General features: G+C 34.6%; 3 protein-coding genes across 3 annotated transcripts; 2 read left to right on the plus strand and 1 right to left on the minus strand.

Moving 5' to 3' along the window:
* Positions 1-570: 570 nt before the first annotated feature.
* On the plus strand, positions 571-22,373 carry LOC129002755 (solute carrier family 2, facilitated glucose transporter member 1-like). The gene is made up of 12 exons (XM_054430791.1): positions 571-687; positions 5,121-5,220; positions 6,049-6,156; positions 6,534-6,685; positions 7,605-7,729; positions 8,053-8,193; positions 8,693-8,830; positions 9,079-9,260; positions 16,144-16,356; positions 17,649-17,751; positions 18,465-18,633; positions 19,348-22,373. The coding sequence occupies exons 2-12, from the start codon at positions 5,125-5,127 to the stop codon at positions 19,430-19,432; spliced, it is 1,512 nt and encodes a 503-aa protein (XP_054286766.1). The 5' UTR covers positions 571-687; positions 5,121-5,124; the 3' UTR covers positions 19,433-22,373.
* A 1,320-nt stretch (positions 22,374-23,693) lies between these two features.
* Positions 23,694-37,427, minus strand: LOC129002222 (uncharacterized). The gene is made up of 8 exons (XM_054429871.1): positions 37,259-37,427; positions 35,251-35,383; positions 33,643-33,853; positions 31,981-32,818; positions 31,205-31,271; positions 26,468-26,490; positions 25,384-25,498; positions 23,694-24,466 (listed from the first exon to the last, which is right to left on the minus strand). The coding sequence occupies exons 1-8, from the start codon at positions 37,314-37,316 to the stop codon at positions 23,857-23,859; spliced, it is 2,055 nt and encodes a 684-aa protein (XP_054285846.1). The 5' UTR covers positions 37,317-37,427; the 3' UTR covers positions 23,694-23,856.
* Positions 37,428-38,731: 1,304 nt separating this feature from the next.
* Positions 38,732-42,332, plus strand: LOC129002487 (protein D1-like). Its single transcript, XM_054430331.1, has 3 exons — positions 38,732-38,866; positions 40,264-40,384; positions 41,622-42,332. Exons 1-3 carry the CDS (start codon positions 38,806-38,808, stop codon positions 42,271-42,273), a joined length of 834 nt encoding a protein of 277 aa, XP_054286306.1. The 5' UTR covers positions 38,732-38,805; the 3' UTR covers positions 42,274-42,332.
* The last annotated feature ends 29,757 nt before the right edge of the window (positions 42,333-72,089 follow it).

The raw sequence follows: 72,089 nt of genomic DNA on the forward strand, positions 1-72,089 counted from the left end.
GAACGAACTTCAACCTGGAGGCGAGTTAGCGTAGCGAACGAGCTAACCTGAAGGCAAGTGAGCGCAGCGAACGAGCTCCAACCCAAAGGTGAGTGAGCGTAGCGAACGAACTTCAACCAGGACGTGATTGAGCGATGCGAACGAGATCATCTTGAAAATTAAACGTAACGGTACTTTCTTTCCATCGGTCTGTCTTAGGGGAAACCTATAACTTAGGCGATACGAAGTTCGCCGGGTCAGCTAGTATATATATATATATATATATAATTTAGCACAGAATAAAATTTTTTTGAATTTTCAAGATGTTGTGATTATATTTATGTCTCAGAACCAATGGCAGGAATCGAGTAAGTCAAGTCAAGCCTCTGAAGCTGCATGCTGTATTCACGAATCCAGTTTTGGTGGATTTAAAAAAGTGTTAAATCCTCCAAGTGTCGTGGACCGGGGTCGGGATCGGAATGACTTGAGTTGAGAAGATAATGTAAATAAATGTAAACAATATTCTAGGTTAGATCGAATTAATGTAAACTTTTCAATTTTTTATGATGTTGTGTTTTTCAAATATTAGTGCAACAACTTACCTACTATTTGAATAATTATATGACATTTATAACAAAATGTTATGGTAATTGATAGTTGATAATAATAAGGCATTTATTACGTTACGTAGTACTTTTTACCTAAAAGGTGAGTTAGAGTGTTTAATGTTCTACTGTAATTCTAGTCACAGTCACAGATAGATAACTCACAATTTACCGGTTTAATGGTTTAATAGTACATCAGTTACCAAGTTTAGCATAGGCATTATATTATAGTTGTTAAGTTATTATGTTTATTGAATTATTATGTTGTAACTTAAGTGAGTTTTTGTCTTTCAAACGTTTGCAAGGACTTGTTGGCCCTTTGGATTCTAGGGAATATTCTTTTATTCAAATATACTTATAAGTTTTTATCATGTTTCCCACTTTACGATCACAAAATATTGAAATTCTTTATAGAACAATCTTTTAGTGGTGCACACATAGGCCTGACCTTAGATAAGTTAAAAGTAAACAATTGCCTAATAGGTGCAACCCGCAAAGAATCCACCCTTGTCCACCACTTGTTTCAAATATTAATTCTTGATTTATGTGTTTGCGAACAGGTGTTACCCTACCTCTAATAGGCCTATTTTTATCAGTATAGCCTACTGGTAGTTTATTCTGGTACTGTAGGCCTTCTGGCTCATCTGTCGCTTTGCTTTATACGTTCCACGCATAGGCCAGACTCATCTGGTCAGGCAAACGTGGACTGGGAAATCTAAACGAGGCTGCCAATCTTTTTAAAAAAGAACAAAAGCATAATTCGGTACTTTCATATTATACGGCTCGGAGGTTACTTAACTTATTTTACAGCGCACTGTGGCTGTTAGGTTGTCATATATTTGTAGGCCTTTCCTTGTTTTGTTATGAATCGAACGGTACCAGATGAGTCATAAAACAATAATGATAACCCCACCTAACCTAACCGCTGTAGCACACTGTATTTTGGTGGCCCCCGTATAATACAAAAGTACCGTCTATTCTACTAATACATTCCTTGGTTAAAAGGTTGTTATGATTATTCATTGTTATCATATCATTAATTTGATAGGCCTAATTTATTTATTAAATAATTCATTCATTCATTTATGTGAATTATTAGTGAATAGTTGCTGAAATTTTAAGTAGCCTAATGGTGGTGATTGTACAATTAAGAGCCTGCCTGGTGCCTATTGTATACAGCATCTTCTCAGTTGCAATCTGTACTTTCAATACAGTGTATGAAATATTATTTTTTGTCTGTTTTTTTTTACGCCAGAGTTATTTTGTGAAAGAACATCAAACATTAAAGGAAAACAGTCAAAGCCCCAAAAACTTTTAGTGGATATGACTGGATCTGTTCCTTGCCACAGAAAAGTAAGATGTACGGTACAGAGGAAACATCAATGGCACACTTAAGTGGTGTTTAGCACTGGTTGCTGGTGTCTTGGAAAATCCAACCTTGCATCCTTCCCTGATGACCTACAAATGCTCATGGTTGTAGAAGACCCTGTGCGACGATAGTAATTTCTGAACAGGCTTGACATCCGGGCTGTCCTTGCTCATCAAGTCCAAAATACTTGTTCCTCTAAGCTAGTAAGACACCTAGTTCAATTCCATTCCTACAAAAACAAACTCCTGGAAAAATCATCTTGATTAGGAAAAAAACTCGTGCTCATGTCATAAAAAGATTCATCTATAGAATCGTAGGTAAACAGTTTTTTTTTTATCTTCAATATTGTCCTTTAATATTACAAGATTCTGCAACTTCTTATGTAACTTCTTATGGGTAGGCCTACTTATGTAATTATTCAACCTAATCTAATGTCTAAAAATTATTCAAGGTTTAAAGATTTAAAATTAACATTAACATTAATATTTAGAAAATTATAACAAACTAGCAGCCTGCGTCTTTTTGTGAATTCAAAATCTGTGATATTTTGATATATAGTTGATAAGGGTGATAACGATTATTTCTCATATTTCTATTATTTGCATTGCGTACCCTATTATTTTCATTGTGTGCACGATCTCTTTGAGTCATCTTAGTAAAATTACAAATGCTAATAAAACATACTATGAAAAACAAAAAACATTACAATATTTTACCTAAATGACCTATAACATCAATAAAACATACTATGAAAACACAAAATCCTATCACAACACAAAATCCAACGTAAGTCATTTTTTTCTTTATATTTTATACAAATTGCATTACAATATTTAACTTGAATCATTGACTATTTGATACTGAAGCTTAAATTCACTGAAACATCACCAACTACAGATAACCCCATTTTCGTATGGATGTAAGAACAATTGAGTTATGGCCATCTGTTTTGATTTAAACAAATGTAAACTTGAAACGGTTCAGATGATTGACAACTGAATTCAGCACAGACTCAGAAAATTTAAAAGCCTGTAGGATGAAGGGCTTTCACAAGATATCATCCAAACCCGCAAAAAGCACATCCAGAGGATAAGAGCTTTAAATTGATACCCAATATGCCTATAAAAATAAATATTTGGGGGTCGATTTTTTGCAAACAAAATTCCAACAAATTCTTTTATTAATATAGATTTCCAAAATATCCCTTGTAAAACACATATTTTTGCAAATAATAAGAGGGAGAGGGATTTTATTTGACAGTTGTAAGTCTGGAATCCAATCTCATCTCTGACTAGTCGAGATTGATCAAATTTTTATCTCAATCAATTTATCTAACTGATCAGGATTGATCAAAACAAGTGTCATTTTAGACCTCATTCTCGAGTTAAGCGTTATGGAGCTTGACAAACTTGGTATTTGGTAAGCATATGTGGTTTGAATAAGTTAAGCTGAAATTTGTCAATATAAAATGTCAAGTTAAATCAAACCGATTTTGTAATAATATAATGTTTTTTGTAAGAATTTTTTGAATCTTTTATTATGTCTCTGAAAATAATTTTATTGTTAAATAACAGTGAAAAGTTAATATAGGTGACATAATTGATTATCTTTGCTCAATCAACCAATTATTTTATTAATTAGTCATTAAATATTTTGATATTGTTTGCTAGAATATGCAATATTTGTAAGGTAGATAAATAAAAATGTTTCTAGTAGGTATTTTAATTTCAAAATAACCCACTAGTACATATGTCTATTTGAAAAATGCTTGTCAAATGAATTTCAGTTTTATCTTAGGTTTCATCGTTGATATACACAATAAGGAATCAAAATTGTGATTTCATATTTTTTAACAATCATTTATTTACAGTCTGTTGTATACAAGAACAATAAGTAAATTTCATGACAATTTAATAAGAGTAACACACTCCAACAAGTGCACTAACATACAAAACAAATAAAAGCTACAACAGTTACTGTACAACACTATAATTACATACTTATATTCATTTCACACTACACACTACAAAACATTTTGACAAATTTGTAGGGTGAAAGTAAGCTTCCTACTTGTTTCTCATGTGATAATTAATTCAGCTTTGTACTCAAAGACAATACAGTAGAATCATGACTGTGACATAAGCGGTTTGTCTCCAATCGAGTTTCATGCTTGAAGATAAAAATAGTTATGTCCCTCGAAAATGCACTGTAAGTAATTCAATGCGTTTTGTCAGTATTTTAGTTTACTTTATTATCATTAAATATTTAATATTACATCAGATATTACATCCCAAATAGATTTACCATTCAGTAAAATTTGTATATCAGGTTTTTAGTAATTTAAATAAAAACTGTTTAGTTTATAAATTGATATTATTTTTATTTACATTATACACTTTTTCAACATAACACTTTAGTTTACTACCTAGAAGGAGTCGTACAGAATTGAAAATTAGTACAGAATCCACAGGTTGAAACATTCCACTATTCAGTTCAGTGTGTGAAGTTTGTTTGGTTTGGCTGGACACATAAATTCAATGGTTTTTCTCTTTAAGAGGTTAGTGGCTTCTTTTAATAATTGTGAATTTGCTCGTCCATGTGAGCCTCAAAAACCTGTCGGTGGAACGTATAAAGGGCTGCCGGTAAAGTGTAAGAATGGACTGTACTCATAATTTTTAAGTAGAGGAACCAGGATGTAAGCCTTGGTTTCTCAGTCTGTTGCGCGTTGCGCTACCATTTCAGCCACCTACTAACATAATGTAACTAGGTAGGTCAACTGATTAATCTGTCCCTCGAATCACTGTTTAGTTAATTTTAAATGCTCTTTACGATAATTTATTTTTTACCGTAAGCTACATCAAAATCAACTTTAGAGTAATAATGCTTCAATATATTTTATCTTAGGCCTATTCAGTGCTGATTGAAAAAATGAGGTACCGGAACTGTTACCTATTTAATGTTATTAGTGTGATTTATGTACCTATTTATGCCAATATTTTTATCTTTCCAAAAGAGAGGTACCGGAACTCCGTTCCACCGCATTCCTGCAAATCGAGCATTGGTCCTATTTATAATTTGTGTTTGAGTGCAACAAAATGTGTGTGACCTTTATTATAGTCATTGTATTAATCTTGGGTGTGAAAACAAATTAATATTGTTCCTTGCAGTGAGATGGACTCGCCAAAAACAGAAGCTAGTCATTTGGTGGATTCGGACTCCCCATCCACTCTTTCCCCAGAGAAAGTTTCGTTGAGGACCAATACACAAGTAAGTATCAGTTGTAAAGAAATATATAATATACACTAGTCTTGACATAATTTTAGGTCAAACCATAGATTAAATATTGTTCTAGTAGATTCATCATTATTATGAAACAGCTGAAGACAATTTTAAGGTTATTTACATCCAAATTATGTTGTGTTTTGTTGTTTAAACAAAAAATGATCTGATTAAGGAACCCTCGTCTCCTGGCAAACATAAATAAATAAAGCACATTTAGTAAAATTTACTTAAAAATAAAAGAAGGATTTATTTGACATCAGCATCACACTCTAAACGCACAAACATAAAACAGTCATAAATACAGGGGGCTTCAAATTGTACAGTAGAATCAGAAGTCGATTTGCACTGCAGTAGAATTCATCTGATTCAATTGGGATAGTCAAACATTTTGATTGTAATTTTACCAAAATTCAGGGTATTTTATAGAAAATAGACGGAATTGAGATAAGCTTTTACCATCGTGAAAAATTCACCCTTTCGCCGTGTTTTCGGAGGACGATGATGATTTTATGTGACCAAGTGAGACGACGATGATGTCTTCAAGACCGTAGAAAATGTTTAAGATTTTGCCATGATCACCTCTTCTGCATTTCCTAACAATTCTTATCACTATATAAGTTCAATCAGCGATTCATACAGTTGTGTTCCCTGTTATGTTGATAGTTAAACTTAATCCTGTTATAGGGGCAAGATGGGTCAAATTGTTAAGGTTTACAAACATTACGCTCTCTCGTAAAACAATCCGAAACAAGTGAAATGCTACTTTATATGCTGAATAGTTTATTTTACACTGTCCTATAAATTATTTTGTAGGTGGATGATGGCTGGACACCGTTGTTGTTGGTGGCTGCTGTCTCAACTACCGTCGGTTCTGCGGTTCCTTTTGGATACAACATTGGTGTCATCAACACGCCAGCGCCAGTAAGTTGAAAACATTAATTGAGTTACCTCTTGCGCCAACCTTCCATCGTTCAAAAGAACCGTGCCTAAATATGTAAATTTTTCAACCAACTTAAGTGGGTTTCCTCCTGCTTTTAAAGATTGTTCCAACACCCTATCTCTTCCGATCACCATCACTTCTTTTCCGTACTTATTCTTAGTTCCCTCTCTCTCATAACCTCTGCCCATTTATCCAGTTGTCTTTGTAACCCTCCTTCATTTCTTCCCTACAACATTATATCATATTTGCATTCATATTCAGCTTAAAATACTTACCTAGGTGTGTGTTGCTGTCTTAAAGTAAAGGTAATAATGATTTAAATAAAATGTAAGTTGATTTGGGTGGTTTTGATTCTCAGGTGATACAGCAGTGGTGTAACCATTCATTGGCAGATTACCATCTAGACAACGTCCAGCTGGACATGGTATGGTCTGTGATAGTCAGTGTGTTCCTGGTGGGAGGTATGCTTGGATCGTTGGCAGGCTCGTGGTGCGCCGACTCCATTGGCAGGTGAATATGTGTTACGTTTACAGTAGAATTACATTCCGACCATCCACAATTAATTGGAGATTGGGCCGATTACGATTTGCATAAATTAGGATAGTCAAGTTAGTATACCTTGGGAATCAAGCAGAAAAGTATCACCATACCAGTGGCAGATGTAGAACAGTCACAAGATGGAGGGGCGAACCGGTGCCCCCCCCCCAAAAAATTGCTGTAAATAAAGTCTCCAAAATGGCAGTTTTATACCATTTCTTTGTCCAAAGTTAGCGTGACAAATTATTTTACGTAATGAGTATGCACCACTGTATTACATGCAGTAAAATTATATATATATATATATATGTATGCCCGAAGGGGGGGCGGTCGCCCCCTTCGCCCTTCCTCTGGATTCGCCACTCCACCATACATTTAAAGAACCTGAATTTGATTGAAGTTACTATAAATGTAATCAATAGAAAGTAAGCAAAATATGTTATCTACTTTTGTACAGAGTTAATGTCAGTGACAGAACAGTAGTAACTGACAATGAGCAGGGTGGGAAGAGGGTATCCCTCGTTGTTCCTCGATAAAATAACAACAGCAAAAATGTTCTGTCCGGGAAGATAACATTTGGCTTTAATTTCGGTACACTTGTTGCCAGAGTCATTATTGCTAAACAAGCTCCTGCTGTTTTTTCTTGATTCATATTTTTCACTCCAAATTAATTTGGTTGAATGGGGTGTGAACAATTGGATTAATATTGTTGATCCAATTTTTTTTTAAACTTTCGTAGAAACAGAACCGTGACTAGAAACAACATACTGTAACAATGATAATGGAAAAAATAGAGTTAGTGAGATCAAAAACAGAGGTTTTTCTATTCGAGATAGAAAATGTTTACAATAATTCCTAAAACTAAAAGTCAGTTGGTACCTTTGATTGACAGGAAGGGAGCGTTAGTTGTGTCAGCCATCTTAGGATGTCTCTCAGCTGTTATGTTCTTCTACTGCAAATCTTTCTACTCCATCTCCCTAATCATGCTTGCCAGATTCATCATCGGCCTTTCGTCAGGTAAACATTTTGCATTGGGTTACTGTATGTAGCTGGGTGTTTTAAGTTGTTTATACCTTGCTTTGTTGGATATGTTCCTCACAAAGGACTGAGGTCTACGTAGACGAACAAATACAAGGATACAAAACCACCAACCTAAAAAAAAATGTAAAAGGAAAAAATCCATGGAGGAAAAAGAATAAACGTACATTTTCAGGTACTCAAATACAACAATATATTTCAACCTTTTGCCTTACAATAAATATAAACAATTATTAAATTTTGCTAACTAGAGAGGCCAATCAATTATGAAATGTTGACCATTGCTGACAACTCTGTTCCAGGCCTTACATTGAGTGTGATGCCTATGTATCTATTGGAGCTGGCCCCTGTTAGTGTGCGAGGAGCCATGGGTGTTTTTACCTCTGTCGGTGTCAATTTTGGTGTCTTTTTTGGCCAATTTATGGGTCTGGACTGGATTCTCGGTGAGTGTAATGTTTTTGGAATACCTCTTTGTTATCGTATGGGATACAGTAAAATCTACAAGTTTTCTATTAGTCGAAAAATGATCAACATTTTCGTTTGGTTTATTTCTCCATTTTAAAACCAGGAATAAGCTACCGTAGTCTCTAGTCTAGTCAACTAGGCGTGTTACCCCCATGTTAAAGTTGTACCACTTTTAGAATAATGGGCAAAGTTGAATTGCGCCGACAAGTCCAAAGTTCAATCATGTTCAACGGAACAAAACTGAAAGGACAATTTATTGTAAACTAAAGGATCGTTTGTGATGCATAACAACAATAAAAAACACAGTAACAAAATCTAAGGAATGAAATAGAATTTTATTCTTTGGTACAATCTGAGAGTGGCTCGTTCAACTATGTTCTTTTAGAACAAAAAAATGGCCATGCTGGTTTATAATGGATATGGTGTCTAGCCTACTTCTGTCTAGCCAAAAATAAATTGCCTTGATGTTTGTCTCAGGTAATCAAAACCAGTGGCACTTCCTGCTCAGCCTGTACGTAGTGCCTATCTTGGCTCTGGTTTTGACACTGCCTGTACTGCCTGAGAGTCCCAAGTACCTGTATAGTGTGAGGGGAGCCAAGCAGTTTGCTTTACAAGGTATCAATCAGTATAACATAACATAGGGTCTAGATGTATTTAAGAATGTTCATTAGAGTCTTGATTGTCAAACAAGGACCAAGCTTTGATTTTATGGTTACCTGTCACTGCCAGTAAGTGATTTTTCTTAATTAATTTTAAATACCAGTTTTTGAGACTATAAACAAAGCTGTAAACTAAAATTTGCTTTGAAATTTTTCCAATTTTTAAAAAATACAGTTATATTTAACACAGTTGTGTTATGGCAGAACTGTCAAGGCTGCGTGGCCAACCTCTGTCTAAGATAAGGTGGGAGCTGGAAGTGGAGGAGAGCGAGGGGGGAGCCGAGCCGTGGACTGTCATGTCACTGCTGACCGAGCCTTCGCTGCGCCTCCCGCTAGCACTGACCTGCGCGCTGCAGGCCGGCCAACAGTGCAGCGGCATCAACGCGGTGAGTCGTAATTAGGCTGAACTCTTCTAATTCACCACCTAATTGAGACTGGATTCTGTTCAGATTAGTCTGTTTGTAGCCAGAATAGCAGCAAAGTTGTATAAAATTAAAACTAAGTATTTTATGACTGTAAATCACACAGTGACATAGTGTCAAAAATCTGAATCATAAAATGTGTTAGGTCTATAGCTTACAAGACTACACAAGATATCATACTTCATTCTACACTCCATAAGTCTTATTTGGGTTAAAATACACCCATTATCACTTACAAAAGATTGATGGATAGATTGGGCGTCCATATCTACATTGGTATTGTAATGCATAAAAGTATTTACGAAAACAGCCAAGAATGTTTGTTGTAAACTGTCTAATAGAAAAATTCAATAAAAACTGTTAACTCAATAATCAGTTTTCCTCTTGATGGGTTAAAGTAAGAAATTTTGAAAAAACTATCCGGTAAAGTATTATTGTATTTTATAACTGTAGGAAAATTTCCAAATTTATGTGCAAAGTATCTTTGCTGCTGTTATGTTAGTTAAAGGTTTAATTATATTGAACTTTGTCTTTCTTTAAACAGATGATTACAAAAAATATGCTTCTATTCCAATTTGTAAATAAATAAAGATTTTCAGTGTTGCTTAAATGTTCACCAAGGAACATCAGTTTTTCATTTACAGATATAATAAATAATTTAAACTATTCATTTTGAACATTGGTGCCGAAACTTTTGCGAATCAACTAAATGTCGACTACTGGAGCATTTACAAGGTCCAAAGTTAAGAAGTCTGCTATAAAATCTCAGGATTTTGATGGTAAAAATAATGAAGCAGTAAGTGATAAGCATATTCCTTTGTCGGTAAGATCTCATAAAACTAGCTCAAGTAGGAGTAGGAATGAAAGTGTTTTAGAGGTTATGGACGAATTGATTAAGATACAGGAAGAAGAAACGTCCCTTGTTGTATCATGTGCTAAAGCAAAGGCGGCGGCAGAGAAAGCAGAGGCAGAGGCAGCAGTAAAAATAGCAGCAGCTGATGAAAGACTTGCCCGAGTGGAGGAAGAAGCCAAGCGGAAGGAAATAGAAATGAAGAAGAAGCTACTTGAAGACAGACTGTCATCGCTTAGCAGGGGATCGTCAAGAGTCAGTAGCAGATCATCTAGGACTTCAATTTCTTCTCTTCCACGACCGTTGCCCACAAAGGAAGCTGTTGAAAAGTGGATGCAGACAAAGGATCAAGCTGAAGACATTAATAAAAATAACGTTTTGAAGCCTTGTACTAATGTTCCAGTAAATATTATGAAGAGTGTACAGCAGGAGGTATCCTTGCCGCATCACGAAGTACAGTCTAGTTTCCAGCCTCGAGAAGAAAACTGTGAAAATCCTCGAGAAGCAAGGACTGTATCTTTCAGCGAAGGAAGGAGAATTCCTCGAGATGTTTCGTGTTTCCCTCGAGATTGTCAACCTGATAGAATGATATTTAGAGAGAAGATGCCGGCGAGAATATTGTCAGCTCTACCTAATTTCAGCGGAGATCTAGACCAATGGCCCGCTTGGATAGCTGAATACAGGCGATCTACTGAAATTAATGACTACACTGAATTGGAGAATCTTCAAAGACTTCAGAAGTGTATTACTGGAAAAGCTAAAGAAATGATATCAGCACTGTTGATATATCCTGAGAACGTACCAGAAATTGTTAATTTGTTGGAACGGCGTTTCGGAAGACCTGATATAATTATTAAAAATCTCATAGCAAGCGTGAAAGGTCGACCACCAACTAAGGACTACAAGCCTGACACTTTGGTTGCCTTTAGTGACATGGTAAGGAATTTAGTAGTTACGGTAAAATCCTTGAAGCAGGACCACTACTTGTTTAACCCACAACTTATGGAAGAGCTCACAGAAAAACTGTCCACCAACATGAAGCTCAACTGGGGAATGTTTGTCACTTCACCACAGTCTCAATTGAAACAACCAATTGGCCTCGACAGCTTTTCGACGTGGCTCTCTTCTGTGGCGGATGCAGCAATTATATGTGCTCCCAGTACATCTACTAGTGGAAACTTTAAAAACATGTCATCAAGAAATGAATCAAACTCCAAGAACTTTGTATTAGTACAACATGAAGATGACAAGAAGTTTAAAAAACGTATATGTGTTTGCTGTAAAAAACAAGACCATACATTGACAGAATGCAAGCAATTCCTAAAGTACGATGTAAATAAAAGATGGGAGACAGTCAAGAGTAACAGTCTGTGTTTCAATTGCTTGAAGACGAAACACCGAGCGATGACTTGTCGTAACAAACTTGCTTGTGGAGTTAATGGCTGCACCTATTTCCATAATAAACTGTTACACGTGACCTCAAAAGAAGAAGGTGCTAATAAAGAGACACCTAAATTGGAAATTCACAGTGAACATATGGGATTTCAAGAAGAACCTGTTGCAAGAGTGTTGTTGAGGGTTCTCTCAGTAACATTGGTAGGAAAGAATGGCAAGCAAATTGAAACATTTGCTTTAATTGATGACGGTTCAACTATTTCTGTCATCGAAAAGGGATTGGTTGAAGAACTCGAAATTGATGGACCTACTAAACCTGTATCTTTCTCCTGGACAGATGGATCTGTTTATACAGAAAAAGAATCTCAGACTGTAACACTGACAGTTATAGGAGATACAGGCGAACACTTGACTCTAAACAACGTGAAGACTTTGACAGCCTTGCAGTTACCAATACAGTCTATGAATTCAGAACAAATGAAAAATAAATGGTCTTATTTACAGGAAATCCCTGAAGAAGTGTTTCAGCGTGGTCGTCCACGACTACTGATTGGACATGAACATGTACATTTGACAGTGCCTCTGAAAGTAATCATTGGACCTACAAATGCACCGATTGCTTTGAAGTCGAAACTAGGTTGGACAATAAATGGTCCTACTGGAAATGTAAACTATCAAACTCGTATAGACAACGACTTTGTTATGTTTAAACATGAAACAAATTCAGATATGTTGGAGCTTAACACACTAGTTAAAGAAAGTTTTGAGAGGGATTTTATCGACTGCCCGATTAAGGAATCCAATAAAAGTGATGAAGAAGTTAGAGCAGAAAAAATATTGGAAAATACCTGTTCACAAACAGAAGATGGTTGTTGGCAAACTGGTTTGTTATGGAAAGAAGACAAACCATGGTTACCAGAAAGTCGTTCCGTTGCATTGAAGAGACTTAACTACGTTGAAAATAAAATGAAAGAGGACCCAAAACTATGTCAACAATATCATCAGAAAATAGCAAGTTATGCTGAAAAGGGATATGCAAAAAAGTTAAATTTGGATGAGGTAAAGAACAAAAGTGAGAAAACCTGGTACCTTCCTCACTTTCCTGTCTACAATCCCAGAAAACCGGACAAGTTCCGTTTTGTGTTTGATGCTGCGTCAAAATCACATGGAAAGAGCCTGAACAGTTGTCTACTACCTGGACCAAATTTATTCAATAGCCTGATAAGCATTCTGTTCCAGTTCAGAAAACATGAAATCGCATACGCAGCAGATATTGAAGAGATGTTTTTGAGAATAAAGATTATTCCAGAAGATCAAGACTCACTACGTTTTTTATGGAGGGAAGAAACTGACGGAAAATTACAGGAGTGGTGTATGACATCAATGATCTTTGGGGCAGTTTGCTCACCAACCAGTGCCATTTACATAACTAGAAAAAATAGTGAAAAACATGGAGAGGAACATCCAGATGCAAAGCTAGCTGTAAATCAACAATTCTACATGGATGATTATCTTGATAGCAACCAATCTGTGGAAGAAGCTAAGAGCTTAATAGAAGGAGTTGTAAACATATGTAAAAAAGGTGGTTTCAATTTGAGGAACTTTATTAGCAATTCACCAGAGTTAATGAGCTGTCTGCCAAAGAAAAGTTGGTCAAAAAACTACTTGAAAGAAGAAGATGTTGGAATAACAACTGATGACACAGAGCGAGTACTCGGGATACACTGGAATTTCCATGAGGATTTCTTCCTTTTCAAAATCAACTTTGTAAAAGTGAAGAAAGAAGTCGTTGATCTAAAAGAGCCACCAACCAAACGACAGGTGCTCCAGGCTGTGATGTCCATTTATGATCCAATAGGCTTTATCACTCCAATCACAATGAAGGGCAAAATTCTGGTACAAAATCTGTGGAAAATGAATGTCCAGTGGGATGAAAGAATTCCAGCGCAGTTGGAAAAGGCATGGAAAAATTGGATGAAAGATGTGAAGATTTCGGAAAATCTGAAAATACCTCGATGCTACAACTTGACTGCAAACTGCACTGTATCATTACATATTTTCTGTGACGCAAGTGAGAAAGGATTTTGTTCGGTTGCTTATTTTAGGACTGAAAAACCAGAGGATAGCGTAGAAGTTGTTTTTGTACTGGCAAGATCACGTGTTGCTCCCCTAAAGTTGTCCACCATCCCTAGACTTGAACTGCAAGCAGCTGTATTAGGCAGTCAAATTGCATCTTTGATCTATCAGTTTCACAAAATGGAAATAGACCAAACATACTTTTGGACGGACTCAAGAATTGTGTGGTGCTGGATTCAAGCAACTCAAAAGCAAAAGTCAGCCTATGTTGCTAATCGTGTTGATAAAATACTGAGCAACTCAGACAGAAATCAATGGAGGTGGTTACCTACGACAGAAAATGTAGCTGATGAAGCTACACGGGAATCATCAACTCCATTAACGAACGATTGCCGTTGGCTCCAAGGTCCAGCCTTCTTACTTAAAAAAGAAAAAGAATGGCCAAAAATTGAAAGCATTCCGAGAAAAGAAGACTGCAATGAAGTAGCCTTAGCAATTTTACCTGAAAACAAAGAAAATGTTATCGATATGGAGAGATTTTCAAAATACTCCAGACTCATAAGAGCAGTAGCATGGATGCAACGATTCATTTCTAATACGAGATGTAAATCTGAGAGAAATACAAATGTGAGTCTTGGTGTTGAAGAGCTTCAACGAGCTGAAGAAACCTGCTTCAGACTTTCACAACTAGAATCTTTTCCTAAAGAAATGAAGAATCTTGAGGAGAACAAGCCAGTTCCTCGAGAAAGTCGACTTCATAAGCTAAGCCCTATTTTGACAGGGAACTTATTGAAAATGAGAGGAAGGACTGAATATGGGAACCAAATCAGTCAAGACCTGAAAAATCCCATAATTTTAGATCCTAAACATCGACTTACAGTCCTATTGATCCAACATGAACATGAACAGGCAGCTCATCAAGGTCAAGAAACCGTGGCAAATAATTTGAGACAACGATTTTGGGTAATCCGTTTGAAGCGAGCAATTAAGAGCTGTTGGGCAAATTGTAAGAATTGTCAGCTGCGCAGAAACACACCTAAAAATCCTGAGATGGCTCCTCTTCCGGCAAACAGATTAGAACCTTATGGACGTCCATTCACCTGTGTGGCTGTGGATTATTTTGGGCCTCTGGAAGTCACTATAGGTCGCAGAAGAGAAAAGCGATATGGAGTGTTGTTCACATGTCTGTCAGTGCGAGCGGTACACTTGGAGATTGCAGCTTCTCTCAATACAGACTCGGCAATTCTTGCAATCAGGAGATTTGCAGCAAGACGGGGTTGTCCTTCGGAATTGATATCAGACAATGGTACCAACTTTAAGGGCGCAGAGAAGGAATTAAGAAAAGGACTTGAGTCTTTTGATAACGAACAAATTAAAACGTTCTGCGTGGGGAAGATGATGAAGTGGACTTTTCTACCACCGGCGAGCCCTCACATGGGTGGTGCGCATGAACGTCTTATACAATCGGTGAAGAAATGTTTAAGAGTGATTTTAAACACCCAAGCTCCTAAAGAAGAAACGTTGACTACTCTATTATGTGAAGTAGAATACATAATCAACAACAGACCCTTATTTCCTGTATCAGACGACCCTAATGATGAGCTCCCTTTGACACCAAACCACTTTCTCCAGGGAGGAGCAGATAGAGTCACACCAGCTGTCATTATAACGGAGAAGCACCTGCATAGACAATGGAAGATCGCACAGGACATGGCAGACAAATTCTGGAAACGTTGGCTGAAAGAATATGTGCCTTTACTAAACAAACGCTCCAAGTGGCACACAAAACAAGTAAACCTGCAAGTCGGTAACCTGGTCTTAATAACTGATGAAAACCAAGCCAGAGGAAGGTGGACAAAGGGTGTAGTCGAAGCTGTTTACCCTGGACGAGATGGCCAAGTGAGGGTGGCAGACATCAAAACGTCCACCGGCACCTGGAGAAGACCGACTGCTAAACTAGTCAAGCTGATGACTTAAACTCGCCCCGGAGAAAATGTTATGTTAGTTAAAGGTTTAATTATATTGAACTTTGTCTTTCTTTAAACAGATGATTACAAAAAATATGCTTCTATTCCAATTTGTAAATAAATAAAGATTTTCAGTGTTGCTTAAATGTTCACCAAGGAACATCAGTTTTTCATTTACAGATATAATAAATAATTTAAACTATTCATTTTGAACAGCTGCACTTGCAAACGTTTATCTTACATTGCTCACTAAGATTAAGATACATAACTATCAGTTATATAGAAGTTGTTTTGAAAGGTAGGAATATAAGTGGAAACAGTGTTGAAAGCAGATTTTGACTGGAAACAAGAAAAACCAAAGTGGTGATTGACTAAGCACAAAGTAGATTGAGAACCAGTTTTTTCTATGAGCTGTAGACAAGCCAAATTTTCACGGCCTTTGCATCAAGTTATTTATACAATTTTGTAAGATTTTGTGATTTTATCAAATAAATAAATAAAATAAAAAATAACCATTTTCTTTTATTTATTAGTTAAATATAAGGATTTACAAATGCAGGTGTTTTTCTACTCTACACGTATCTTCAAGTCGGCCGGGCTGAGTCAAGAACAGAGCCAGTATGCCAATATGGGTGCCGGGCTGGTCAACTTTTTCTGCGCCATCGTGATGGTGTCCGTGGTGAACCGTTGTCGGCGCAGGACTCTGCTACACATCAGCTGTTTGTCAGCCACTGCCACATTGATCTTGCTCACCATCTCTATCACATACATGGTACGTTTCTTGGTTGGGACCGTATGTTTTTTTGCCGAGTATACATTGTGGTTGATGTTTATTACATTTGCTAGTAGCCTAGTACGTCTTTTAGTTAGCCTCTTCAGATTTTGTACCATAATAGTTCCTAATCATTGTAATCATGATTTGAGACTACCGAACTAGACATTACATATACCCATATAAAAATTGTAAATGTTAAAATGTTAAAAAAACCTGCACCTCGGCAAAAATATCACAACAAAATTGAAAAAAAATTAGGTTAGATGCGTATTCTAAAAAGTTATGTGTAACTGAATTTTGAATATTACGTTGTATGTACTTATTGAACAAATAACTTACATATTATTTGACACCAATCACTATTTATATTTGCAACGTTTTCCCAAATTAAATATTTTATGAAAATGGAGTAGCTGGTATATTTGCTTGTATACTAATTTTAGTTTAGTAATCATAGCCTGATATTGAACCCCACTGTGGAGTTGAAGGCCCTGTCCCAACTTAATCATCTTAATATGAGCCAATATTGCAATGTTTTATTTCACCCGACCGGCCGACGGCTGACCTTAGGACTCTGATGATGACTCATGGTAGAGACAATGACTTCAAATATGCACATGTTGACGTGTCACCCCTCCCCCACTTTCCACCCACCCCTGCCCCAATCACTTCTTTCTCCTACGGCAGTTTCAGTCTCAGCTCAGCTGTCAGCTTAGTTTGATTAGTGATTACGAATTATTTACGTGAATATTGTATCAGTGTACATTTAATTTGCACTGTATTTATATTAATTAATAACATATAGCACTTTTTATAGGTTTTAATATTTTCTTACACTTTCATCTAAAATATAAGTAATTTAATCCCTGATTACTGACTCTATTTTTGTAAGGTAATTATCCTTTAGGTGTCTGTTGTTGGGAATTAAAACACAGATAGCGACGCAACCTGCCTCGCAACTTTGTATAACGACTATCACTCATTATTTGTTTGGGGGAGGGGGGGGGCAGACAACATCCAGCCCCGGGCGCCAATAAACCACGCAACAGCCCTGACTTTCTCTGACAGTATTTGTAACTGGAGAAGATTTTAGTTGAGTTGGGGGCTTCTCTTTCTTTGTATAAAAAAATATACACTCTTGTACGCAATTGTAAAGATTGCGCTAATATAGAGTGCAATCTTTTCTGTTTAAGCCTGCTGTCCTCACAACAATCTTTAAAACTTTTGTGTACATTTCTTTAACCACAATACAGGTTAAATTGTTGCAACAACACTTTTTTTGTTAACAGGATGCAATTAGTTGGCTGCCGAAATTCTCCATCTTTTGTGTGATTTTCTATGTCCTTGTATATGGGATTGGGCTGGGACCAATACCGTTCTTCATTGGATCTGGTATGTATTTCTATATTAATTAGACTTACAATAGTTTACAAATGTAATATCCTCTTAATCAGCATTGTATTTGTTAAATTTACTCAAAGTACATAATAATACGTCTAATAACACTTGAAACTATATTTACACTTACTGTTGATGGTAAAAGGTGGTCAATTTTAATTGGACACTCCAATCATCATCAGACCTAATATTAGGGGTTGACGTATACTTAATACTTTTAATTGAAACAGCGACCATACGAAGGTAGGTATTTTAAGCCAAGTATGAATATGAATGGAGATTAGTGTAGGATTAGTGGCACGATATTTTAGTCTTGTTACTTTTAGTCTTGACTAAGACCAACGTGTTCCTAAGGTAGGACTATTTTAATAGCCCAACCAAACAGCTAATGACAACTTAGGGACCTACAGTTTATAGTGGAATCCGAACCACATTTATCCTTGTAATTTACGAAAATTGGTCTAACTATCGGGATAATACTGTGGGTACTACTCACTAGTGCGGACGTTAATCCACACAGGGAGTATCGCATCCACAGATCATGCCTAATATCCACAATTAGTGAGCTCCAAGCAGCTGGATTACAGGACGCCACGGTCCCAGTATAGATGAAGGCTGCCATGTTGAACAAAAGCAGTGTTGTTGAAGACTACAACAAAAGCAGTCTTGGAAGTTGTTTTGACAAGCAGTTTTGTCTGGTGTTGCAGAGTTGTTTGATGTGGGTCCTCGGCCGGCAGCCATGGCTCTAGGCAGTGCTGCCAACTGGTCAGGAAACCTCCTGGTCGGTCTCACATTTCCCTCCCTGCAGCTGGTCATCGGACAATACTCCTTCCTCTTGTTTGCTTCCAGCACTGCGGCGCTGGTCGCCTTCTTCCAGTGAGTATTCTATTTACAATTGACCTATGGATGCTTAAGTATACATCCGCTCAAGTGTCCGTTCATTTGGACATGGTTAGGCGTAGTAGAAGAAATTTGAATTTACTTCAGTTATTAGCTGGGAGTTAGAGTGTTTACTAGACATTTCCGTTTTTAATTCATTTAAGTTTTAATGCATTAATTATTTTGGGTAGCTGCCGTGATGGATAGCGAATTAACGTTTAGTTTGATATAGAAGAGTTTGATTCCCAAAAAAAATCCTGTGATTGCACTAAATTAGTCTGGTGTTGCCATGATCACGGTGACGAAACACCATTAATGACTGCCATTGATGTTTTGCCATAGGCTATTAACAACATTTTCCAAATTTTCTTGTTCCTTATGAATTTGATAGACTTTTTACCAATCATCAAAATTCTTGTACAATGTTTGACCGTCCTGGTTTCCTAGTGGCTGGAAACCCTAGAAGTAATTCAGAACAAATGTAGGTTTATTTTTAATTGAAATGTAATATCTTTTTAACTTGTTTTGTACAGTAACCAACCAATGGTTCCGATCAGCCGAGTGTTCGGATTAGCGGGGCCGAGATTAGCGGAACTCTCTTGTAGGACTAGCCAATTGAACGCACTTAAATAATCTTGAATGATGTAATTTTTCCTATATACTTCTTAGTTCCATGATTCTCCAGTTAAGTAAACAATTTTCCTATTTCAGTTACAACCTACCGGAGACGTTGCCCCCTAGTAGGACTCTCAACTCTAGGGCGACGTCTCTCTCTCTTCGAGATACAGCTGCGTGATAAGACTGCCTTCTTGACCATATGTTAACAATTTATAACCGATAGTTGACTGTCGTAATCTTAAACAAGTTGGCCACTGACTGTAAATAGTGATTAACACAATTTGAGATTTGTGACCTGTATATGCACTGCAGAGGTATAGTCAATAATGACTTTTTTAATACCCTGAAATGTTGAAAAAGCATTGTTTCTGACTTGTGGGAAAACAAAATTTATGTACTAATATTTACTTTTAATCGGCATGATTGTTATAAGCTTGTTTAAAACAAGGGTTTTAAACTCCGGTGTAAATGCGGCTCAAGAAGTAGTTACTTGTATTGTTAAGTTTTATCTCAAGCAAAATTGTCTTTAAAAACTCGTTTTTAGTGTGGAATCCGATATAAATTCTACAGTTTAGCTTCTGTAGTTAATCTGCCTTAGTAATTTAGCGAATAAGGACTTTAATACTTACTTTACTATACTTATTTGGGTAAGTCTTCCAATGGTTAAAATCAACGTTTTATAGAATATTTAACACTTATATTTGTACTTATCTAGTTATTTTAAGGGTCTATACGTAGCAGTAAATATTTGTGATGTTGTTGGTTTTTAATATTTACTTGTATTTACTTAGACGTTTACCTAAATTTATCTTCTAAATATGTAGTAATAAGTTACTGAACAGTTTAAGCTGTTAATATCTTTGTAAGATTATTGCTTTTCAATTTCTACTATTAACGTAGGGCTGGCACGCATTAGCCCGACCATGACTCCGAGCGATTGGATACGGCCAGTTTTACAGTAGGCCGATTGGTCGGACCTTAGTCGGACAACCATACTCCTAGGACTTTGGACGAGCCTGACTCACTGGCAGTTGCAGCCAAAAATTGAACTTATTGAATGCGCAACGCACACTGCCTCCAACCCGACCAGTAGGTAGTCCTAGATCAAGCGAACGGTTAGCACTTGTTTTTCTGTGGTGTGCGAAGTACCTTTTTTTTATGTCACAGTTATATTTTGACACTGAGGGTTTTGTCATGGCTGTTAAGGAAATGCCTTCTATCGTCAGAAAATTGTGCCAAAAGAGGGACGAAGAAGTCAATTTGGGAGGATGATTAACATCGGATGCACCCAGTACAGTTTTTCTTCTGCACTAATGCAACAAGGTCTTCATCTTGTCATTGAAGTTTGGTTGGTTTGGTATACATTTGTTGTTTTTGTTATGGGCTGGTCGTGTTCGGGTTGTGCTCTGGCCGCATGGTGAATGACAACGACCAGTCGGGCGTATAGTCGTGGTCTGGCTAGTGTAGGTCTGCCCTTATCACCCCCCTATATATTTATTTACACTCAAGTGTGTTTATTTTTTAATCTGTGGATATTACTTGTAAAGTATTGTTTATTTTAAATACTAAATCAGCTATTATATTTTTGCACATAATCTTTTTTTTACATAATCTAGTTAATGTTATTTTTTTCAAAGAAAAATAACTCACAAAAACAATAGTCTTAACCAACACTCAACAAAATATAAAAAAGGATTGAACAATAGTTTTTCTTCTTCAGATATATGTCAAAAAGATTAATAACTTACATCCACCAACATTCCTATACAAAACAATTTCATGCTTTCCCAAATTTTCTGGCATAACTTCCCACAAACTTTTATTTATTGTAATTATTTTAAAAAATAACTAGAATACATTTCCTATCGGTTGACTTAAGTAGGAATTGAATTTTAAAACTTTGGTCTGTTGTTTTAGGGTAAGATCTAGCGGGTAAGACTATTCATTGATTCATTTGATTCATTGATCAAATTAACTGAACTTTTTATTATTTAGATTGTGTTTGTAGCTAATCATCTCAATTTAGCCATAATTTTACACCACAGATATGATATACAGTGTGAATGAAAAGTCCCGGAACGGTGTATTATGTTTTTTACCATTAAAGTTGAAGTAATGAGAACTTGGTATATTAATAATAACCATAAATGTCTACTCTTTTAAGCTATTATCACTTTTTTATTCCTTAGCAGCCGTTCGAAGATTCAAAATGGCAGATTTAATATCTAAACGGCTGCTATTTTTGACTCGGTTGTCCGTTTGAGTTCGGAATTGCGGCAATGTGTTTTCCTAGCTAAGACCATTCAATAATGTGATACCAAACTCCACCTACGCTGCTATTTAAGAATTTTTTCTGACTCCTCGTATGCCGTCCCCCTTAAGGGATAAAAAAGTGATAATAGCTTAAAAGAGTAGACATTTATTGTTATTATTCATATACCAAGTCTAATTACTGTATCTATAATGGTAAAAAATATATCACACTGAATAGTTTCTTTATGAACGAGTTTACATGTGTGTGTCCTATTTTATACCAAATTTGCTTTATTTTATTGTAAATAATTTGTATATTTAAGTTTGCTTATATAGTATATACCAAAGGATGATTTTGTGCTTAAAGTTTGAGAGTTTACTAAACTTAAGATGGACTGAAACAAATTTTTGAGCAATGCTCGGCCATCAGATGTAGATAGTAAATATTTAAATTATGACTGCGATTTGGTGCCTGTACAGAAGTAGTATAACATTTTATTCACTAAACATAATATTGTAATTGAAGTCTTTCAAATAAGTTGATTATGATTCATTGTAAAATAGAGATAGTAATTCTACACTAAAATAATTATGCTAGACATAAGGTATGTCTAATCTATAGTTGGTGCTATGTTATGTAAAAAGTCTCTTCAGGTTGATCAAATAACATAAATAGATTGAAAACATGGTTTAACATAATCACTATGTTAAAAATATATTACTGTTACGAATGTTAATTTATTGCTGTTCTAAAATTGTAAATTTTATAATTGGTGATGTTAAATTAGATTTTGGATAATGTCCTTTTTTACAAAAGTTTTATCACTCTTTTTATAAGGGGTTTTATTTTAACAAATTTTTTATATTGTAAAGCTAAATAAATTAATTTAGTATCTTTCCGATGTAATTTTTTACATACTCACCCTTTGAACTTCATGATTTGAACTAAGTTTATTTTAGGCTTAACATAATTTTTGTTTAACTTTTTTCTTAAAATTTTTAAGGGATTATTGAATAAATTCATCACTTTGCCACAATGTCAACTGTTAACAAATATTTCACTACATCAACGTTGTAAATTTAGTGTTACCGTTGTCTTTGACCCAATGGAGACAAAAATTGTAAACATTACAGACTAGAAAGAGCACTAAAATTGTTAAACCTTTAGGGATGGACAAGATTGGATTTTTAGTTCGAGACGAGACGAGACGAGATTTTTCATTTCTCAAAAACTTTCGAGACGAGATCGAGACGGGATTTCCCTTCTCATACACAACGGGAAATGCACGTTCGGAATTTTTACCTGATTTTGTAACATTGTTAGATGACTGTTTAAATACAAAAATAATGATAATAGGCAAGAATATTTACAATCTTTTATTAAAAAACATCAGCATAACATTTTTTTATTAATCACGCCTAAATTATTAAAAATGCCTACGATTAGGAAACAGTGATATCAGTTAGGATAGAGTTCAACTTATCCTAAAATAAAATAAATCATAAAATAAAATATTAATTTTTATAAAATAGTTACTTGTTTTGAATTTTTTTATAGTAATAAAACATTCCTCACACTGCTAACACTTAACAAAACTTCTCAAATGTTATTAAAATAATTAAAGTAATATTTACATTTTAAGAATTAATTAAATAAGAACGCCTTCGCAAAGGAAACGCAACTACAACACGCTCCTGTATTGCGGGTATTGCATTGACTTTCTGCAGGCGTTTTTAATTTTTTTTTTTTTTAATTCTCGTCTCGATAAAAATCTCGGCTAAAAAGAAATCTCGTCTCGTGTAACGAGATTTAAAATTTCCCGAAAATTTCCCGAAATTTCGAGACTTGACCATCCCTACCTGAAATTTAAACTACACTCAAGGAACAGAAAAATCACAAACAAAAGGACTGACGAAAACAATAATAACAAAAATCTCACACCTGTATTGTTTAGCTAGAATCTTTAAGTTTTAGATACCAAAGTCCAGTTTCTAGTCAAAGCGATCTACGGACGTTTAAAACAAAGACTTCAATACTCCTTAAAAAACAACACCTCCAAGCAAATAAAATTTTACCATTACTAACAATATAACGTTAAAACCAAATCAACACAATGTTGTCTAAATAAACATCAAGTAACATAATATTGTTTAATGGATTTGTATTTAACGATAAAAATGTATACAAAATAAACTACAATTAATCAGTAAAATATTTTATTTTATAAATACATTGCTGCTTTGGTAAATACCAGATTAGAGTAGCAGGTTAAAAACCATATTTGCCAACACCTTTTTTTATTCTAAACAAATAAATTTTACTAAATCTAAATCCTCGACAAAATTTAATCAATCAACTGAAGTTATTCCAAGCTGCTTGTGAACTTCGGGGACGTAATCATCATACTGGGCGACAAAAAAATTCAGACTGATAGGATCGCTAAGGTTGTATTTTCGGGAAAACTTCTCAACCGAAAAGTTTCGTCTTCCTTGGTAACTCGTGTCCAAAAGAGGTTCGTCAAATGTGATATTTCCGCTCTGTTTGTATAGAAGGAATACATATCGGTGTAGACCCGTTCCTTTAGGAGGTCCAGAGCCGACATACTCTGCTAGATTATCTCCGCTCGCTACGTCGTTCCCCGCGATGTTTCCTACGAGCCAGTGAAGGAACTGGGTGGAAGCATCAGGGTCGACCATGGATAGCAAGAACCAAGAGTCACGGTCCGCCCAGTAGTCGACAACTGGTGGAAGTTTCACCTGCGTCGGTGTCAGCTCATTGCCGTAGTCCACGGTGTTGTTAGCGTAGGTTAGTTTCAACGCAAGGCTCCATCGCAGCCCCGTCACGACATCAGGAATGATGTTCAGAAGAGGCGCAGCTCTCCCGCAACACTCTGGGTACATCTTTGACACATCCTCGGGGGTAACGATCCATCCTGGAGCTAGCCCGATGGACGCACACCTAAAGACAAATGGTAAAATACACTAATCTGTAGCTCTATCTTTGGTATTAGTAATCTTGATCAACTGCGGCAAGGTTGGATTACAGAACAACAAAAACCCACAGAAAACATGTTGAAAATCAATTATTAAAGTTTGTCCACTGCCAAACATACTCATATTCATGGATTTGACCTACAAATAACCTAGCAAAAACATAAAATAACTAGTAAAAACACCATTGGTGTAAGCGCAAAACATTACAGATAAAGCGATACTCAACCAATCAGCCAAAGTTGTATGTTCACAGTCACACAGCAATCAGATGTTTAGGGTAGCATGATGTATCGATGTATGCTTGTATGAGGAGTTCACCAAGTGTGTTGTAAGGAGTGCACTCAAAAAGAAAAAGTACGGTTAAGTGTAGGTGCCGCCAAATACATATCGTCCAGTACAATCAGTGGCAGCAAAATAGGTTTTTACAATACACCTGCTGCGGTGTATAGTCATACATGTAATAAGAATGCGATTACTATGTACTTGATTGTCCAAAGGGAGGATTAGATAATGGAAGATCGGAAAGGAATTTACTGTAGCATTGACTAAAATTATTGCCTTTTAAGTTTAAACACTAAAGTTAATACCAAAAGTTAATTATCTAAAGTTATGTGAACCAGCGGTAGAGTGTAGTGTTTTTGGCTTCTTGGGACATCAAAATGAAAAACTTAAACCAATCCTGGCTCTTAGTCTACCATACTACCTACAGTCTTATCTATTTTCTATGGGAAATTCACTAAAACTACTACGTCCTGTATTCCGATTGTCAAATATTTTTCTGGTCATCTCAAAGCCAATATTAGGGGTTCTACTGTGCACTGTCTAATTAAACAATCCTGCAAAAATTAGTTCAATTTCATCAATTGGCTGCCAATCACTTACGCCTTCATGATCCATTGGTCAGTGCCAGCGCAGGCTCGGTAGACACACTTGCCAGGAACGTCGACTTTCTCCCCTACTTTGACTACGTGGTCGTCCACCATGCAGTCACCTGAAACTGTACATAACGTTTGTAGAGGGTGATTCAGTTTCAAGGTTAAAATTGGAAATGAAGGTAATATTTAGCAAGAAAGCCAAGTGGTTTGTTGAGAATTATTTTGAGAAAGGATAGATTTCAGTTAGCTTACCAGAGATAATTTTAAATATTTTTGAATATTGCGACTCTGTCACACTGATTTTATTTGATTTATTGCGTTTATTGATTATTGGCAAAATAATTGACAATATTGAATGAATGAGATCACACCTTAGTTTCTGACTTGAGTTGGTTGGTTTTTTCCATGATCATTTATTGCCCAATGATCTAGGAAAACTGAGTCCAGTTTCGAACCGTTAAAATTATTTTGTGTTTTCTCAGGATCGAATCGGCAACTATCTGATACAGCTTTTCAGCTGTATCTAAAAGAGCTTAACCTTATCGTTATCTTTTTTCCCATACATTCTTTAATGGGATATCTACTTTAGTTCTGGAGTATCTAAAAGTTGATTTTCTTACACTAAGTGTATACTATTATACAGACACTATAAACTATAAATTATGCAGAGTGTCCGGTCTAGAGGTATCAAGAAAATAATAATTCTGTTAGTGGTTTTAATTTGGTAATTTAAACTAAAAACCATAGTACATAAATCTCAACCTAATGATTATTTTTACTAAGGTGTAAAGTAATTAAAACACAATTGTTGGCTTTGAATCCGTAAGATTGCCTGTCTAAGTCATCCTGCTGTCACAGTTTTCATTTAGATGTACGTTTATTATATTAATGAGTATTTTAAAACTTAAAATATGGAATGGTAGCGTTTAATTTTGACCATATTGATGTTTACTAAATAATAGTGCACTCTTGGTTGTTTTCATATATTAGCATAGTTATTTTAAAATAAAAATACATCGTTATATCACACAAGTTAGTTGTTTCTTGATACAAATAGCCCAGAAACTCTGTTCTATGCAATAAATTATTACCTGAATGTGCAGTCAAGCAAACACTGAGCAGAGGAAACAATGATGGAAGTATCCAAACCATTTTGAGTCATCAGCTGACATAAAACTGGTGGGAAGACTTGAAACTCACACCAACACAAGTGTAAGATATGTGATGTTCTAGCTAAAGATTTAAATATTCACACGGCCTACGCATAACAAATGAAGGTTTTTTGTTAATGTGTTGAAAGTTTGAAGTCATCTGGTGGCCTTGAGGAATATGTTTGCATCTTTGTGCTGCACACTTGCCTCAAGGAAAACCGAGTAATTTATGGAGATGATGTCATAGGAATTTCCATTGAGATTTATTAGTGAATTTTACGCTTTCGGTTGATATGACTCTGTTGTTAGTCAATCATACCACTGAATAGTATTTTGGTACTTTTAAAATACATACAAATAAATATATAAAATGACTCTTATTAATACTTACTTACTTTCCAGGTCCGGAAATCAGACTTCGCTTTTCCAAAAATTAGCTACCGATATGGCTTTGTCATTTGCATGTAAAAGATCATCTAATGTGCAAGACCGGTCTAGGCGTGGGCAGATCAGCAGATGGCCAGGATCCTGAATAGCACCACACGCGCACAAGATGTTTTCTTCGTCTGGTAAGAGACCCCATTTCAACATGTTTGTCTTGCATTTTGGTACCTCGACCCTAATTCGATTTATGGTCTTCCACACCGTGTAATGAAAGCCTCCACCAGGAGCCAGTTCCTCCCTGGCTGGTATGGGAGGGTTAGTCAACTTGGCCTCCCACCTTGCCACCCGATTGCTTGAGAGTGATCCATCCAGGACTCGTGTCCGTGATAAAAAGTCTTTCTGGTCCGAAGCCGTCGCTCTGCAGGTTGGTGGTCGTGTAATGGGTGACGAGGGTCTTTCTCTTGCTTGGTCCTTTCTGCGTCGGCAGCGACATCACGTCGGATTGATGGAGGGGCGATCCCTATGATAGGATAGAGTCTGTTTACTGGGGTTAAATCTACAAAAGCGACACCTGTGATCTGTTTTCTCTCAAACCCATCCTCAATGTGCTGGGTCAGGTTTAAAACTTGGCCACAACAAGACTTGCCTGATCGAAAGCCTGCCTGTTGTGGAATGATTTTTTGTTCCAGAAAATCGCCGATTCGATTGAGTATCAGACGTTCTAATATTTATTTTATATGTGTGCATAAGAGAGAAACAGGTTGAAAGTTCTTAGGATCGTTTGGATCTTTCCCAGGTTTGATCTTTCCCAGGTTTGGGGTGCACAGAAGGAGCCTCCCCGAAGATTGTGACCATTACTTGCTATGAACGACATCACATTCGGGCGCGACCCGGGCAATGCTAACATGAATGTGAAAATGAATCTGCCTAAACGGTCTTTTTCAAGGCCATTAGTAACGATCTTGATTAATATCGAGGGAATATCGAGAGACAAAGAAGTATTACTGTCTGATATGTGCAAAACTCTTATTAATTACAAAATGCATAAGCAAGCAATATTACAACAGTTTATTTATCCTACTAATATTTTAAGTACGAAAGTTTGGATGTATGGACGTGTGGATGTATGAATGTATGTATGTATGTATGGATGGATGTATGTGACAAGTAAACGCAAAAAATACTAAACCGACAAGGTTGAAATTTGGTATGATGATAGCTCACATTCTCGATTAACATATAGAAATATTCTTACCTCAAAAATCCTTTCTGGTTCCACCCCATTGGCTCTGGAGTTTCTCATGTTAACCTTATGAGTATTTAAAGGAATTAAAGAATTTTGTCAGCCGTTTCAGCTGCACAAGTTGGTTCTATGATATTAAATAGCATTAAAAAGTTACAAGCCTTACCAACAAGGTGCAGCACTATTATGTTGTTTGCATTTTATGACAACAGCTAATTTGAACCAACTAGCAACAAAAAGTAGTGGTACACAATGAGAACTTTACTTTTTTCTATGGTTTAGGTGCAGTGGTAGAACATTAGGGCTATGGTAGATGTGTGCTACACTCTACACTATATTTATGTTGTGGATATTTATTGGCATGCGCTGTGGATGCGATACTCTCTGGTGTGGATTAACGTCTGCACGAGTGAGTACTACGACTATCCGCAGTACTATTGTGATAATTAGACCAATTCGTGTATACCAAGGCAAAAATGTGGTTCAGATTCCACTATAAACTGTAGGTCCCTTAGTTGCCATTAGCTGTTATTAATTAACAGCTGTGTCTAAGGAATATGTCGTCCTTAGTCACTAACAAGACTACAAGATCGCGCCACTCATCCTACACTCATCTCCATTCATACTTGGCTTAAAATACCTACTTTGTATGGTTGCCATTTCATAGAACAGTATTAAAAGTATTAAAGTATAGGATACCGTATAAATTAAAAGACCAAATTTTCTTAAACCCTGTCCTCTCTCATAACTGAAATAAACATTTTATACTTATATGCCAACCCCGTACGAAGGACGGGTACTCTGCTAGTCTTACTAATATTATAAATCTGAAAGTTTGTGAGTTTGTGTGTGTGTGTGTGTGTGTGTGTGTGTTGCTCAATCACGCATAAACTACTGGACGGATTGGGCTGAAATTTGGCATGATGATAGCTCACATTCCCGATTAACATTAAAGCATATTATTATCCCAAAAATCCTTTCGGTCTCCGCCCCAGTGGCTCTGTAGTTCCCCATGTTAACCTTATGGTTTTTCATATTTAAAAGGAATTAATGAATCTTAACAGCTGTTTCAATTAAACAAGTTGGTTCTGTTCTATGATGTTCAATAGCATAAAAGTTACAAGGATTACCAACAGGGTGCAGCACTATTATTTTTTTTTTTAATTTATGACAACAGCTAATTTCCAACCAATACCCCCGCCGCAGCAAACCTGCAGACTTAGCGAATTTCCATTTGCCTGATTGGATTTAAACTAAAATGTCTCCTTAAAAATATCACATTTAGCCTATTCCAAGTTTAAACAGAATTACTGTAGTTCAATGAGTACTTAGGTTTGCTGCAACAGGGAGGGTAAAATGTTTTTTTTTATGTAAAATGTTAAAAGGTACTGTGGTTTAGTAAGAAATTAATGTATTTTCCAAATTTGATCAAAATATGTTCATAAACAAGCAAACTACAACAGTTGACTTATTCTCCATAAGAATAACATGAGAATTTTAAAATTACAATTTTTTTGAATTTTCTCCGTAACAATTAGGCGCATAATAACGCTTCAATATACTAAATTATTTGTTTTTTTAAGCTCTACAAAATGATTTAAAAATAAATTGTGAAATTTTGTGTTTTTAGGGTCAAAAAAGGGAAAAACCTATTTTTACCCCATAAAACCCCCCATAAACCCCCGTTCCCATAGTCCGATCATGCTGGTTCGCGAACTCATTCAAGTTTATCCCGCCTTACACCTTCAAACCAAATTTCATCAAAATCGGACAAAAATTACTCAAGTTATCGTGCGGATGGACACATATATATATATATATATATCTCTATATATAGATATATAAAAATTTGAACGAATGGTGTTTTTGGCCTCTGGGGACATCAAAATGAAAAAGTAAATCGGTCCCGGGCTTAGGTCTTACCATGAGACCTACGGTAATAGCTACTTCCCTATAGGGAAATTCGCTAAAAGGTGAGTGAGCGTAGCGAACAAACTTCAACCTGGAGGCGAGTTAGCGTAGCGAACGAGCTAACCTGAAGGCAAGTGAGCGCAGCGAACGAGCTCCAACCTAAAGGTGAGTGAGCGTAGCGAACGAACTTCAACCAGGACGTGAATGAGCCATGCGAATACTTATGAGATTAAACGGGGCAAAGCCTGCGGATACAGCTAGTAATTAATAAATGCACGCATCTTAACTCAACACAAAATCTAATTCATGAATGTTTACAAGACAAAAACAATAGAAAACATATGATAGTAAAAATAGGTATAAATGAATTATTAACAGTCTTAGAGAAGACATAACAATATATATACTTTAGTACTGTACTTCTAACTTTCCCATTAAGTCACAATTTGGTAGTTTGAAAAAATAGGTTCAATATGATTTAAATTTTAGCTTATTTAGTACCTCGACTAAATCATGTGTAAAGAAGAATAACTGGTTCCCTAGATCATGTATATAAAGCCGAGTTCAAGGATAAGCTGGACCCAATTTTAAACCACCGAACATTCTAAGGGTTGAACCGGTAACAAAACAATCTCTGCCAAGATTTCAACTAAACGTTCGACAGTGTAGCTTGAAATGATTATCACTCAAAATACTTTGTTTCTCAAAACTGGCCTACTCCGACCCGCGTTTTGCATGTGATGCGATAGGGGTCTGAGAGATAACTGTACCCTCTCCACCCATCATACGGGGAAATTTTCTTCCTTGCGCCCCCAACAAACCCAAACCTTCTTGCATCCTTGGGCCTGGCCCTGAATCTACTGCTTAGACACAGCGATTAACCTTCCTTAGCAGCTTTCTTGAAGACATTTTTGCTCTATACCTAACACACTTGAAACACGTCTTGACTCACAAGGGGAGTTTTAACATTTGACTATTCATTTAATACTATGCTTCCATAAAATAGATAATTCATTTCAAAAGTTGTCTCTTTTAATTTAGAGGTCGTACGGAACGAGGTGAAGCTTGGAGGGGAATAGTGGTGTGGCGGGAGAAGTGTCGCTATGCGAGGCGACGATCGGCTCGTCTCCTACCCCCACCATGGATTTCCCCGCTTTAGACCGTTCCCGCCGAAAATCTCAGGCTTCACCTCGTTCCGCACGACCTCTACTCAGTTGCAATAAGTTAAGTGTCCTTTTAAAGTTCAATTTTGGTGCTTGAAGGATTGTTGCAGACCTTTCATTCTAACCTATCATATGTTTCAGGTTTCATTTTGTATTTTGTATTTTCATTTTGTTCTGAGTACTTTACAGTTTCCTGTGTTATTAGGTCTATTCTTTGTGATTTTCCAGGTTTTTGAAACTGTGGTTTTTAAATCTTGTTATGTTTTAGGTACTTTCTTAGCTGGAAACAGGATCAGATCCTTGATTGTAATGAAAACTAGTTTTTTACTAATTGTGATGGGAAGTCTGTAATAATCGCTCAAGCACCAAATATAGCCGAGTTTAGAATTACACATCTTTTGTCACAAACCGTCTCAAATGGTAACACATTCTACCTTTTTGTTAATAGTTCTAAGCTTTAGCATGCAAATAACAACGATTATTATAGTCACACAAAGAAATAGGTTTTCACGCTATAAAATAGGAATAGAAAACACTCTGATTATACAAAAGTTTTAAATATTTAATCTCAGTTCAATAATACACAACAACACAGTCACCACAGTTCAACATACACAATCATTCGTCTTTGAATAAACAATATTTACATTTCATTTTGAGGAGCTGCTCCAAGCTGCCTTGCAGGGGTACAAGGAATTCACAGGGACTCAAGCTATTCTCCCTCACCGAGCCGATGGTTCAATGTTTTTAACCTTGTTGTTGTTTTCTTTTCTCGAACCAGTAGTTACCGGAAGAAGTAGCGCTGGGTTGTGAGTTGTAACCGTTTTGTGGTTGTTGATAGTTGTTGGGGCCAGATGGCTGGTTGGAGTAGTTAGGTTGTTGTGGTTGTTGATAGTTGTTGGAGCCAGATGGCTGGTTGGAGTAGTTAGGTTGTTGTGGTTGTTGATAGTTGTTGGGGCCGAATTGTTGACCTGGCTGGTTGGGGTAGGAAGGTCGTTCAGTTTGTTGCCAGTTGACATTAGGTTGTTGTGGTTGTTGAGTTTGTACCCAAGGTCCGAGGCCAGGTTGTTGTGGATTTGGATTTTGACCAGGTTGTTGACCAGAAGCTCCCCATGGGTTGTTACCGTAGTTTTGTTGACCCAACACATTTCCAGATGGTGAGCTAGTCCCTGAGAGCTGTTTTTGAATTTCCGGTACATAACTGTCATACATGGCCTGAAATACATTAACACTTTCAGGACGACCGAGACGATAATTTTTGGCAAACTTCTTAATGGAAAATTTTGGTCTCCACCCAACAGAGTTCTTGTTCATCCTTTGCTGATTGATATTTATTCTTCCTGGTTGCTTGTAAAGCAAGAAGAAGTATCTGTGTAGCCCAGTCCCTTGCGGGGGTCCTGCTCCAACATATTCCACGATCGTTTCTCCGGACTTGATGTTGTCTCCGGGAATGTTCGCTACCAACCAGTGCAGGAACTCTCTGTTTTGCGGATTCTGTCTGCTCGGTGCATCCGGATCTACCATGGCAAGGAGGTAGTAGGACTTGGGATCCGCCCAGAATGTGTAGTTTACTTCTGGTTCTCCTTTAACCTGAACAGAAAAAATCAAAATTCTCAATGATTATATAGATATGTATTTGACGGAACATATTTTTATTTGTTATTTGACTATTTGACTATTTGTTTATTTGACTATTGGATAGTCAAAGATTATAGTCTACACCTGTGGCATCATAAGTTAGAGAGCCACAAATTCTTAAGGAAAGTAGTTTAAATCAGCAGTTTAAGCAGGAGACGGAAGTTCATATTCATAAATATGCAACCGTAATATTTTACTCTAAAATGATCAAGCAAAACATAATATCAATTAATCATATACATTCTACTACTTATTGGACAACTACACTAATAACTAGTTCTATTCCAAGCAAGAATTTTTTTGACCTAGATGACATTTGTCATTGGGCAGCTATCTATCAAAGGGACCGGTTCGACATTAACCGGACCATGGTTTTAGACCGTTCACTCAAGTTTACTTAGAAAAAAACGGCTAGAAATACCAATGTTATTGAAGCAGAAACACACAAAAAAGACATTATTGTTTGTGTATTTCATGCTGACTACAATAAATGAAGGGTATGTGTAAAAGGGGCTTAGATTACTTGCGATTGTTTTACTGACCACAACAACCTTACTTGTTTGACAAGGATTAGGGGCAGAGTAATGGGGGAGGGGCATGGAGGTAACACCCCACCAAACAATTGATTCGGTTATTTAATTCAGTCGCGTTTCAATAGCTACTAAAAGCAAACAGGGTCATTTTCCAGGATTGTTAATGCTTTTTTGAAGAAAGCTAAATTATCAGCAATCTGTTAAATTTTATTTAACTTTTTGTTTGTGAGCTAGATTGTTTACCTGAGTAGGTGTCAAGGTAGTGCCAACATCAACTGTCACACCTGGACCGTAGTTGATGGTCATATACTCAGTTCCAGGTTGTGAGTCGAGCACATCCGGAACTATATCCAGTGGAGGAATCAAGTGAGCGCAACACTCTGGATACTTGGCTGTATTAGAGGTATCCTCGGTCGTTGAACCCCAGCCTGCTGGAACTCCTAGATATCCACATCTGAAAAGTAAATAGCAGACTAAATAATTACTAAAATCGATCACTGGTAAAAATGGCTGTTTTGGTACCCCAAGCATCAATTTGTATGCTTTCCACTAGATCAACCTTATTGGGGATCTCCTGAATGGCAATAGTCACAGAGGGTACGGCACAGAGGAAACACGCTTATTGGACTCTGGTATGTCTTGCGGGAAATATACTTGTGATGAGCATGGAAGAGTGCGAATGGCGAGCACTGTGCAGAAGTTCTTATTGTACAGAGGACAGGGTCTTCCTTCACTGTGAGCGTTGTAGTACATGAGGGCAAGGGGGGGTTGTTGGACTTAGCTCTAGACACCAGTACTAGTGCTAGACACCACGTGTACCATGGAGTGTATCCTCTGTTCCTTACTCATCTGTGCCATAGTTTTTTTTTCCTAGGACGCTACGCTAGGTACAAGCCCGTAGTTGTTTTTCACATTGTTAATCATCATGCTAGATCTAGGAGTTGCGACATTATCATTTAGATGAAATCCATTGATGATTTGGCTGGATTTGAACCCGGGACCTCAGGGAGCAAAGTCCTGCGCTCTAACCACTACACCAGTTCGTTCTCCATTGGCGCCATAGAGATAGAAGTGGGAAGGAGCCAAAGAAAGAGTGTTTCGAAAGCTGAGTAAAAGCAGTTAGGGAAAATAACTCGTCGAAACTCAGTGGCAATGGAGTGAGTAGTTAAAACACATTAATAATAATGTACCTTCTCTCTCTTCAGCCTTTTGAGTGTGCAGTAAATTACTTGTTTCAAGTCTAGTGACACATTATCAAATCCGACACCAAATTCAGATTGTGTAGTGTCAGCTGTACAACCTCCGTCTGTCTGTTCCAAAAGTGTAGCACGCCTTTCGTTTTAATCTTTTTATTGTTCATTTTGTGTTGGTACGTGTGCAATGATGAAGATGTTTGTGGGATCAGTCTAATTTGATGTCAGATTGACCAATGGGACACTCGATTTATAAAGGATTGTTAAATCTATGATCAATAATCTATGATAAATTTAAGTAGCAATTGTACTTTCTTCCTATTACTAGGTATGTTCCTGTATAAAACAGTGAATTTACAAGATCGAAGATATTCTATTCTGCATTCTTACAAGCAACAAATTAATTTCATACCACAATAGTTTTACACGATGTGTCATCATTTGGTTGCAAATATGCAATTGTTAAGTAAGAATCTAGAAATTCACTGTTAAACCGTTATAAATGAATAATTAAATTAACAAAATAACATTACTCAATATCAAGAGAAAGGCTAGTAGCTTTTTGATGGTTCAGAACTGGGCTTCGATCATCTCAGTCAGTAACAAAGCCCAACCATCTTGTCCATATGTCAAAGAAATCTTTAAGTGTTCAACTTACGGTCCCGTGGTCCATTCCCCGTTGCCGATACATTTGTGCAATCTGCATTTGCCTGGTACGTCCACTTGCTGGCCTAGTTTTATTTTTTCTCCACTGTCTAACGTGCAGCCTTTTGGGCGGTTCTGTTTTTGTCCTAAAGGAGAAAATAAAACAAATAGAATCTCTTTCCATTTTTTGGATTGCTGTTATTTTATAGCCTCTCCCTTTCTCATACTACATATAATATGATGATATCCATCAGGAACATAAAAAAAGAACATCATAAAGACACATAGGTAGAAAATGGATATCAAATAAACTTCTCTTATTGATTTTGATTGTAACCTAATTGAGTGGGGCAACTTACTCTTTATGATAGATATACAATCTGCATATTCAAAATTTTGTGAATTATTAACTTTTTTCGTCTAATCCTAATCATATTATTATTCTTTATGCCTCAGAAATGAGTTTTGAACTTTGAACAGAAAGAAAAGGCAAAGAGAAAACCGAGCAGATGAGATTAAGGAAAACCAGCTGTAATCAAACATAACAAAAATAATAGAACAAAGAACTCTCAACGGTCAAAGACTGACAAATCAGCACAAGGACATTACACTTTATTCTACCTTATTCTTGCAGAGACTTAAACACTTTGTCAGAGCGTGAATATGTTAAGAAAAACCAACCTTCTGTAAAGCAATATTGTTTCCAGAAAACGATAAAATTCATATACATTTAGTATTGAGGCATGTACCGTCAAATGCATGGTGTTATGGTCCGTTTTTCCAGTACCGGTACAAAAGTATTTTTTAAAAATAAATTTAACATCTACATTTTACCACAGATGAGGAAATAGACAAGGGAATTGCATATTTCCTTATCTGTGATTTTACGTCAAAATGTTAGCTTTATTACAATTGTTGATCTTTTTTAGGGTAGTTTAATTTCTTACAATTATTAAGTTTCTCACAAACATAGCAATTAATATCATCATCATTAATATTCAAAGTTGCATACTGGCCAAAAGCATTGAATAAGTATACTAGTACAGTCAATGCTCCTAGTAGGACCTATGTAATGGTAGCCAAAACCTGCTTAACATTTTGGACAAATTATCCTCAAACATAAGTTAAAAGTATATCATTTTGAAAGTTACATCCTTAATTTTCTCAAACAGTTTAAAGTTATCAAATAAAACTCAGTTAAGTCTAAGTTTTTGTTGTTTGTAAGCAACATTTGTATTACATTTTTAAAGACAATAACTCTATCTTATGAAATTGCCTTTTTCAATACATCTGTAATTTAAATACCAGTTGAAAAGGAAGGTAATAAAGAAGAAAATTGTAAAAGACATATTCAAATTACCGAAATGTATTTAAAAATTGTAAAATCATCACATCAGAATGTTTTATCATAGTAACACAAAAGTGAATAGTTAAAAATAAACTATAGAATTGAAGAAAAACAAATTTTACACTATGGGGATATCCATACTATAGTCTATGACTCATAATATTTATCTGTTATTTCTTTAAATTTGTTTTTCTTTATTTATCACCCTTTATTAATAATAACTTGTATACAATATTTTGCCAATATATCACAAATATTAATTTCCAACTTGTGATATGTTCATCCAAAATTTATTGTTTTTTTCGTAACTATTCTTTTTTAGAATAAAACTCAATCAACATAATCCAGAAAAGGAAGGAAACCTAACTTTAAGCACCTTAAACAAATCCGCCTACGCAAAGTTATAAGGAAAACTGTGATTCCACATTTTTGGGACCGGTTTTGCAAAGAAGGAAAACTCCTAAAAAAATCCAAAAAATGTTCATATTGAACAATTTTAGGATAAAATCAATAAGTTCTCAAACATTACATAATTTATTACAAAAAATCACTTAAAAACCTATTTATTTATTTTAAAACCATTAAAATTTTTATTGATCGACTCACGATTTTATTGATTTGACCAACTAATCGTAATATTACAACAAATAATAACAAAATCTTCACCACTCACCTCTTCCACTCACTATAACAGCACAAATAACTAACACAATACACTTATCTAAATACATTGTTGAGTCTTTCACTAATAATGTCCAGAGGCTAACTGACCGGGATGTCCAACTGAGAAGATATAAACTGGTTCGGTTGGCAACTCTGTGACTGACCTAAACGTTGGCACCACTTGTGGTGGGGGCAGGAAATAAACAGTTAATATAAAATGCAAACCAATCATATAAAACATATCAAGCTTAATGGACTGTTGAAGATAATTTCTCTTCAAGTTTAGATCAATTATAAGAATTGATAGCTGATATCCAAGTAAAACTTCTAGCCAAACCAAACCAGGAAATTTACTTGGTAAAATAGAATGGTTTTCCCAAGCATCACTATTTTCCCTATCAAGATAACTGACCAGGTCACTAACCTTGACCTCTAGTTGTTTTTGATTAAGTGTTTCGTTGGTGGATTCAAGCTATTTCAATAATTATCAATTAAAAGTTCAAGTATTCCTTAGTGCCAAGTGTTATGTCTGGTTGTTTTTGACCAGATTAATCCAGGGCAGTGGGGCTCCCACAAAGTTGTTTGATTTCAACTTTTCTGTGCAGCTTTTTTTACAAGTTATCATTTGCTTTGGTATTTGATCTTGTCAAAGCTTTGTAATTTATAAGTACAAACCCAAGAGAATTGTTTTACAAGCGACCCTGGAATATTATTATTTTTAAGAGGGGGGACTATATAAGCATTCAATAGAGGTATCTCTGTATTAGGTGATGTGTGGTTGTACTGTTAATTGGTGTTTATTAATTTATTTCCAAACTGATTATTTAATAATATAGCTAACAAATATTTATGAAACTGTGTAATTAGACTATTCTAAAGCTGAAAGTGTGTGTCTTAGTTTGTTAGACATAATGCAATTGCATATAATTGTAAAGGAAATAAATAAAAAAGGAAAAATCAAGATACACTCTACCAAACGAAACATAACTTAAAATTTCCTCAGTCCATCCGGATGTCAAATTTAAAAGGGTTTTATGTACCCAAAACAGATATATTTCCTCCTAAAAATCAAGCTTGAAAATTGTTATGAAAACAGTATGTACAGAAGAAGAAACTAAAATTATACCTACTTGAAAAAGTATTTTTATATTGAAGGTAAAGTACTTGTTTAACATAATGTTATTTAAATAGAGAATGGATCTAGATATGACATGTTTAAGAAAACGTCCATAAAAGTCCAATCAGGAAAATATAAATTTATATAGTCTGCACGTTTGCAGCAACAGGGGAGAAGAAGCAAAGTACCCTACTTAGGAGGAAAAGACGGAAAACATGTGACACTCTTGAATATTTAAAGTAAATCAATTCAGATGGAAACTTGTTTGGAAGATGTAAATTACAATTGGTTTTCCCTAATCTTTCAACAGCTGGGATCAGTGTACAGTCAGTGCAAGCCTGCAGAACCGGTTTTAAGCATATTGACCTTGTTATAACACAGCCTACACATAGGAAAGCTTGAACTGAAACTCATAACACTGAACAGGACTGTAGTGAGAGATGTTTACAAGGTATTTTATAGTGGTACTGTGTGTGGCATCTATCTTTGCAGAGGTACAAGGTAGGTATTGAAGTTCAAAGTTAGTCTGGGTAAAAACATATTGGAAACTTTCTATCACACTCTCTAATCCAGATTATAAGTTTCAAGTTACAGGATATAGGAAACTGGTTCTATGATGCATACTACTAAAAACGTAAAATGCTTTCAAATGATTATTAAAACTATTGTTGTTCATGTAATAATGTTTATGATTAACTGACAAACAGATTACAGTACTGTATTGTACTTCAAATCAAATCAAACGATCTTTATTCATTTCTAAATACATATTTTGTTTACTTTAATTCTATGGTAGAAGAGTAACAATATTATTGTGATGATTAACTTTATCTCTAGAATTTTCAGAAGCCAAAGGGTCACTCTGGTTTTCCCCCAGATTTTCCTCTTACATAGAAATATTCTAACTATAATCAATTAATAGTTAAACATATAAACACAAAATATTTTACACTCTAAAAATTTGAGTAATGTTTGAATTTCCATTTTATACGGGAAGAATTTAGGGCCCACGTTAAATTTTTGATCAGAGAATTACTAAATGCATTTAATCATGGAAGTACTCAGTATTTAGTCAGGGAATACTCATTTTATAATTAGGGAATATCCTGTTTTCTCAGTTAATACTCAGTTTTTTTTTACTCAGGGAAAACACAGTATTTTCTCAGGAATATTCCTGTGACATCCTACCACGTGAGAGTTTTGAGCTCAATGTGATTTTGACTGGTTTTCTTGATACAAAATTATCAATAGATGTTGCTATAATGCACAGTCTTTCAACTTTGATTCAAGCTTTATATCATTCTTGATTATACAGGGTGTGGCAAAACAGATTGAATAGTTTGAACCATGTAGACGTTCCGATAGAAGGCATTTGATTGCGTTATGAATTTCTCGTTGAGTTTGAGAAGAATCCTAAAATCATGATTGCGTTTTCATCCTTAAAAATGTTTGGTTGGCTGAGAATAAAAAGAATTAGATGATGAAAAATGCAGAGACTGTGTAAACACCTAGGAAACTACTCTGCTAGGAAAATACTCTGCTAGGAAACTACTCTGCTAGGAAACTACTATAAGCTGCTCTGACCAACTAAACGCCCTAGGAGCTATAAATAGCAATAGCCTCGTTGACCAAAGTCAAAACCTACCAGCAAATAGCTCTTTGCGCTACAATCACTTGTTGTTTTAGATTACACACATACAGCATAATCTCAATGGTGTTCGAACCAAACTATGATGGTGACTGATTCGGTGTGAGTGGCTGATGACAAAAGGGCCAATAGAGAATAAAGGCCTTTCTCATTCACATTCGGATTACACCTGGGCCAAACTGCTCAGTCTGTTTTGCCACACCCTATACATCCTTTAAAACGTTCACCCTCAAGAGTTAACTGTTTTCAGATGAGAAGACCGCTTGCAAGACAGACGATGGGAAGGAACTGAAAGTCAACGAGCAATATGATAAACCAGGAGCGTGTTATGCAAACATCTGCAAAGAAGACGGGACTTTCGCGGTTGGAGCGTAAGCATGACATAAATAACCATTAAGCATTGACATTTAAGCCGCAAAGTCAGATATGCTCACGAATATCTCATGAATACATTCACTTGCAAGTATTGAGTATTCATACAATTACAACTTAACAGATATTGTTTTTCCTGACCGATGCTGCAACATCTTCCTCCTTGAAGACAAGTTTTAGATCTATATCAGTTCGGTTTACCAGCAGTAGTATGGTGCAGTATCTGGGGTTGGTTTCCATGGTTAATGAAAATCATTGTCTAAGGTTTGAACCTATCTTGTTCCAGTATAGTGAGGGATTTATAAGGATTTCACCTGTCTGAAGTATAGGCTTGTCTAAAATAAATTTTGGACGACTTGGATGGCTGATTGTTTGGAGGACAGATTATTTTTGTCGCTTACAGGATGAACGGGCAATAGTACAAGTATATTTCATTTGTACTTACCTACACCTCTTGCAAGAATCGTTTTGTGAGTTGTATTTATAGTTCTGTTCAGTATTCAGACCTATAACTTAAATGAGTCATTGGCAATGAGACATTTACTTTACTATTTTGAGAACCCCAATTCATTTTTGTCTCAATGGTCAAAAGTAGAAGTACTTACACAGTAACTAAATCAATAATCTATATTATTAATACGCTACATGAAACTTATGAACAATAAGGCTTTTTTGTTTTAAGATTGAACCCCACATATTATATACCAAAATATTCGTCTAGGTGTGTAGATTTGCAAACTGACCTTACATTTTTGAAAAAGTCCCTTGGGCTCTGCCCCAGTTTTTTAATTTTATTTATTTATTTTAGTTGTAATTTAAGGAAACGTGTGCAAGAACATTGAACAGATTACTAGATTTAATAATACCAAGATATGTGTACATCTATGAAAACAGAAAAAAAATAATTCTATTACCACTTATTGTACATATAATTTTACCCGGGCAAAGCCGGGTTTTGCTGCTAGTACTTGATTATTATTGTTCCGGTTTTCCTCCAAGGACTTTTTCACAAGCAATATCATTAAACGTTCCATTCCCACACACTAGATTGAACGTTATTCAAAACCAGTGGTATAGTGTGGTGGGAATGTTTGGGAACAGCGTTCCCACTCTGCTCTTTCCAAAAATGCTCTATGTTAGTTTGTCAGTTTTTCCCCCAAGACGATGATGAGCGCTCATGCTTTGAAAAAGGTTTACCACTACATCATTGTTGAAAACCCTCATTTTTTGTTTTAGGTGTGGGATCATAGGGCTACCTCAAGGTTGGGCCACTACACCAGTAGACCCGACTAAAGGATTTCCTGCATGTTGCGCCACACCTGTCCCACCCCTGGAAATCATACCTGATGTCTTAGACAAGTTTGATCTTGCCAACCAGATGAACCAATTGGAGATCTCCTATGGAGACAACGTCACCGTCAACATGGGCAACAAGCTGACCCCGACCCAGGTCAAGGGTCAACCCTCGGTCAACTACACTTCCTGGGCTGACCCTCAGGGGTTCTACCTCCTGGCCATGGTCGACCCTGACGCGCCCAGCGTGATTAACCCTGAAGCACGAGAGTTCCTGCACTGGCTGGTCGGTAACATCCAGGGAACCGACTTATCCTCAGGAGATGTCATTGCCGAATACATCGGTTCTGGTCCTCCCAAAGACTCGGGATTCCACAGATACGTCTTCCTTGTATACCAGCAGCCTGAGAAGATCACCTTCGAGGAGCCGAGAGTCAACAAAACCACGGTTATGTTCAGAAGGAAGTTCTCCATCCGCAAGTTTGCTGAGAAGTACACACTGGGCGATCCGAAGGCTCTGAATGTTTACCAAGCTGAATATGACGATTATGTTCCCATTCTTCACGCACAGTTTGGACTGAAGAAAGACAACTAGTCTAGGTTAATTTGGATTGTTAGTTGTAGTGGTTAAATAAAAGCGTTTATTAAACGTGAGATTTTTTTCCTGATTTACTTGAAAGGTTGACAGGAACCTCACAGACTGTTGGGATGTTGATGTTAGAAGCTTTGTACTAGGTATCTACACAGTACTACTAGAAATGGAAACTATCCCAAACAGCTTTACCCCTCCTAGTTCAAAATTTTTTGTAATACTTTATTTTGAAATGGTAACCATACGAATGTAGGTATTTTAAGCCAAGTATAATGAAAATGAGAGTAGGATGAGTGGCACGATTTTGTGGTCTTGTTAGTGACTAAGTATATTCCTTCGACACAGCTGTTAATCAATAGCCCATACAGCCAATGGCAACTAAGGGACCTACAGTTTATAGAGGAATCCGAACCACATTTTGCCTTTTAATTAACGAATTGGTTTAATTATCAGGATCATACTGCGGATAGTTGTAGTACTCAATATTGCGGACATTAATCCACACGAGGGAGTACCGCATCCACAGTGCATGCCTATAAATATCTACAATTTGTGACCTCCTAGTAGCTGGATTACAGGATGACGCCACCGTCCCAGTCATGTTATTAGTATTGTCAAGCTTCTAGAAATATTCACATGTTTAACCTATACCTGTTATTTAATACAGGTGCATCAGAATACAGCTCCCAGAATTGAGTTACTGATTCTCAGAGAAAGCAATTGTTTTAAATATATTATATTTTGTATGATAAAAATGCTCCTGACTAAAGAAACTGCTAGTCCTAGCCAGCAGCAAAGCTTCACAAGCAGTGGTTTATAGTAAAGTGGAACACGTTCTCAAGCTGTAAAAACATTATAAATAGACTGCCGATATTTTTCCTGAGACGATGATAACGTTCCGATACTGGAAAATGTAGGACTACACTACTGTAAGGATTCTTACTCCATTCTGTAGCTAATCTTTCATACATATTAATCATATTTGCATTAAAAGTTGGGTTCCTTTCTACAGTTATAATAAGAATAATGCATAACCAATGGGTAATTTAATTTATTCCAGGGTTAGGCAAGTTCCAAGTATCAGAGGTTTGAAAAATCCCTGTATATTCAATCTGTATAAACCAAAACCTGTTTTGCAAGTGAATAATGATGTTGCACTATTCCAATCTGAAACCAGATAGTCAAGGGACTGTGTTATAAGGGGGGAGGGAATATTGTATAAATTCTCTCAGATCAGCTGATAAGCATTCTAGGAAAGTTGAGCTCTTTTCCTCATCACAAAAGGTCAAGCAATAGTGTCTGAAAGATAACTTTTTTCAGATACTGTGGCATTTCAGATTCTTTATAACCTTCATTCTCATTGCATTCTGGCATGGTGGACAACTTAACTATGCCACCATTGGTGTGTCAAAACTATGGCAGAGAAACTTTTTTATGGGAACTTCACTTATTTGGAATGAAAAATTCCTTTCTTAAATGGCTGTTCTTTTAACATTTTCTGTTAAATTATTTATTTTATAAATGACTAGCTGTAACCCGCGGGCTTTGCCCCGTTTAACTTCTTAATTTTCAAGATGATCTCGTTTGCATGGCTCAATCACGTCCTGGTTGAAGTTCGTTTGCTACGCTCACTCACCTTTAGGTTGGAGCTCGTTCGCTACGCTCACTCACCTTTAGGTTGGAGCTCGTTCGCTGCGCTCACTTTCCTTCAGGTTAGCTCGTTCGCTACGCTCACTTGCCTTCAGGTTAGCTCGTTCGCTACGCTCACTCGCCTCCAGGTTGAAGTTCGTTCGCTACGCTCACTCACCTTTTGGTTGCAAATTAGCTGTTGTCATAAATGTAAAAGAAATAATAGTGCTGCACCCTGTTGGTAATCCTTGTAACTTTAATGATATTGAACATCATAGAACAGAACCAACTTGTTTAATTGAAACAGCTGTTAAGATTCATTAATTCCATTTCTCATAAGGTTAACATGGGAAACTCCAGAGCCACTGGGGGGGAGCCCGGAAGGATTTTTTGGATAAAAATATGCCTATATGTTAATCGGGAATATGATCTATCATCATGCCGAATTTCAGCCCGATCCGACCAGTATTTTTTGCGTTCACTTGTCACAAACATACATCCATCCATACATCCATACATCTAAACTTTCACATTTATAATATTAGTAAGATTCTAAATTTATTGTAGGTTGAATTCAATTTACTTCTTTACTCCTAAATGACTGTTTTGTAGATTAAATACTTTGCTAGTTGAAACATTTCAGCTGCTTTATTTATTTTTAATGGTTCTGTTAAAGGAAAATGTTCAGTGAAAAATAAAAATAATTATTCTAGATACATTTTTATGTAAAAAATGCAGCTTTCCACAACTACAGTAGGTACAAGGCAAAGTAACAACGTCCATCTAACCCAAGTAAATTCCACCTTAATAAAAAATGGCCGGTATATTTGCTCCAAGATTGTTTACAAGATTTCCTAACGAAATTAAAGACATTGAAGGTATGAAAAAATTCAAATTTTATTCAAGGAGTATCCATTGCAGAGGCTATACTACTCACTGATAGAGTATTTTGAGAAAGAATGAAAATTTCTACTATTTGGATACCACGGTGCAGTGATGCTTCCAGTGGGAAAGCTTTAAAGTATTAAGTATGTATTTTAAACTTTAAATTTGATATTTAGTAAAATATTAAATGTACTATTAAGAAAAATAAAACTTTATAAATCCTAAATTTTAATAAGAACTACCAAGTTTAGTGTAATTTAAATAGGTTTATGTTAATAATTTTAATTTTAACAACCTGTAAGGAAACACTGCTAAGCATTCTTTTGATGTTGGAATCAGCAGTTGATCCATTTTGTCTTTTGCTTTTTTACAAACAGCTGATCTTTTTAAATTTTCAATTATTCTGGACCAGTGTACATTGTGAGAATTATGTAAACAGTTTTTTTATTCAGATTATTAAAAGAATTGCAGTATTGTATCAGGAAAATATTTATGTCTTGTAGTTTATAGTAATTATAGTAGGGAAAATGTGATTTTAATAGCATCCAAGTTTATTTCATACAGATGTGTTTTTTAGATTATTATAAAAATTTAATTTTTTTTTGAAGTTTCTATAATCAATGCTCTCAGTGGCTTACATATCATGTCAGTGGTTCTTGCTGCCATACTATAGTGTGTTTAGGGAAAATCCTTTTCCTGTTAAAATACTAACCGAAGACAAACATTCGAAAATGGACACAAAAAACATGCAGATAATCAATTACAGTGCTCTTGGAAGGGGCTATGCACTACTACCTATGGTAAAAAAATTCAAATAAACTTGATAACACATTTTTTGTTCTTGAAGATTCTATAACTTCTATCAATTTATGATAGAACATAGATTTCAATTGAGAAATGTGTATTCCTCCATGAGAAAAGTAAAAATCATTTTGAAAGCATTGAAAATAACTGTACACATACTGCAAAATATTTGACTCAGTGGACCTTGTGGTTGATTGGTATTTTTGGCGAAATTCCGTTAAGATAAACCTTAAGTAACCAACTTAAAAATTGTCTTCAGCTGATCCATGAATACTATGATAATGATATTGTAGAGGTTATTTTAAATGCTCCTTCCAAAACGCGTGGTCTTATCTACACTCGTGTTCGTTGATCTGTTGCCAGGGACATAAATGAAGGGGAGAAAATTTTTCTTGACTAAAAGTACTGTTAGAATAAAAAATCGTCTAAGTAAGTGCTAAGAGACTTGTTATATAAATTCCAGTTTTCCATTTTTGTGTGGATATGGTCAAATATTTAACGTACAGTGCTCAATTGATCATATATGTGTCTTCTGAACTAAATTTTATCGTATATTTTGCCCGTTGTTAGTAAAGTGAATTTTCACCGGACCAATTTTAAAACAATTTTAACTAAATATAATACTATTTGTAAATCGTTCTGTGTAAACCCCCTTTAAAAGAAGAGGAAAGAATTGATTTGCCATCAACACTTTTAAAAGTAGCCGTACATTAAACAGGGATCAGATAATAGCAGATTTTACAAACAAGAAAATTATTACTTACAGTACGGTATTTAAGTCAGCGATTTTACAAAATAAGGTTACAGGGAAATTTAAAATTATCTCCCCTGTAGCAAACCTGAAGACTAAGCAAATTTCCTTTTACCTGATTTTATTTTACTCATAAACATTTCATAAAAATGTCAGATTCATTCCCTTTTTAAATAAAATTAGGTTTAATGAGTTATTAGGCTTTGATTATACAGGAAATGAAACAAAGTGTGCTCTTAGTAAAATGTCGATAGATTTCAAATGTAAACATTTGAAACTCGTCAAATTTTACATGTCAATAGCAACTTGATCAGAATATATCCATAACCAAACGAACTATATTAGTATACTTATTCTCCTAAGTATAGCTTGGACATTTTCAATTTTTAAATTGGTTAAATTCCCTCCGTAATTATTTAGCGTATATCCATTCACTGTAGTAAATTATTTATGTTTTAAAGCTCTACAAAACGCTGAAATTGATAAGTTTTATACTAAAAGGTCAAAAAAAGGGTGAACCCAATTTTCCCCCACCAAACCTTCTTTCCTTGGTCCAAACCTGCTGGTTCGCAAACACGTTCGGCGAAACCTAGGTTAACACGTTTTTACCGAATTTCATCAAAATCGGACAATTTTTACTCAAGTGCCAACATGAATTTGAAAGGATGCTGGCCTCTGGAGACCAAAAAAGTAAATCCGGGGCTAGGTGTTACCACAACACATACGGTAATAACTTATTTCCTATATACAATATTTGCTAAAAATTTACATTTAATTATTTCAGAGAAAAACAAAACTGTTGTTCCCTTGTTCATGGATATTTTGATAGAATCTAGCAAATTAGTTTATGTGATTCTATTCTATTAACATTTGATAAGGAAATCTTTCCCCTTTCCCGAAGCAGCAGACCTACTCATGTTATTAAAATAGGGAATTAATAATATGACTAACATTCACTAAAAAATAATTTAAAATATTGAGTATATACGCCATATAAGATATACCCTACAGAGTCAATGGACGCTATATACATAAGTTAGTCTACTTCCTCGAAAGACAATCAAAATTTTATCCTTCAACAACATGGGAATGAATTACAAATAGGCCTACATAACGTTAAAAACTGTCAACGCCATTTCCGTGACAAATCTTCTGTCTTTATCACCGTTTAATTACGTCGAGCCAGTTTGCCCTAGGGAAGGGGTTGCATTTTTCAAAGTGACAACAAGGGACTATTGTAACTTGAAACAACGGACGCTTCTGATTAAAACAGTGGCGGGGTGAACAGGTAAGCCGGGCGGCAAAAAATTGAAACAAAACGCTCTGTCCCTTACGATTGTTTCAATCGGGTCTTTAGGGTTGGATCTAACTGGAAACAGTCACTGTGAGAAAGGACAAGTTTGGACGTTGTAGAATAGATTAGAGTGGTGTAAGTTTTCCAATGTGAGAACGCTCAAAATAGTCTCACTGTCTCAGGAAAAACTTGGACCGCCTATCAATATAGGACTTTGGAAAATCTGGTTTTCCCGACCCACTACATCACTGGTTAAATCAGAGTACTACCATGTAAAATTTTTTTGAGAAATTCTTTAGGAAGTTTTTCAAAGTCTATCACTCGGGTTTTCACAAAATGATATCATCTTGGACGAAATAGACGAAAATAAAAGTATATAGAGTATCCCCTAAATCTTAAGTTCATACAAATTGTAAAATAGAAACTATTGCCAAAAAAGGGTACTTTCCTGTTAAAGGGGACATTCATTATTATCGATGATTTTGTTTCGATATATCGATATTTTTGTTTTCCGATCCGATCCATTATAAATTGACAACAATAACTAACTGATCTTGTTTAGGCTAAAATAGTCTAATATATGGATTAAAAAATGAAACTGTTCTAAGCTAACCTAACATAACCAACCAAACTTGCTGTTCCATTTAAAAATTCCGTTTGGGTTTCATAATAGAAAAGGCAAGTTAAACACGGAATTTTTAAATGTTACAGCAAGTTTGGTTAGTTATGTTAGGTTATTTTTTTAGAACAGTTTCATATACTGAACAATATTTATCGTAGTTGTCAGCTGATATGTTTCAATTTGTTAATATCGATATATCGAAAAAAAATCATCGATAATAATGAATGTTCCTTTAACAGGAAAGTACCCAAAAAAGTTATACATTGCAGAAATAAAAAAAACTTTGAATGTAAAAAAAAGAAAATAAAAGTACATAGAGTTTCCCCTGAGATCTCTAGTCCATAGATATTGTAAAAAAATAAACTATTGCGAAAAAATAGTCAAAAGAATTATTAATGAACGAAAAATCACTCCTTGTAATTTTTTTAAGAATATCAACGAGTATTAATGAATGGAATACAATTTAAAATACGCAAGGTAGATAATGGACATTTAAACAGATAAGTAGGCGGAAGGCGTACGTTTATCTTATCTATTTAAAAGTCCGTTATCTTCATTCATTGACATCCTTGTCATTAAATATTTAAATTTATCTCTACGTCCTACTCTGGAATGTCATTGATTTATCAGTTCATTCACTGACTTAATAATAGTGCAGATTTTTTATTTTATTTTATTTGTAGGTAAATGTTTTTAATGGGTAATTCCAACTACTAATTTTGCGAGATAATAACTGGTTGATATATTTTGCTCGTGTTTTAGTTAATTCAAATTGAGTAGCAGTTTTAGACACTCCGCTCCCTACCGTTTTGTGTGTTTTATGTGTTCATGTTTTTTGGTTTTATTTTTTGTTGACGTATTATATGTAAAATTTGAGATGTTTGAGCGCTGTCGAGTCAATTTATTTCTGTTATTTTTTCGGCCTATTCCACGATTTGAGATTTATCCTACCCTAATCCTAAAGTAGGGTAACCCCATGTGTTTTTATCATACTGCCCGGGAAACAGCTGTGTTTAGTTCTCTAAATCGTCTGCAAAATAGTCGTTTTCGGGTAACTTCAAATAGAGAACAGAAAAAACATATGGTACATTTTTCTGTTCGCTAACCTCAAAATTGTATTAGTACATTATGGAAAAGCTGCTCATCACACGATAATTTGAGTTATGATTGTAAACAATAGAACTGTAAACATTGATGAAAAATTTGTTTACCCTGAAATTATGTGGTCCAATTTTCTAACGATTTTAGTTGTTCATCACACGGAGCGAATGTGTCTTTTTGGTACTTATCCAAAGATCAATTCGTAGTGAAATATTTTTAAAAATTATTTGAACCACGTCCAAGAATTCTACGTTATCCCTCTGTTTCAAAACTATATCAGCTAATAATCTAAGATTTTCTCTTCCATTGTTGCGCTCACGTTCACTCATCCCGTTACGCGCAGAATAAGCGTACTACTAGTGTTAGAAAACTTCCATGATGAAAATAATTGTTATGACGGCAATGGTCTTTGAACCATGGATTTTAAATTTGATGAGATTAACTTAAATCACGTGTTGACAATGCTGCGTTGAAAGTGATAACAATTAATGAAGTTTAAACCCAATGAATCATTTGTAAACAATAACTGACCAGAATTGACAGCGAGAATTGATGGAAATCGTATATTGTTTAAGATTAGTAAACCCTAATTAATTCGGACTTGGATCCAATTAATTAAATTAATTAAAGTCCTGGTTAAATTAATTAAACTAAATAAGAAGGAATACAGGGGTTCTTTGGCATTTTGGGTACCTCTTGTATAGAGAACTAATAAAATTAATTTGACAGTATTAAGATTGAAACCATTTGGTATTTTTAAACCTCAAACCATTGTACATTATGCTAAAATACTGCGATTGCAGTGAAAATGTTTAACTTGGCTGTATGAACTTTTAACTAACTACTGTCAAATGGCTGTCCGGATTAATAAGGTATTGCTGTTTACTTTACCTGGTACTATATATTTTACCCGTGCTTCGCAACGGGCTGATAACGTAGAATAAGTACGTATAATTTAAACAAGTGGTCGTCCAGTGGTCGAAAACTCGACCAAAAATATGTAATGTGCACACTTCTCTATTTTCACCCCACGCTGTAAATAAAACATGTGATTGGAATTTCTTCCATTTGTTTTGACCTTCTCTTTATATTTCGTTACTATTTCATTACCAGCATGGCAACCCATAAGGCCCCATGTTATTTGTTTTAAAATTTTTAAAGATTCTGCACATCTACAGTAAATATTTTTCTACCAATATTCGTAGATTTTCCCTGCGATGCACACGAGCTGAGAAAAAAGGTTTTAAAGAAACATGCCTATTAATATATAGATTGCTTTAGCGAATTTCTCTATAGGGAATAAGCTTATTACCAGGTGGCTCGGAAAGACTTAGACTCGGGGTAAAAATGGATTGCATTTTTAAATTTTTGATCCCTAAAATATAAACATTTACAGTTTATTACCTAAATATTTCGTAGAGATTAAAAACAAATAATTTAATTGGAGCTACACTAGTGTACGCCCAATGGTTACGAATGCAAAAAAACTTAAGTTCAAATAGACTATGTTATTATTATGGAAATTATAAAATTGTAGATTGCTTGTTTATGGATATACTTTGATCAAATTTGGTAATATTTTTTTTATTTCATCCCATAACATTGCACTTGATAAAAACGCATTATCCCCTTCCTCATAGCAGCAAATCTAAGAACTCGTTGAATCTAATGTAATTAAAAAATGGAATACATTTAACCTGTTAATGGAAATATTTTGGTAAAAATATAATAAGATAACTTGAAATTCACTTAGTCTTCAGGTTTGTTTTGGTTGGGGATTTTATCTCATTGTACTGTAATTATTTTTGTTTCTAAAGCCTAGTCCAATTTAGTACAAACAGATGAACAGTTAATACTATTCAAAACATTTGACCACATTGCAGTTTTCTAACAACTGTTAACATAGAAATTAACAATTCAAACAATTCTCATAAGCTTTACATGTTTACGTTAAGATAATAATAATTCTCATAGACTAAAAATTGAAACTTCGAAAGCTAAAGCAGATACCAAGGTTAGAATTGGGAATGAAAATACACTTTTTAAATACATACAAAACAATCTTCCAAAGTTGTCGATACAAATAGTCCGTTAGTTTGGTATTTCATACAGGGAAGACATACATGTAGTTTTTACACATGGATATGTTGATTATACCGATTAATAATATATTAGAATAATTGATTCTTAGATATTCATAACCTCATATGGGTTCATAATTAAACATTCTTAATTGGACTAATTTCCAAAATGTAATCAATTGCTTACCACGTATGCAGGCATAGAGGCTATTATTATTTAATTACTCAACAGTTACACCATTTAAATACACTTGAGCTGGATGTTTTCATCTTTGATTAATTTATATTATACAATTTACAGAAATGGGCATTGCCAAATTAAAATTAATGCGATAAAATAATTGTACAAATCTGAGATTATTTTATCGCCTAGTTAATCAATCAATCGATAAGATTATGATAAATGAACTCTAGGAAACTAATAACAAATCAATAATAATGAACTAAGTTTTAAGTTACGCCTACATAAACATTCTAGCCTATCTTTTTACTTGCTCCAATGTTTTGAGAAACTTGGTATGAATTTAAAAATTGAAGAAACCAATGCACAAAACAATAGATTAGTCCTTTTTGACATTTTAAAATGGCGGTCGTTTTAATTTTATATTTTTATAACTTAAATTACAAAAAATGCCAAATTTTGTGAAAGAATACCCAAGGTCATTTTTATTTGGCATTTTACATTTCCTAATAATTATATGAAACCAAGTTTAAAGACATTGAATTACTAATAGCTGAAATATAACGGGTTTTAGCTGTAAAATAAGGCAAAATAGGGTACAACCAGACTATTTTAGCCTTATTTTACAATTTAAAAACTTAATATTTAAGGTATAAGTCTTCGATATTTTTGTACTTGGTATTTTTTAATAGGAAATTTTCTATTTTTTACATAAAAGAGTTCTTTCCATTATTTTTACAAATTCTGTAATTTTTGTATTTAAAGTAAAAATTTCAAATGTCCAACATTTAATTTAAAATTGGAGGACTAACCTAGTTGTTTTTCCAACATAGGAATTTTTATTTTTAAAATACATATGAAGTTTTATAAAGATTGGTTGAAAAATCAGAAGATAAAAATGTTTATGTATAAGAAAAAAAATGGCGGATATGCGGGTAAATATGCATTTCGGGCATAGGCCTATGTTCTTATTAACAGTTTTATTTTATGATCTGTATGAGAAATAATACCCCAAAGTCTTGAACTATTTTTTTGGTCACTCTGTATATAGTAAAAACTGAAGCCTGTTTTAAGCGTGTCATGTTGGTTACGTTTGACTGCGCTGTTATATGAAGCAGATTTTATGATTTAACTCAATATTTTCTTATAATCCAAGTACAAATATTAGTTTGAAATCAAATGTTATATTTAGTAAAACTATTTTAAATTTGACTATAAACAAACACTAATTTAGTGAATCTTCATTTTCAGGAAATGTCCGTGTCTTTGATAGGCGAAAATAGTAGATGGTAATACAAGTAGTATTAGTTAGGTAATGATAAATAAAATTAATAATAATAATTAATATTTATTATTATTAATATAAATCAATTACCATCAGTAGTAAAATAAATTATCTATCATCTTAAGCAATTAACTATCCCCAACCAATCGAGATAAATCCAAAAACTGTCTCCAGCCAATCCTATATTAAATCAAGAAACATTTCTTGAAAACCTTTTTTTCTCAGCTCGTGTGCATCGCAGGGAAAATCTACGTATACTGTTAAAAAGATATTTTCCTGTAGATGTGCAGAATCTATCTATTACTTATTTAATACGCAAGCAGGTTTTTTGTGACAATTACTCCTCCAAAACTACTGAACCAATTGACATGTTCTTGGTGTCATTGGAAAGAGTGTAACGTGTAGTTGTGCAGGAAACATTATTTTTAGGGAAATAGTTTGAGGGTGAGGCCCTGGGGCCCTTTAAAGTTTTGTATTTCTCCATAAGATTAACATGGGAAACAAATATTTTATGAAACTCCAGCTGTTGTCAGAAATCAAAAGTGAGAAGAAGAACATATGTTCATTGTAAACAGTCAATAAGTTTGCTAATTTAGAGTTTGCTACAAACATTTACTTACTTGGTTGAAATGAAATATTTACTATTTGAATTTGGGTTGGCTTAAATATTACAATGGGAAAAACGAGAGACCCTGGATAAATTGATATAGGTACTAAAAAGAAAAAAGAATTAGTGCTGCATTTCTAAGTAATCATTGAAAGAGCCGATTTACAAACTATGGAAACATAGGAAAGTCTTAGAACACCACCAAGGAGAAGAAATAGAAATAATGTTTTTTTTTTAAATTTATAATCGTTATTATGGACAACCTAATGCGGCTATGAGTAAGGCTATTTGTAGAAAACACTAAAAAACAAGATCAGCTTTTGAAAAATTATAAGATATTTATAGGAAATGTTGATTATATCGATCTGTTATGTACATCTTGAGTATTTCATAATTTTTGAGTTGAATCTTTTAAAGTCATCAAAAATTATGACTGCTATTCGTTTTAAAATAACATCACCTGTAATACTTAGCAATTGCTCGATTTCGAGCAACAGGGACACTAGTCCCTTTATAAATTAAAATAGGCTCAAAAATAAGCACCATAAACAAAATTATTTAAAATTAAAAACAATTAACTTGGGCGTTGTGCGTTGCCATGCTGGTGACAAAATAACAACAAATATAAACAGAAAAAAATGGAAGAAATTCCAATCACATGTTTTAGTGTGGGCTGAAAATATAAAAGTCTGTACATTACATAAATTTTTGGCCAAATTTTCGACCACTGGGCGAACTCTAGTCCAAATAAATCCACAAAGGAGTAATTTTAATCAATTTAACTTCCATTACCTATGTAACACTAGCAGCTGTTGGTTAAAACAAAAGAGTGACGAAGGGTACAAAAAACGACGCATTCATCCGAAAAGAAAAACTGTAAAAATATTCTCACCCTAAATAGGGGATGTCCGGGCTTGAAACAAAGGATTCGTCCTGTAACCCTTTGTCCTTTAGACCGTTACTGACCTAGGTCCAGACCCAAAGCTGCGACCCTTTGACCCTACAACCCCTTACATCTGCCCGTCACACGGAACGGCACGTCACCACATTAACCACTTTGGTTAATTAAGATTTTGAATACACCCAATAGTAGGTTAGTGCTGAATTTGTCTGAGCAATAAATAGTACTAGAGGTCGCCCGTGGTCGAAAACTTGACCAAAAAATATGTGATGTGCGGACTTTTCTATTTTCACCCCACGTTGTAAATAAAATATGTGATTGGAATTTCTTCCTTTTGTTTTGATTTTCTATTTAATGTTTCAATGTTATTTCGCCACCATCATGGCAACCCATAAGGCTATGTTAATAAATGTTTAATTTTAAATTTATTTTTTGTGCTTATTTTTGGCCTATTTTAATTTATAAAGGGATTCTGTCCAGGAAAATAGGTTTCTAACAGTATGCGTAGGTTTTCCCCTACGATGCACACGAGCTGAGGAAATAGGTTTTAAAAAACGTGCTTGCCTATTAATATCTAAATTGTTACGGTTTATTGTCCAAAATGCTCATTTGACAGACTTATTATTTAGATAATTTATCTGCCCACTTTGCTAGGGTTTTGTTTCGAAGTGTTTTAGTGGTTACACGCCTGCTCGCATTTAAAATAAAATGTTCCTGTGTTCGGCAAGGCAAGTATCCTACTAGCAAATATCTATGAATTATAATATTTCCAAAGTTATTTTTGAGATTGTCAGTATGCAGAAAATGTGCCTCGGATGCAGTACAGAATTAATTCTAAGTGGACCTATTCTTATTCAAAAGTTGAAAGGATGGTTGAAAGTAACAAATTAAGTATTATTTTACTTGTGTTAGCCAACAGATAATTGGCAATCACAGAGATTACAGCTGTTTTGTACTCATAGAGTACATCCTCAGGACAAAAACCTTCATTGGACTTCTTTATGGGAGCCCGATGTTAGTGAAATCAGAGCAAACGTTACCTTATCCTTGCACGGAAGTAGAAAAGGAAATTAGGAGGAAGAAGTAATGATTTTTAGTAATAAGGACTCGTACAGAATTTATCGGTAACCATTTCCATAGATAGAGTAATGTATTGTTATGTAAGTAATGAATTTTAGGTACTGGGTTCGGGGTTTTTAGATTGTAATTTTTGGGATCGAATTCCAAAAATGAACAACTGCCAATTATTTGTCTGAAAAATTAATACACAATTAATTGGGTTTATTTTATATAGTTATCAAAGGAGTTATATTGTTTTTTTTTATACATTTGTATTTTTACTAATTTAATTATATAAGTATCAAAGTATGTAGACAATATACCAGGTATCGCACCAAATTTTTAACGTGTTTATAGAGAACGTGTATTTCAAACTTTTTCCCAAATTAAATTTAATTTTTGAAGTCATAATAGTTAGTATGTGTTCTGTAAAAACTGTAATTTGTCTTAAATTTTAATAACATTTTACAACATATATTGCAGAAAAATCTATCAAATAACTTATTTAACAACATCATTTCCAAAACTATTTTCAATAAAAAAAATCTATACAATATTAATAGACAAGCGTGTTTCTTTTAAACCATTTTTCACCTCGTGTACATCGCAAGAAAAATCTACGCATGTTATTAGAAAGATATTTTCCTGTATATACAGAACCCCTTCTATAAATTAAATAGGCTAATAATAACCGCAAAAATGAATTTAAAATTACAAAAAAAATAGCATGGGCCATATGGGTTGCCGAAATATAAACAGAAAATCAAAACAAATGGAAAGAATTCCTTCCATTTGTTTAGATTTTCTGTTTATATTTCGTCACATGTTTAATTAAATTATATTAATGTGTTTATTAAATCACATGTTTTATTTACAGAGTGGGGTGGAAATTTGAAAAGAATGACCAGTACGACTCTAGTATCTCTAGTATGTATTAAATCTAATTTAATTCGGAAACCTTTCCCTGTTTGAGTCTTTACAAAACGTCAATAATCATCAAACAAGCGCTTTTTGACTTCAACTCTAAGTGATTAGCGACAAAGTAACATTTCTCCAAACATAAAAGATCGGAATTATTAATTTATTTCAACCTTGCCTAAATAATTATTTCAAGTAATCAGTTTTCAAATACAGCCCGGTGGTGTTTCAAGATTGTATCAACGAAAGAAAGATCGCCATGTTGTATTTCAACCTTGTCCCAAAATAATTTAATCAGTTTTCAAACACCGTGTTTTAAGATTTGTTCATTTAGTCTCACAATTAATTCCTGGTAAGCAATCAACCCGGACAAAAACACTTGAGCCTCATTCACACGATAGACCCAAACTGGTCTTTCCCCACCAGTTTTAATTATTCCAATCTAGAGCCACCTCGCGGCCCCTTTTAATAAGGCGCTTTTGTTTTTCAAGAAATGCAAATTCGCGGGACCAGTTCGGAGACATCTTGTACAAGCTTTATTATTGAAATTATTTTTACAATTATGATTTTTTGTCGCGTCAGAACCAGTTGATAAAACAATTGATGCTTTGGGGGTCGCGCCTTTTGTTTCAGTTTGGGTTTTGTCTCTTGGCCTGGCCCGGTTACGCTAGGTGGGGTCAGTCTAGTTGAGGCGGACCGTGTGGAAGCACTAAGGTATTGTAGAGCTGTTCTAGTGTAATAGTTAAAGTGGTATATATTACTGAATAAAATAAACACAAAATTCAGTTTCATAACAAAATATTTAATTTAAAAATATTTTTTATAAATTTATTTCTAAAGTTCAAATTAAACAAAATTAAAATGTCTAGTGAATTCATGTTAAGTATGACTAAAAATGATTTTTTCATAAGCTTATAAAGTACAGTTTAGTGATAAAAAAAATAAAGGTTATTTTTTTAGCGAAGTTTAAAATTGGTAAAATTATACTTATTTGTAGTATGTTAAAGACACTAATAATTTAGTGCATACATGACAAAAATAAATGTTGATACATGACAAACATAAATAAAACAAATCATTTAAAAATATAAATAATTAAATTAAATAAATAATTACTATACATGATTAAAGAATGATTCAAATTACTAGGTATAATAAGTCTTTTTGCATATTTCCAAGCAGTGATTTTGATGAAAAATCTTTGTTCTGTTTTGTCAAGCTATTCCTGTTACATTTTTAAGAGTTGTCAGCCTCCGGATTACGTTTGAATATTTATAATGGTTTGATTTGTTTAAATACCTGCATTCAGTAATCCAATATGCTGCTTGTGGCAACTATAGTTTCGGTTCACAGGGAACCATCTTCAGGCCGTACAAAGCGTCGTTATTCACTTCCATATATGAAGGTCGTCATTTAATAAATAAGTACATAGAACACGAACACACGAAAACGCAAATTGACACAAACATTTAACATTAAAAAGACCGAGTACTCGGGAACATGAGACAGGTGACGCGACCGGGTGGAAGTTGTAGCTCGAACCATTCATATATGGAAGTGAATAACGACGCCTTGTACGGCCTGAAGAAGGTTCCCTGTGAACCGAAACTATAGTTGCCACAAGCAGCATATTGGATTACTGAATGCAGGTATTTAAACCATTATAAATATTCCTGTTACGATTAAACAATGTAAAATTGCATTTGCCGTGTAACAAACGAATAAATAAAAATCATTCATCATTAATTATTAACTAATTACTATGTAAATATTAAAATTAGTGTACAAGTCTTATTCAACACAATCTTCTAGATTCATAAATCGATTTTACAACTTTTTATTTGTGTGCAAGATTGATTTTGGCTGTTTGTAGTAAGAAGAATCTTTTCATAACAAAAGAAAGAATTTCGTACTCTTTGGTCAAAACGTGTCAATTTCTTGGCTTGGAGCAGTTTTTTAAGCAATATGAGTGAATGTATCAATTTGTCTTGTTTACAAATCCAAAAGGTATGTATTTTACCCGCGTATATACATGATTTTTTCTACATTATTCTTTGATAAATGGGTTTGCATTCAAAAGAAAACAATCCACTGCACTAAACTTGTCTTTACTGACAGCATACTTTGACCTTAACTGAACTTTTCATTATAACATAAGCTGTCTGCAAGAAATATTTCGACTTCAACTACATTTATAGCTTGCATTATTCCTTTCTTAAATGTATTCGGAAATATTATGGCTACAATGAGGATTATTACTATATTGAACATTATTTTTACCAAGTAGCATATTACACACGAAATATGACTAGCTATGAAATAGGTATTTGGTATGAATAACCTGTGTAATGTTATTAATAAAACTTAATTTACAAGTTGTTTGCTATATTTTCGTACAACACGTTAATATAATACTGAGAAATATCATAAACCATTCATAAAACCATTCTGTAAAATTATTTTTGTAATTTCAACATTTAAAGTTATTGGTTTTAATGCAGATACGACAAATATATATATATTTCATACACTAATTACTCACAATTTCAAATTAAAACTTTATCAATTTACTTTCAATTTCCAACACTTATAAGTTAAGACGAAGCTTATGCATATTCAACGAAATAAACAAGTAAATAATAACATCAGGTTAAAATAGATTTAGCATTTTTATTGCGATTTTCAAGGTCGATGCACAACAATTAAGCCCTGAAGCAACGACGGGTGGGGGCGGTAGGGGGGAGGGTGTAAGAGGGAGAAAATAAAATGGCGACGAATCTGCCCCCTTGAGTGAAACTTGTGTCAAAGAAACTGTAATATGAAGTCCAACTGAGTTATTTTGACGATTACAGGAACTGGCTTTAGGAGGAAATTGGGTGGAAATCATTGTCTACTTAATTATTTTCCAAATCGCAAAGCGGAATAAAATATATTGAGGAAGAGAGTTGTACACTTTGTGTGAGTTGAATACTTAGTTATTTGACTAATGTCAACGTTTTTGACTTAATTTTGGTAAAATGTCATGGACAAAAGTGTTGTCATAATTGCAATTGGTAACCTTGAAATTCCAATTGGCATTCCGACTTACGATCTACTAAATGATAAGGCTTAATAATTTGTATTTATGTTATTTAATATCCCGTTTACTTTAAATGAAGAGTTTCTCACGATTTTCTCACTTTTGACCCACTAACTTCTCCAATAGTGTGTAGTCGTCTAGATACTGTATTATAAAAAAGTCTAAAAAGGTATAATCTAGATATTATGGCGTACTTTTCGTGTAATTTGGAACCAAACCATATAGTTATGACGGTATGTTATTTTATAATTACGGTATAACATAGGGAAGTACGGCATATTATATTGAAATTATAGCATAATATCGTATACACTATAAAATGTAAAATTAATATTGACCACCTACATACTTGAATGTAAAATTATATACTGTAATAGAATTCATTGGCCCTGTGGCATATTCCAACCAATAAAATAAGATATTTGTATCGTGAAGCTAGAAAATTATATTTTTTCTCAAATTCGTTTATAGTCCACTGAAATAGAATAGGTCGTTGGTTAATACCAGCTGGCCTATTAAAAATATTACCTTCACCCACCAGTTATATTTGCGTAGTTGAGGAGGATACTACGGAAATCAGTATTAGGCCTAACAACAACGAATGACCTGCTTCACACTTATAAAACATACATTTTTACTTTCTCCCCCTATACATGGAGAAAGTATTGTTTTCGTCAAAATTTTCGAGTTTGAGTTTTGAGTGGATATATTCGTTTTGGGTCCCCCCGGGCCCAAAAAAGTGGTTTTCGAAGTGATGTCTGTGTGTGTCTGTGTGTCTGGATGTGTACAGAGCTAGAGACTACACCTGTGGTCCGATTTTGATGAAATTTGGTATGTAGGTTCTAATCCATGGTATCTCCAGGCGTTTTTTTTTTCATTTTTTTGAAGTTTTGATTTTTAATGGGGATTTTCCCATAAAAACCCATAAAAAACCGGAAAAATAGGATTTTCTCAAAAATGGCCCGAACGATTTTGATAAAAATTTAGTATATTGTAGCCCTTTAAATTCTGAACAAAATGGTACAAATCCCATTTCTGTAAAAATTACGGTTCAAAAGTTATGGTAAATTATGTTATTTTCCCATAAAAACCCCATAAAATAACGAAAAATTGGATTTTAGGCAAAAATCCGGTTTTGATTTAACATACTATGTCATGGTCCTTACAATTTTGATAGTTATTTTTCATTTTTTATAAATTTTGATTTTTAATGGGAATTTTCCCATAAAAGCCCATAAAATAACGAAAAAAAAGATTTTCCCAAAAATGGCCCGAACGATTTTGATAAAAATTTAGTATGTTTTAGTCCTTTATATTCTAAACAAAATGGTACAAATCCCATTTCTGTAAAAATTATGGTTCAAAAGTTATTGTAAATTATATTATTGTCCCATGAAAACCCCATAAAATAACTGGAAATAAGATTCTCCCTAAATTGGCTCAAACGATTTTGATAAAAATTTAGTATGTTATAGTCCTTTAAATTCTGAAGAAAATTGTACAAATCCCATTTCCGTATATTTTCACTCACCGCTTACACATGATAAAGGTTGTTGACAAACTTATGGAAGAAAGTATGTGTCAGAATGCTGATACCGTTTATATTATGTTTATGTTATGTTTTGTTTATATTATTGTTTACATTGTTCCATAGTTATTTCACTTTATTACTAGAACTCGCTTTTGAACTTTTTCTGAGCTACTTTGCAGTCAGGCGGTTGTTCAAGCACTCAAACATTCTTCAATTTACAGTTCGAAATAAAACTAATGTTTTCGTGAGATTGGCGATGCATGAGGTTTTAATTAAACTCTCGTATCAATTAGTAGATCCTTGTGATTAACTTTCAAACTTTTATTCTGATGCCTGTCAAAATTCTTGATTGTTTAATTAAACTAAAACAACAATCGACACTCAAAACATTGCTATTTAAACTATGCCCAGTATATAATTTATCAACACTTTGAGATATAAATGGTTGTGAATGGGAAAAAAACTGTAGTTAAAATTATGGTTTAACTGTTTTGCTAATTAGATTTATAATTAATTTGTGTGAAGTTAAAGAGCATCTTAAACATTACTTATGGGAAATTTCAGTACTGTATGTTTCATAAGCGTATAGATAAATCATAATTTTTATTTATTATCTTATACTAGCTGTTACCCACGGGCTTCACCCCGTTTGACTTCGTAAGTATTAATAAACTATTGATTGGTTAAGTTAAGCTGAAATAGACAAAACTAAATACAAACAAATAATCACACCTGATTGTAATAAGGTAATAAATTGAAAGAATAACTTACAAATAAGTACAGCTGAGGTATTTTTAACATTAGGTACCGCTATATGGAAAGTCTCCTTTAGAAATGAATTACGAACTTAAAACAGTGATAAATAATGGATAGTTTTGCGCAAGGTTTCTCGTCATATCCTGGGAAACAGCTGTTTCCCAATTCAAAATTTGTTTAAGCTTGATTTAAAATGTGTTAATTCAATTTTTGATCCCAAAGTACCCATGAACCTTTGATAAAACTACAAGTCACACCCCCATAAATCACATTCTTAAAATGTTTGTCTTGACGAGAAACCGTGGGCAAAACTATCCATTATTTCATTAATTGCCCTTAAAGGTCGTAATTCCTTTCGAACATGAACTTTCCATATACCTAATGTTAAAAATACCTCAGCTGTACTTATTTGTATGTTATTCTTTCAATTTATTACCTTATTAAAATCAGGTGTGATTATTTGTTTGTATTACTGTATTCTGTTTTGTTTATTTCAGCTTAACTTAACCATTCAAATTTTTATTAATACTTATGAAGTCAAACGGGGTGAAGCCCGTGGGTGACAGATAGTTTTATTAAAGCCTGATCAAGGACAGATAGGTCCAGTTTCGAACCATCAAAAAGCTACTGACTTTCCTCAAGATCTAACCGGCGACCTCTTGATTACTAGATGAGCACTATAACCACTGAGTCTATATGTTCATAAACAGTATATATAAGTATTGTTTTTCTACCAAATTATTTTACTATCATAATATATTTTTGAATAGTGCATTTGTTAGTTAAATGTTTGGAGTTGGAAAAAACTTCAAAAACCAAGTAATGTGGACAACAAATTAATATTGGAAAAGAATAATATTTTTTTGCAAAAGAAGTATATTATAAAGAAAATGCATATTGCAATTTATGTAAACTTTAAGGTGATGGTCATGGGTAAAGGTGATAAGTATTGCTTTTCTGTTATGTTGGTATTGAATCCTTCAAATTTACATTTACAATAATTGTCTTTGTAAATTTACTTTGTACAATTTACTTTCAAAAGAGTTGTATTCTTATTTACCGAATTGCTATTTACTTTGAATACAGTATTTATTTTTATCATAAGTCTTATTTTATTTTTAATTACTTCATGATTTTAGGTGTTTTATTTCCGAAGTGCTTTGAGGTTAGGTTTTATATAGTTTCTTTGGTTAACTACTTTTTTAATTACTCATACTTTTTGCACCAAAATCAAAAAGCATAAGTTTTTTGTAAACAACCTTATTTAGACAACTTAACGGATTGTAAAAAATAAAACTCAACTTCCCCACCATTCTTAAATGCATATAAAAAAACTTTAAAAAATTGTACCCTAAGGCAATTACTTAATTTTAAATAATAAATCGTACATTCAAATGCAATATTTTTCGTATTATATTATAGCACAAGATACGGTATCTTATACGGTACCTTTGTGTTTATTTTTATTTGTGTTTCTATAACGAATTAGAATCTTTTAATTATTTTATATTCATTTGTTATGTTTTGAGAAAAGGTTGGTTATTATAGTACGAGTTGTTAATGGAGTACTGAAGGAAAATATAATTCATCGTTAGGCCAACAATGAAATTAAATTAAAAATACTTTTGAGAAAAACTCAAGGCCAGAACTGACAGCTTCTTCTGCTACGTAACCTCTAACTAAATAAATTCAAAAATTCAATATATAAAATAAAGTAGACTGAACAAATTCTACATAGCACACAAGAAACTTAATGAAATTGGGAGAAATCACAAATTTAGATAAAATCACACACTGAATTTACTAAGAACCCGTAACATTATTGCAGAAGACTCATTTATGGCTGTTCCTCAAAATAGTAGATTTTTCTCTTAAACCATAGATTAAAGAGTAGACCAATAAAACGTAAGTTGTAAAATTATGAATTAACGTTTAAGTATTTGTTTGTATATGGTGTGTACATACAAAATAATATGATCGTGAATAAAATATTTTTAATGTTTTAAAGCCCTGATAACCCCTAAATTTATACGTAATCATTGTACTCAACGAGGTGCATGGACGTAATCTTAATAACTTTGTATATTCAAAAAATATTCACAGTTTTAATTCTGTAAATTACATAACAATATTCTGTAAAAAGCTTTGGAAATTAAACTATGCAAAATTATCTACCACAAAGGAAAATGTACTTTTGTGCGTGTTAGAGACTCAAAATATTTGAGATTTTTTTAAAATTTAGATATGAGAAAAGGATTATGGAACATTTGGAAGATACACATTCAAGTTTTGGTTCAACATTTTCATTTCCTATAAAACAAGACTCACTTATCAAATAAGTTTTCATTCACCTATTATGATGATGATTGGAGTGTCCAATCGAAATCAATTACCATCTTATGTATTTACCGTTTTGTGCGTAAATAGTATAAGTGTAAATATATTACAAAAGTTATTTGACTTTTCTTACTTTCAGGTAATAAATTTACCTAGTAACGTTTTGCCCAAGTCCATCCTTAAATCTTACGCGCTACTGATTATCCCAAAATTATCAGCGTGGAAATCATTTTACACTTTTCCGCCTCAAGGGTCGATTTTCCGGTCTAGCGGTCGATGAGTCAGTTCTAGCTAAAGGAACATCCAAGTTTCCGCGACAGCTACGTACTCAAATTTTCCGCCTTGATGGTCTCAAATATAATGAAGACGTAAGATATTGAACCCCCCTTTCCCCCCCTCCCCCTCTCATTAGATACCCGGCATTTAAATTCATTAAAGAGCTCGCCGACGCTCAAAGAGTACTGCCTTGCATACGCGTCCGTTATTAAAAATCCATCAAACTTTTCGGTTTTACATTTACCCCTCCTACAACCCCTTGTTTGGCTTCTTTGTAAGCGAAGTGTTTTTGAATTCTTCGCTGACGTCTATATTCTCCAAAGTGTTGCAATTGCAGTTTCTCTCTGCTGGCCAATCAAAAGTCGGTTTGCTCTAGGGAGTTTGCTCTTTGGGAGATTTTAGGTTGGGAATGAAAATTGGACGTTTCTTATAATGTTTGTTCCTCGTTTGCACCATCATTTATCTGAAATAGTTGTTTGATTTGGTTTATTTCTATTTCAGATGCGATACAAGAATACTAAAATTGGTATGGTCTTTGTTCATAAACATTTCAAATGTTTTATCTTAAAATTAAAAAATGTACATAATAGTTTTAGATTTACCTGTGCTTTACAGTAGTGTAGAACTACCCTATTACATTTCATATCAATTTTAAACGGGACATCCTATACTGACAGTGAGGCACGAGATGAGCCCTGGCTGAGACCTGGTAACACGGCTGTAAAGAGCGTAGTATCATTTTAGTTGCGGGCGTTGCTGACCGATTAAAAACAAAATACCCGAGTTTAGAGCTTAATTTTTCGGCAAACACAACACTCACGTTAACAAACATTACTCCAAAATTTAGCTTGTTTAGTTATACGTTTATTCATTTAACTGCAAAAAATTAATGTTTGATTTTAATATTTTTAACAGTGGTTGGAATGAAAAGATTACCGTTCTCAGAAGTCATAACACCGCATCACACCATAGAATATAAAAAATTTAGTTTTGAAACTTGGATGCTACTTCCTAAAAAAACTTAGGGTAGTAAAATTATTCTCGACTAATCCTGGAATTCAAAACTATCCTTGATTTTTACATTTTAGTGTATAGAAGAGACAAAGAAAACTCGTTCTGGCTCTTCCACAATAAACATTACATGACAGCTGATAATAAATCCTATGAAGTAACAGAATACAGTCTTTGGTCTATGAAACTCCATACAATATCCCTTTTAATCCATACAAAACCGTTCCTGGCTAACGGTGGTGCTGAAATAAAGTTACTAGGCCTTTTACGTTTTTATGAACCTGCTGTAGCCAATTTTGTATTCAATAGAACATATTCCTTAGGTTAGGAAAAATTTTAAATTGGGTTTTGTGTATTGTAGGTCATGTTCACATTTATTTTGAGGTTAACTATTATAATGGCCCATTAAGGTTCTCTGTTTACATAAAGAAAAACTATTAATTTTATTTCAATAGGTGTAGGCCTAATACCATGTCAATGCAAGTTGTATGATAAACATTCAACTTTAAAATAGATTAAACATGTAATGCAATTGAATTGATTTTTTACAGAATTTTCGTGCTCATAATCTATTGTTTCCCTTTTAATCTATCAACTTAATAGGTATTTTGTAACTGCTTTATTCTAAAAAAAAAACATTTTCCATAACTCTATAGACATTATAATGTAATTAAAAATCCATATAAACCTTCTGTAAAAGCATAAACTAAAGTCATCGTTCATAAGCGTAAGAAAAACCACTCAAAGTCGAAATACCGGTATTTTTCCACTACCTAGACCCAACTCATTTAGTTTTACACGTTTGGTTAGGTTAGGTAAGGCTAACATAGTTTCTTAACAGTTTTGATACATGGCTAAAGATAGTTTTAAGAACCTCAATATTTTTAATGAAGGAATTAGGAATTGTTGAGTATTCCTCCTCACCTAACCTGACCAGCATTCAAAAAACATTCTTGCATGTTGTATAGTTTGTAAATTGGTTGTTTACCGTTGAAATAAATAAACTAGAGAAAATAAAATTAGTGGGAAGAGATCAACTAAAAGTTCCAAAATATTATTTAGTGGTTATAAAATAAAACTTTAAATCCTTGACATAATCTCAATTATCCATTTTCATGTAGTTACAAAGGTCCTTGAACACGCATTTACCATATAAAACTACACCTTACCTAACCTAATCAAAAATGTTCAACAAAATTAGTCCAACATAAAGGAAAAGTACCGAAATATTATTCAGCAATAAAGAACACATCTTTCAACATCATTACAAGTCTTGAGAAGCTTCGAATCTTATTTCACCCCTCACCCCCACGTCGTTTCCATGGATACTTTTTTCATCATGGCGGTCTTCTTTTTGCGAGACTACTGCCAATCAGAAATGTGAGGGGTAAAAATTACCAAGAAAATGAAGTAAGAAGTGAGGCGGAGGGAGGTTGGGGTAGGTTTTGGGGGAGGGTGCCCCCCGGCGCTCATTTGTGCTTGGATTATTGAAAATGTATTTCCAGAAGATCGCTATCCTGCACACTGCGAATTCTTCAAGCGATGATCCTTAAGATTGTTCGAGAGTACTTGTATCCGAACGGATTTTTTAATTAAGTCCATTCTAGGAGTGTGTAGCTGGAAATATAATTGTCTGAATAGGATCAAGTGCACATTGTAAAAATTGTTTGAAAATGAAAACTTACAAAACATTGTGAAGCTGTTCGAGTTATTTCTATAAATTTTTATTTGCTTTCTCTCTCGGTGTGGAATATTTGCTTGTATTCACATTTGCTCAAGCGAAATTCCCCCAAAATGTGTCACTGAATCGGAGGTTATATTAATTTATTTTATTAGAATAATTGTTGTAAATGGACTTAAATTATGTAGAATGATAAAGAGAAAGGTGTTTTAGGTACAAGTTTTACTCAATACAAAACCACAACATAGCTTTCCACAAAACACATCTGGTATCCATGACAACTAACTTACAGAACACATGTGATACCAAAATTAACTATTCACACAAATCATATTTCAACACCCTCCTTATTTGTGGAATCCCTGGAACTTAATGCAGTCTCTGAATTTTTCTCTGTCAAGCGCCTTTGTTGGAGAATCAGCAACCATCTAAAGAGAATGTTCCTACTAAAGAGTAGGAACATAAATGAAGGAAAGCTGTTTGGATTGAATCTTCTCCCTCAAGAAATGATGCCTCACATCAATATGTTTCGTCCTGGCTTGGTACGTTCCATTCAAGGCTAAGTTCCTGGCTCCCTGGTTGTCACAATATATCTGGATCAGACTCTTTGAAGACGGGTCAATTTCTTCAGCTAAACCTCTTAGCCATAATGCTTCTTGAGCAGCTGAAGACATTGCCATATACTCGGCTTCTGTTGTCGAGAGTGCCACAGTAGGTTGTCGTTTGGTACACCATGAAATCGGACCATCGCACTTCATAAATAGGTACCCCGTGACGGATCTTCTTTCGTCTGGATCACTTGCCCAATCAGCGTCGCAGTATCCAAATAAGTTTCCACCCTTAAAACCATCATACTGTAACTTCCACGACGAAGTTCCCTTTAAATACCTGAAGATTCGTTTTATGCCAGTCCAATGCTCAATCCCTGGATTGTTGTTAAATCTACTCAGATTACTGACAGCATATGCGATATCAGGTCTTGAAACTTGGGCTGCAAACAACAGACTGCCAATAGCTTCTTGATAAGGAATTTTTTTCATCTTCTCCTTTTCAACTTCATTTTTCGGCATCTGAGCTTTACTAAATTTATCACTGCAGTTCATTGGAGTTGATACTGGGTGGCACTGGTCCATTCTGAAACGTGTCAGCATCTTGTTGATGTACGTTTCTTGGCTTAACCATATCTTCTTCTCCTTTCTGTCCCTGGTCAGTTGAAATCCCAAGACAGACTTTGCTTCACCAAAATCTTTCATTTTAAAAGACTTCATCATCTTAGTTTTCATCTCCTGTTTAAGTTTCTGATTGTTGGAGAATATTAAAATATCATCAACCCAAACTGCAAGCAAAAACACTACACCTTCTTCAATTCGATAATAAACACAACGGTCGAATTTTGATTGTTTCAGTCCCAGACCTTGTAAACAAGAATCAAGTTTTTGGTTCCACACCCTGCTGGCTTGCTTGAGGCCATATATACTTTTATGAAGGCGGCAAACTCTAGAAGTTCCGTCTTCATATCCAGGCGGCTGGCACATGCATATCTCCTCTTCCAGTTCTCCCTGCAGAAAAGCGGAAACAGCATCCATTTGATCGATGTCTAAGTCGTGTTCAGCAGCAAGGGCTAATAGAAACCGAATCGAACTGTAACGCACAACAGGTGAAAATGTTTCATCATAGTCTATTCCCCTCCTTTGGTCGAATCCTTTAACAACTAGCCGTGCCTTATGACAAGTCACCTGGCCCTTCTCATTTTCCTTTGATTTGAAAACCCATTTACAGTTTAAAGGTTTCCTCAAGGCTGGGGGTTCGACCAATTCCCAAGTCTTATTTTCGATTTGAGACTTAAACTCTCGGTCCATAGCATTCTTCCAAGAGTCTTTGAACTCACTATTCAATGCTTCTTCGCGAGATATTGGATCGGATAGCTCGCCAGAGAAATAAGTAACATAATCGTTCAACGCAGCTGGGAGGTTTCTGACGCGCTGCGGTCGAGTTGTTGTGCCCGGAATAATGTTCATGTCAGTAACATCGTCGTTACTTTGGTTTACATCGGTATTGGACACATCAGGACCGGTTTGTGTCTGACCACTAGTACTGTCCTGACTATTAGACAAACTTCCTGTTGGTTCGGGAAACACATAAAAATCTAAGTCTTTATTCACAATTTTCAATAAAGAACTTCCCCATTGATTTTCAGAAAAAGTAACATCTCTAGATATGAAAGTAATTTTCTTCTGAGGATCATACAATCTGTACCCTTTACTAAACTGACAATAACCAACAAATATACAAGGAGTAGATCGTGGACTAAGTTTTTTACGTTTCTCGGCAGGAATGTGACCAAATGCCTTACAACCGAAAATTCTGAGATGTTGTAGAGTAAGCTTGTTACCTGACCACACTTGTATTGGAGTTAGTTCCACGGACCTGCATGGTGATCTGTTCAGAAGGTAAGCAGCAGTATTCACAGCTTCAGCCCAAAAACTAGATGGAAGCCCAGACTCTATCAGCAAACATCTTGCTCGTTCTAGGAGGGAACGGTTGAGACGCTCTGCCTTTCCGTTTTGCTGAGGTGTGTAAGGACATGTAGTTTGATGCACAATACCTGATGACTTAAAAAACTCAGTTAAGTTGCGATTACAGTACTCCGTACCATTATCTGTACGCAACACTTTTATCTTCTTGTCAGTTTGTTTTTCAGCATACTCTTTGAACGCTTTAAAGTGACCATTGACTTCGTCCTTTGATTTTAAAAAATAAACAAGACACATGTGACTGTAGTCATCTAAAAAGGTCAAAATATACCTAGACCCACCAAGACTATTCACTTCCATAGGACCTACCAAGTCAGAATGCACTAGCTCCAGATAATAACTGCTTTTAGACTCACTCTTAGGAAAAGGTAAACGATGGCTTTTTCCTAACATACAGATATCACAAATAGTTTCTGGCTTACTACCAGAAATGTTGATATCATCAGCCAAGCCATCAACTAATCTTGTAAGGCTATCGAAATTCAAATGTCCCATACGCTGATGCCAGAGCGTTAAGCCACTGCTTTGCATGGATAATGCAGATGTGTTCATAGGCATATCCAACTTAAACAGGTTGTTTATTAAACTAGCAGAAGCAATGAGCTGTCCTGTTGAATTGAAAACTTTGGCTCCGTCACTATTGAATACCACAGAGTTTCCTTTATTTACAATTTGACTCACTGATAAAAGATTAACTTTTAAGTTAGGCACATAATGTACATTACTTACATTTGCTTCCGAAACCTCACCAGATATACATATTGGAAGCTCCAAATCACCGACGGTATCAGTCACCATTGTCTCATTATTTGCTGTGGTGATCGTTAGTGCTTGGCCTTTTCTTGCGTTCAGAAGCATGTTACCGTCAACACATAAATGACAAGATGCACCGCTGTCTAAAAAGAACTCATTATTAACGCCCGGTTGCATTGAAAATGCAGCAAAGAGTGACGTATTAGATTTGCCAGAGTTTACGTTATTTTTGCCCACTTCTCTTGTAGATGTACAATTCTTCGAGATGTGACCGTAAACATTGCATTTATAACATCTCGGACCTTTCTTCACATTTTTGTCCGAACTACTCGTGTTTCTGTTCTTTTGATACACTTTGTGAACTGTTTCTCTTGAACTGGAACCATACAGTGCAGAATCAGTTCCTGCAAAAGTCATATCACGTTGTACTGGAGACACATCTTGCAATAACTTCGTTTTTATCGCATCCGCCGTGACTTTATTGCCGGAAGATTCAATTCCCATTATCATTGGTTCATACCGGATGGGTAAACCAGCTAGTAAGATTGTTCCAACCCATTCATCGGTTACCTGCAGATCCACATTTGTAAGCTTGTGAGCAGTTGTGACTATGCGGTTCACGTATTCCTCAACAGAACTACAATCTTCCAGCTTTGTAGTTATTAGAATACGGAGAGGTCCAACTCTCCTGCTTAATCCATCAACTTGAAAAGCCTTCGTTAAATTGTCCCAAGCTGCCTTTGCGGTGGTTGTGTTTTGAATATGTACATAATTCACCGGATCAACCAATAAGATCAGCTTTGATCGACATTTAGTGTCCTTTTTCTTATCCTGTTCTACACCAGATACACAGTCCCACAAATCCAAATCTTCCAGGTAAGCTTGTACTGCAAACTTCCATGTGTCAAAATTCTCACGACCTTTAAGCCTTTCAATTGGTAATGAATTTTGAGCCATATCGTTGTTACAAACTTATGAAGTTGGTATGGTATTCTTTAAATGAAGCACTGAATGAAATATCCTGGGCCCATAACCTGTTGTAAATGGACTTAAATTATGTAGAATGATAAAGAGAAAGGTGTTTTAGGTACAAGTTTTACTCAATACAAAACCACAACATAGCTTTCCACAAAACACATCTGGTATCCATGACAACTAACTTACAGAACACATGTGATACCAAAATTAACTATTCACACAAATCATATTTCAACAATAATTCTATAATTGCTATTGACGAGAATGAGAAGTACATTGCATGGTAACACTTACTTAAAACTTTGGACATTCAAAACCAGTTTTTATGGCCTCTTTTTATACATTCCTATTAAGATTTTCTTCATGCATTTCAGCCTGCATGTGCAAAGTATTTTTTAGTTTTCTCATTTTCTAAATCAAAAATATCAAAAGATATCTCAATAAATAAGAAATTCATTAAATAGTGCTTACAACAATATACGTATAAAATTTGCGCAACATACTATACTATTCAAAAACATATATAAAAAAAGTACCTGAAAAAGAGACGACCATATTGCACATGTTATTTTAAATAGGAAAGCTTTAGGAAGGTTTTCGTCTTAAAGTTACTTCTCCATTTTATTAATAGCTTGTTTATGGTATAGTCTAAGGAACTTAAATATTTTCTTGTTTTAAAGTCATGTCTGCTAAAAGATTGTCAATAAAAAAATGTGTTTTTCGTGTAATTTTGTTTATCTCTATAGCTGCTAATCTCTATATGGA

Source organism: Macrosteles quadrilineatus, unplaced genomic scaffold, assembly GCF_028750875.1.
Source record: "Macrosteles quadrilineatus isolate MER2022 unplaced genomic scaffold, UCM_ALF_1.0 Scaffold_9__3_contigs__length_116548681, whole genome shotgun sequence".
NCBI lineage: Eukaryota > Metazoa > Arthropoda > Insecta > Hemiptera > Cicadellidae > Macrosteles > Macrosteles quadrilineatus.

Excerpts from the sequence above, each read along its gene's own strand:
- LOC129002755 (XM_054430791.1), top strand. The coding sequence starts at position 5,125 with ATGGACTCGCCAAAAACAGAAGCTAGTCATTTGGTGGATTCGGACTCC. Across the intron at positions 16,357-17,648 it reads CCATCTCTATCACATACATG|GATGCAATTAGTTGGCTGCC; the intron begins GTACGTTTCTTG and ends TTTTGTTAACAG. Across the intron at positions 18,634-19,347 it reads GCGCTGGTCGCCTTCTTCCA|TTACAACCTACCGGAGACGT; the intron begins GTGAGTATTCTA and ends TTCCTATTTCAG.
- LOC129002487 (XM_054430331.1), top strand. The coding sequence starts at position 38,806 with ATGTTTACAAGGTATTTTATAGTGGTACTGTGTGTGGCATCTATCTTT. Across the intron at positions 38,867-40,263 it reads TATCTTTGCAGAGGTACAAG|ATGAGAAGACCGCTTGCAAG; the intron begins GTAGGTATTGAA and ends AACTGTTTTCAG. Across the intron at positions 40,385-41,621 it reads GGGACTTTCGCGGTTGGAGC|GTGTGGGATCATAGGGCTAC; the intron begins GTAAGCATGACA and ends TTTTTGTTTTAG.
- LOC129002222 (XM_054429871.1), bottom strand. The coding sequence starts at position 37,316 with ATGTATTTAGATAAGTGTATTGTGTTAGTTATTTGTGCTGTTATAGTG. Across the intron at positions 33,854-35,250 it reads GGGGAATGGACCACGGGACC|ATGTGGATATCTAGGAGTTC; the intron begins GTAAGTTGAACA and ends TTTACTTTTCAG. Across the intron at positions 32,819-33,642 it reads CTACCTTGACACCTACTCAG|GTTAAAGGAGAACCAGAAGT; the intron begins GTAAACAATCTA and ends TTTTCTGTTCAG.